The 72,089-nt window shown below is 45.1% G+C and overlaps 1 protein-coding gene across 1 annotated transcript; it reads left to right on the top strand.

The window, feature by feature from the left end:
• Positions 1–9,367: 9,367 nt before the first annotated feature.
• On the top strand, positions 9,368–37,176 carry MXRA5 (matrix remodeling associated 5; the record flags this gene model as incomplete). Its single annotated transcript, XM_083361484.1, has 6 exons — positions 9,368–9,582; positions 10,982–11,102; positions 14,871–15,261; positions 20,321–24,913; positions 25,800–26,700; positions 35,268–37,176. The coding sequence occupies 6 exons, from the start codon at positions 9,368–9,370 to the stop codon at positions 37,174–37,176; spliced, it is 8,130 nt and encodes a 2,709-aa protein (XP_083217610.1).
• Between the last annotated feature and the right edge of the window lie 34,913 nt (positions 37,177–72,089).

Genomic DNA, 72,089 nt, shown 5'->3' on the forward strand with positions numbered 1-72,089 from the left:
TATTGGTTCTACATTATCCTCCAACTGAAGAAGTGGACCTACCATTATGTCTATGTGACAGGCATTTGGTGTGGGGATCCCAAAGAAAGAATGCCAGAGTCATGAACACCTAACGACTCCCCAGCAGCTCCCTAACTTTGGAGGACGTTCCAGGGAAAAGATTCCCCCTCATTATGAGTGATATTTTCCCCCCACACAAACAGAAGTCTTTTTTTCACCCCAAATGTTAACCTTTGGCAGCGGGTCATGGACAATATTAGTATGCCAGGCACTAGCACTCACTTGTAAAGCTAAAAATTCTCTAGCACAATGGTAGTGAAGCTATGGCACGCATGCCAGAGGCAGCACTCAGAGCCCTCTCTGTGGGCATGTGTGCTTCTCTGCCCAGCAGAGTTCATCATAGTAGTGAGTATGTGGCATTTGGAAGCAATGGGGCAGGAAGTTAGAGCAAGCAGTGTTTGGAAACAACAGGGCACTGAGTAAATGAGCGAGCATGTGGCATTTGGAAGCGAAGGGGCAGGAAGTAAGCGAGCAAGCAGCATTGCCCCTCCCCCAGGGATGCCCTGGAGATGGTAAGGGACTGGACCTCACTGCCCTGGCCCCGGCCCTGCCCAGCCTGGCAGCCTCCGAAGCACATGCACAGGAAATGGTGAGCGCACAGGGGCCAACAGCATCTGGCAGCAGTGGCTGGGTAGCCCACTGTGAATATGGGCTGGCCCTCCAGTAGCAGTGCTGCGGCAGCACCAGCAGCACACAGTCGGGAAGCACATGATGTGGACCACTGGACACACCTACTCCATCCCATCTCTTTTTGGTTGGAGAGCTGCTCACCACTGGTCATCTCCACAGCCCCCTTGGTTCGTGGGTGAAGCGCGTTCCCCTCGCATACCTTGGTACATACTGCAGCCGCCAGTCACTCACACAGGCCCATTAGGCCGCTGCCCAGAGCTGCAGGCCCACCCAGCACAAAGAAGGCAAAGCGGTCAGCTAGGAAGCTCTGCATACAGGTGGTAAAGCATGCCTAGGGCCAGCAGGCAAAAGACCACCCCAAGTAAGGAAAGCCAGTTCTCCATCGGCATCATGGCCACCCAGGGCCAGCAGAGATGAGAGGGAGACATGCAATCCTAGATGGGACTGGAGGGCTAGGACACCGATGGGGATCCATTTTCCCTGCTCATGGTGGCCTTTGGCTTTCTGGGCGTGGGCATGCTCTACCACCTCTACTCGAGCTTGCTAGCTGGCTATTTCACTTCCTTTGTGCTGGGCAGCCTAGATGCTCTGGGAGTCGACGGCAGCCTAATGGACCTGCACAAGCTGCTGACAGCACCAGCCTGAGGCAGAGCCAAGATGCACTGGGTGCGCAAGGGGAACAGGCTCTGTAATGTAGTGGGTCCGATGCAAGGAAGAGATGCCAGCCGGAGTATGAGTTCAGCTCTTTATTGTGGGGGGTGCGTACTTAGGAACAAGGGCTACCTGGCCTCCTTATATACCCAGCCAGGGAGGCGGCCAGCCAATGGGGTTGGCCCTAGGATTCCCGCCGAAACTAGGTTTCCCACCAAAACCGTCCAGGCCAACGCCCCCTAGTGGCTGTTGCTATGCAGATGCCTGCAACTAGCTACACAACAGGCTCCATGTGCAGGCCAAGGGCAAGATCTGTGAGGCGGCCAAGGAAATGACCACCAGTGACCTGCTCTCCAACCACAAGCAAAAACAGATGGGACAGAGCAGGCATGTCTGGTGTGTCTGGAGGTCTGCATCATGTGCCTCCCCCCTCCCCTACTCTGCCTGCTCCTGGAGGGCTGGCCTGCTATTGGCAGTGGCTGCAGAGCCCCAGAGCCCTGGTCCAGGGGCCGGCAGGCTGTGGCTGCTGATGGACACCATCAGCCCCCATACACTCGCTGGCCTCTGTGTGCAGGGGCCAATGGTGTCAGGCAGCAGCCGTCCCAGCCCCTGCTTTGCCCCGCAGGATGCCCACTGCCCCACCCACCAGAGACCCCTGGATCTCCCCCAACCCTACCTGGCCCCCAGAGGGGTCCCCCCTCATAAGCAACATCGAGATGACTAGCTCACCCACTCTGCTGTGACCACTGCAGCCATGCCCACCCAGTGGGCCATTCCCCCCTGCCCGCCCTGAGGGCACCACAATGCTGATGCGGCCTGGCACTTTGTGACAAATAAGTGGGTTTTGGGTTGCAGTTTGGACACTCAGTCTCTAAAAGGCTTGCCATCACTGGTCTAGCATCTTAGCACCATGTGCAGTGATACACTTGATGCAAGAGCCAGGGCGCATCATGCTGTAAAAATCCGTCGCGTCTCACTGCGTGGGGGGATGGATCTCGCCCAAACGAAAGGCAGGTACAGAGGAAAGCAGTCATACACCAGCGGGAGCTCCACCAAAACGGGTCCGGGAGGGAGACTCTGGCTCCGCAGGAGAATCCAACTGTTTTCTTTATTCTACCAGCCGCCAGAGCTCTCCTTCCTCCAAAAGACGCCCACTAAGAAAGGGCTGGAGAAGCTCTGCTCCCGCCCTCTTCAAAAGCGCCACAGAAGAAAGGGGAGACGGAGAGGAAGCGCAGGACATGTCTTGCGCGGGGCAATTGCCTGAGTCTATCTCCCATCCACTTGGGCTGGCCGGCAAACTTTTCTAGGCAGTTTCCAAGAGGGAGAGGGAGAGAAAAGAGAAACGGAGTTAAATTAACGGAGGTTCTTCTGCCAATGAGTCCGCGTTCCCTCGGCTTTTCACACGAGCAATCCGGAATTGAAAGGGTGAGAGGGACAATGAACCCCCGGAGAGGTTATTAATTGATTCATTTTTCCTCCGTCAGTTTCTCTACGTCTGTTATCCCCTGTCCAGGAGCGATGAACTTCCCAGAGCGGAGTTGCAGAGATATCCCAAATAGCAGAGTACTAAGCTTGGCTCTTAAAAGGTGAGAGGCATTAGAGCGGAGTTGCAGAGATATCCCACGTGGCAGAGTACTACTAAGCTTGGCTCTTAAAAGGTGAGAGGCATTAGAGCGGAGTTGCAGAGATATCCCACGTGGCAGAGTACTAAGCTTGGCTCTTAAAAGGTAAGAGGCATTTTAAAGGTGAGATGTGAACGTCTGCAACTTTCTCGGGGACTCGGCCGAGAAAGAGAAGAGCCAGAAGAGCAGAGGCGAACGGCATTGGGTGCTCCGCCGGCAAACGAAACATTCTCAGGCGACGCTGACTCTAAGTCCCCGGCGAAGAAAAGGATGGGCTACGCGGGCGAAGACGCCTGACCTGCCAGAGCAGAGCTGAGGTATGCGGCTAAGCAGTTATTCAGTTCCTCAAGGGTTTTCTCCCGTCTGCCGGAGGTCGTCTGTGCCATTCTTCCGTCCGTCTAGACAGCGTTGGGCCAACAGCTCCTGTCGTTTGCTGATTTTTTAAATTGTGTGAATGTGCGCGCTCGTGTATTTTAGCAAAAGAAAAAATGGATTGTGGGTTCTATTTTCCTAACTGCGATGAATGGAAAGTTTGGGGTCTGTTTTGTGTGTGGGTGTGTTTTGTTTTCCTCACAGCCATCACTTTAGATGTATTTGGGAGCTGGAATGCAATAGAAATTCATTAGGTGAGGAGGTTAATCTCTCCCCCACCCACCCCACCCTGGCAGTGTCTCTGGCAGTGTCTCTGAATATATAATTGTAATTAGTCAGAAAACTAGGGGCATTTTTCTCTAATGGGAAGCCTGTGTCCTTAAAAGAGACTCACAGGGTTATGTACAACCAACTCCAGTGTCACTTGGTCCTATACTTCTGCCACATTCCTCTGTTGCTAACCAGAGTGGAGCTGATGAAGTAATCAGCCTTCATGCTTTCTCTCACCACCTACTCTTTCTCTCCTTTTCTTTCTCAGAAGGAAGCCTGAGGCTACTTTGGGGATAAATGTGTGGATCTGGTCCCACAATCCCTACTTAAACAAGGGGGACCCATACTGTATGCTGGAGTCTCACATAATGGTCTGCAAAGTTTGACCCAAGGTGGATCTCTACTGAATAAAAGGTTAGTTCTTGACTTTCCCATAATCAGATTCTCAGCCAGCATTCTTCACCATCACTGACCAAACACTACTATCCCATACTCCTCCCTTAGGACATACAGAACACTTCAGGGGATCCTGAGGATCAGTCTCTCTCATCCTTGCTTCCTCTATTTTTCCATAACTAGGTAGTTGCTTTAAACAGTCCCTAGGGGGCCCCTGAGCTACTGTATGAATATTCAGGTCAAGTTGAATTTCATTTAAAAAACAATGGAAGGGGAAGCCAATGTCTTAATCTTATGCATATTTTTTCATCAGTTTTGGAAATCAATAAATGTTTAAACATGAGCCAAATACCCCAGAATGGGAGCTGCATATAATAATGTGCTTTAGGCAGGTTATTAAATAATTTGCTTTGATAATGGCTGTACCACATTGGAATTGTAACGATAAGAAATAATGCAGAATACTTAAAATGTAAATTAGCAAAAATACAATAAAATACAATAAAAAGAAATACTTCCTGCTGTCCTTCCTATCTGTTGAACTTCTAGCTTGGGAAATATTGCTCTCTTTTTACAATTATTCTTTTTCACCTTTTGGTTACATTATTATTTATTTTAAGATGTATAGCCTTCAGAATTTCATGGTGGCAAAAGTAGCATTCCTCATCCATTTCTCTATTTGTATCCACACAAGAAATATTCAGAGGTAGTTTAGGCTGAAAATAGTAAAAAAGGTAAAGGTTCCCCCGCAAATGCGTGTTAGTCGTTTCCGACTCTAGGGGCCGGTGCTCATCTCCGTTTCAAAGCCGAAGAGCCAGCGCTTGTCCGAGGACGTCTCTGTGGTCATGTGGCCGGCATGACTAGACACCAAAGGCGCACAGAACGCTGTTACCTTCCCACCGTAGTGGTCCCTATTTTCTACTTGCATTTTTATGTGCTTTCGAACTGCTAGGTTGGCAGAAGCTGGGACGAGTAACAGGTGCTCACTCTGTTACACGGCACTCGGGATTCGACCCGCCAAACTGCTGACCTTCTGATCGACAAGCTCAGTGTCCTAACCCAATGGACCTAAAATAGCCCAGTGAATTGCTAGTTGAATAAAAATATGAACTTAGGTATCCTTGAATCTAGTTTCCAACACTTCAACCACTACATCACGTTAATAATAGAAGAATGAATTCAAAATTTGTACCATTTAACTCAGTATATAATTCAGACTCAACTGCTTCTTTAAAGACCTTATCTGTATAAAGATTATCACAGCCAAAAGCAGATATTTTGGGGTCATATTTATCATTTTATTTATAATTGTGCCCTTTCTTCAAGGTCTTTAGAATCCTTTCTATCTTTCTTTCCCTCAAAGTTCATACACAGACCTATTCTGTTGAGATACAAGAATAATAATTCATTGAATTTTATGGCCACGTATGTATCTGACTTGATATCTGCCCAGGGTTCACTGCACATTAATTAATGATAGACCAGAGACAAGAAAAGAACTGCAAACTTTAGGCAAGTAGACCATCAGGTAGAATTAGTGCGGGCTGGAAAACAGAGTGTTTATCAATAATTATTTTATTAACCTAGAGGTCTCGTTTAAAATGAATTACCAATGCTGTTCCATAATTTTATCAAGATCTTAAATTAAGCCATGACAGGTCTTTTCATCAGGACTTATGTGCAAATGACATATGTCTGAGGAGGATAGATCACACCTTATCAGATAGAAACTGATTTTAGTAAAATTGAATGCATAGTTGAAGTTAAGAAAATTAATGCAATAGATATATATATATATAAGCACATTATGAAAATGAATGGAGTTGATACAGGAACATACAAAGTTGTATAAGAGTAGCATGGAATACATGTTCACCAGAATTAAATGTGAAACCATGTCAAGATAATAAATCATAAATTTCATACAGTATGAGTTAACTGCAAAAAGTTCATATATTATTACTGTACATTTAAGATGAAGAAAAAGAAAACATAAGTAGAAGGCTATACTAAATCTAAATTACAGGATGTTAGCTTTCAGTTCCATGTTGGCATAACTGTCTAGACTGTAATACTAATTTAATAGTAGAACTATCAGCAGGGTGTTGGGGCTCTGTTTTCAGAATGTCTACTTGAGATGGATTTCCTTTTCTGTATCAAAAAGAAGTTGAATGGCCCAGAATAGTCTATCCCAATTTGGAGACTCTCATATGTGTTGGATTTCAAGTGCTATAATAGTCTCCATCAGCATAGATTTTGCTCATTTTAGCTAGGGATTAGAGCAGCATTTCACAAAAAGCTAGAATACATTTAAGGTAAAGGTAAAGGTTCCCCTGCACATGTGTGCTAGTCACTTCCAACTCTATGGACCAGTGCTCATCTCCATTTCAAAGCCGAAGAGCCAGCACTTGTCCGAGGACATCTCCGTGGTCATGTGGCCGGTATGACTAGACGCCAAAGGCGCACGGAACGCTGTTACCTTCCCACTGTAGTGGTCCCTATTTTTCTAATTTAGTGGTGTATTTTTCCATACACTGCTATTAATTTAATGAGACTTTAGTCCTAACTAAAGCTAAAGAAGAAGTATAATAATTCATATAGGCATCTGGTAATTGCTGATCTGTCTCTATTTAAAACATTCAAATAAATGTTTTTCTTGCCTTTCCACCAGTAGTGGCTCATGGCCAAGTTTCCAGCAGAATATCTTTGCTCATCATCAGTAAACTGTAAACTCTCTCCACTGAAAAGCACTAGTTCAGTCTTGGCACTCTGCCATGATTTAGTGAGACATGAAGAATTTGAAATGAGCCTTAAACACACACATGGATTCCTCCATTCTAGTTGTCCACTTATGTGCATAACTTCTTACAATATGATAAATCATAATTTCCTATTAAACATGAAAGAGCAAAATATGGATTGTGTTTGTTTTGCATGCCACAATGAAACCAAGTAGTAATTAATTAAACTGACCATAAAATGGGAAGAGAGGGTGAGAAGAAGCTATATAGGCCTAAGGAACATTTCAAGCACATTTACATATGTAGCACAAAACTGGTTTAACATCATGTCTGAACCAAGCCATTATATTTGATGTAATGTGTGGTATATCAAAGTCTTTGCCAATAGTATGGGACTTAAGATGAGTGCAGTTTGATGTTGTAATTACTGAATTATGTGTATGAAAATTGAAGATTAATAGAACAATATGAAGAAATGTTTTCAGTAGCTTTTATATAGAGATGTAACCTTATTTCTAATCAGATGGATGTGCCTCATGAAGATGCAAATGTAAATATAAATTCTAAAAATACCTTTTTTATCATAAATCTTAGATTTTATTCATTTCAGGACATCAGCTGTTGATCAAATTCTGTTATATTTTTATTTAAAGAAAAATAAGCTCTGCAGTACAAAAGAATATAGGCCACCCATTTATTTATCTATTTATCACATTTATGTTCCACTACAATCATAGATATTTTTAGAACAAAAATGTCTGTCCACATGTGTGTATATGTCTGTATATGTATGTATATACATATACATATATACACATACATACTTACACACGTGTGTGTGTGTAATTTTGTTACAGAATATCTACAAGTACTGTATAGGTATACTTTGAATTGGATAAAGTTTTCTAATTAATTAATGGCGACTTCATAGCTTAATTAAAATCTTCAGATTTTACTCTCCTTTTTCTTTGTAGTCAAAACCCTAAAAAACACTCTAAAGCTATTGTTTTCTGGTTGGTATATATTTGCTGACCCTCAAGTCAGTGATGAGGAAAAAAGAGAATGCCAAGGCATAATGTACATTTCCATTGCTATTTGAATTATTTTCAGAAAAGGAAGAGAGAACTCCACTGCACTATGCAACATTTTCAACTTAGAAGTATGAGTCTGAGATTTTAAATAGCTTCTTTTTATGTTACAAATTCTGTCTAGCTCTAAACAGGAATTACAGGAAGAGCAGATGATGTAGATTAGTTCTCAAAAGAAAAGAAAATAGGCAACACATCTAAATATAACCAGTTTTGTGAAAGAAACACCTTGTTAAATAGAACTTTGTTAGACATCTCATTCCAGAGGTATTTTTTTTTCCTTTTTAAGAAGGATACTCTTGTCCACAAATATTTGAGGGGGCACTCTAACCACAAATATTTCAGAAGCCTTCTAAGTCTGATGAAACCTTTTAGTTATAATGGCTTCCATATGATTCTAATAGGAAAGGCACTTTATTGCTTGCAGATTTAAATGTAAACAGAACTTTTGAAGACTAGTGGCTCAAGTACTATCTATTGTGAATAGGAAGTGGTTTGTATGATTAGCAGGAAGGATTATAATACCAGCATGAAGCTATGGTCTTACTTGGTAAATTCTTGATACCATTTGACTCAAGAAAATGGTTTCTCCACTGCCTCTCTATAATATACCCCTGCAGTATAAGTGAGGCATATTGGGTTAGGCATGGCATAGCAGAACTTGGTTGAAAAGGTAAGAGGAGAAGATACTCAAGAAAAACTGAGATAGTACTCAAGAAAAACAGTACAACAATCAGAAAATCAGAAAAATCCAAGTGAAATTTGTTGGTAAATTAAAACAAAGTGATAGCTCATATAATTTATGTCAGCTTTAAATAAGTAATTTTCCTTATAGGAAAAGAAGTTTCCAGATAGGAAAATTGAGGGGAAAATTATCAGAACGTCTGACATTTATGCATTTTTCTAAAACACTTTAAAAATGTTGAATTATACTAGCCATAGTTGATATAGAATAGGGAATGCCTTGTACAGTCGTACTTCAGTATTTATTGTTTATAGTTTCCAGTATAGCCATATTTTACTTATTAAGTCCAAATATTTAGAAATTTTATTTTTTTAATAATATGTCGATCTCAAAAAATTATGTTAATTGCTAAGAATAATCGTGAATCTTGATCTTGCATTTTTAAACCTTGTGGCATTGCATTAGAGTAATTTATTTATTTGGTTGGTTCTCAGTTAATGTTTCACTTCAGCCATAAAATGAACTCTAAATATCATATGCACAAATCCAATGACAACTGCAATATAGCAACTTCCTATACCCCATAATAAAAATATAGTATTGTGAAAATCAACAAAATTGTAATCATATAATATGATGCTAAGCAAAATGCATGCAAAAGATAAAATCACATTTATTGGATAGAGAACCCAATTCTAAGTACTCACCTGCAATAATGTTCTTTAAGGAAGAATTCTTGCCTTGAAGTTCTTTAATTAATAAATGCTTCTATTTTGAGACATTGGTTGTTGTATCTAAGTTGTACCTGTCTAATAATGAATCTCTTTCACAAATGTATTAAGGTAGAGCAAAATGAAGAATTTTAGGAAGATGCAAAGGCAACCAAATTTGGAGACACTATTCATGGTGCTGATTCTCTGCCTGGGGATTTCAGAAGTCATCCTGGAATGTCCTCAGCCATGTGCCTGCTATGTTCCTAGTGAAGTTCACTGCACATTTCGGTCCTTAGCGGCTGTGCCATCAAAAATTTCTAAGCATGTGGAACGAATTAATTTGGGGTTTGTATAGTAATTTTTCTGTGGAGTTTTATATTCTTTAATACAATTCTATGAAATTAATCCTACATGTCATCGAGGTGAAGCATTGTTTATTGCTAAGTTTGTAAAGCCGCCCTGAGTCTTCGGAGAAGGGCGGGATATAAATGGAATAAAAATAAATAAATAAATAAATAAATAAATAAATAAATAAATAAATAAATAAATAAATATTGTCAAGGAACTAAACTATAATATAAATCCATCAAATACCTTTCATAAAGAGATTAGTGACTGTTGTAAACACTTTAACTATTGTAATTCAAATTTTTGATTAAATGTGAGATACTCTCCAACCCCATCAATTTCTAACTAAATTTGTTTCATTTGTTTCTACTGTATCAGGTGAATCAAATAAAATCCAGTTTGGTCTAGTGCAGGGATGTCCAATCTTGGCAACTTTAAATCCTGTGGACTTCAATTCCTAGAATTCCCCAGCCAGCCATGTTGGCTGGAGAATTCTGGGAGCTGAAGTCCTCAAGTCTTAAAGTTGCCAAGATTGGACACCCCTGGTCTAGTGGTTAAGACAACAAACTAGAAAGCAGGAGACTATGAGTTCAAATTCTACTTTAGCCATGAAAGCCAGATGTGTATTTGGGACCAGTTATTCTCTCTCATCCTAACTCATCTCACAGGGTTGTTGTGGGGAAAATAGGAGGAAGGGGGCATGTTGGTATGTTTGCCATCTTGAGTTATTTGTAAAACTAATAAAGGTGAGATACAAATAAATGAATAAATCATACTTGCCATTGGTATTGCTTTCATCTTTTCTCCTCCTACATGTTTTTAGTTTAGTGATTAAGGCACCAGGCTAGAAATCAGGAGACTGTGAGATCTAGTCCTGCCTTAGGCATAAAAGCCAACAGATGTGTTTAAGTTAATCTGTTCTTGGCACTGATTCTAGTCGATTTATATTATCAGTCAAATTTCTTATTACTTCCAACATGTACAGATCTAATAATTCAGCTACTAGAACTTATTCTGCAGGCTTCCATTTTATAAATGTCATCCACATACTTTTTTATTCATTTAAGGAGAATTTTATCAGAAAAAGCCCATTCTAATTGGCATTTTCCATGAATTTAAATTCCAAGTGGAATTTATTTATAATTTATAGGGAAGGAAGGAAGGAAGGAAGGAAGGAAGGAAGGAAGGAAGGAAGGAAGGAAGGAAGGAAGGAAGGAAGGAAGGAAGGAAGGAAAAAACAATTTGTGACATGTCATTTGCAGATACAATAATACTGTTAAAATGATTTATTAACTTTCTCAAAGTCCACTTAGAATTTATGGATAAACCAAACAAACCTTTTCATTACAGAATAATGGTGAATGATGGAACAAATCTCCATTTCTTTTTTCTCCAGGTTTAACAGCATTCAAGCTGTATCCGAAAACTCATTTACAGGACTTTCAAAGCTTGAATTGCTCATGCTTCATGGCAATGACATCCAAAACATACCTAATGGTGCTTTAAAAGATCTGTCATCACTACAGGTAAAGCCAGAAATAATATTTACTAAATAAATCACAACACTTAGAGTCTATATCAGGGCCCACTTCAAAACCTCATCCTAACAAAGCAGAACTTATGGAAGCAGTTTCTTCCAAAAGGAACTTTTATTAAGAGAAGCTGGCAGCAGACATAATAAGAAGGATCTGAGGGTTTCCCGCTGAGATCAATAGGTTAAAAAAGTCCCAAGCAAGTTTGAATGGGCCAATCTCTAGGTATTAAGTCCATTGTGGGAAAGGTGCTGATAATGTCGGTCTGTCCCAGGTTTGCAACAAGGTTGTTGGGTCTTCGAGCTTTCTCTTCCAAAACAGGAGATAAGCTAAATGGCTGGAGGCACATTCCTTTCTCACCCCAAGGTAACATCAAGGGAGAGATAGTTCAAAGAGTGAATATGTAGAACAACAGAGGGGATACATTTTAGCAATAGAGAGAAACAAAGATACAGCCCACAGCATCTTCCCCCCTCCCCTTCAGGAGTATGGCAGAACCCAGAGTGGTGGAAGAATTAGAAATAGAAAAAAGTTCCCCTTAATATATATGGTTTCTGACATCCTGCCCTCCTTAAAAGAGAGAGAGATCCACCTGAGGGAGAGAACAGAAACATGTAAAAGATATGGATTAGTGTGGTTTGTTGGGGTATGCTGCGTGAAATTTTCTACGGAGCTTAGGAACCTTAACATGATGTTTGTGGTCCCAGTCATTTTGGGAGGGTGGAAGATGCTTCCATGCCACTAGATATTGGGTGGAGCCATGGTGTTTTCTAGAGTCTAGGATTGCCTTAATTTCAAAATGTTGTTCCCCTTCCAACATAATGGGAGGAGGGGGAGGAGCAACAGTTGGTCTTAATAGTGACTGCTGCTCACGTTTTAGAAGGCTGCAGTAGAAGATTGGGTGGATTTGTTTGAGGGTTTGGGGGACTTCTAATTCTACTGTGACAGGGTTTATGATTCTGGTGATAGGGAATGGTCCAAAATATTTGGGTCCTAGTTTTTTGGACGGTTGTAGGGATTTTAGGTATTTGGTGGATAGGTAAACCTTCTCTCCCACACTAAAAGGTTTTGGCTCAACTCTCTTTTTATCAGCTTGCATTTTATATGCTTGTCAAGCTTCATCTAGGGCTTTTCTGACTATTGACTATTGAGTTGTGCAATCCACTCCTTTAGGAAAGGAATTTCAGGGTCGGCTGATGGAAGTTCTGGCATCAGGTTAAAACTCTGTCATATTGCCACTTGAAAAGGAATGTAGCGTGTTCTGGAATGGGCTGCATTGTGGTAGGCAACTTCTGCAAACAGGAGGAGGTTGGTCCAGTTATCTTGCTAGTAATTAATAAAGCATCTTAAGTACTTTTCCAGTACTGAGTTCGATAGTTCAGTCTAACCATTTGTTTGCAGATGATGACTAGATGATAGTCCCTGGCTGGTTCCTAATAGGCTTAGGAATGCTTTCCAGAACTCTGATGTGAATTGCATTCCTCTATTGGATATGATGTGCTGTGGGGCTCCATGAAGTCAGTACATGTGTTGGACAAACATTTTTGCAAGTGTTTTTGCATTTGGAATCTTTGAGCAGGGAATAATATGTACTTGTTTGGAGAATAGATTCCTTACAACCCAGATAACTGTGTTTCCTACATTCTTGGGTAATTCCATGATAAAGTCCATGGAGATCTCCTTCCAGGGTGCTTAGGGGGTTGACACCGGTTGCAGTAAGCCAAGTGTCTTTCCTTATAACCTCTTTGCTGCGGCACAAACCAGGCAGCTATCCACATAGCTTTCAATGTCCTTTTTTATTAATGGCCACCAAAATTGCCTTTTGATCAGATGCAACATTTTCACAAGTCTAAAATGGCCTGCGGACTTTGAGTCATGGCACCATTGCATTAATGTTAGTTTCTGACTTTGGGGTATGTACAATTTTCTTCCAAACTATGGCAGACCATCTGTCATGGTGCATAAGTTCTTATGGCTTAGGAACCATTCATCTGTCTCTAGTGCTTTTTATGAACTCAATCCCTGCTTGGCTTGCTAAAGGTTTTCGGAGTTTGGCTTGTGCTCAGGTGGTGACTTTTGCTGCCATTTATCTATTTGGCATTAGTGGCTTTGTTATGTTGCTTCGAGCACTGTTATATTGTGGCATTCTGGACAAAGTGTCTGCCAAAAGGTTTTTTCCCCAGCAAATGTTTTAACGTGAAATTAAAATGGTGGAAGTGTTGCAACCAACTTGCTTGTTTAGGGTTTAATTTCCTTGGTTGTTTTAGTGCTTCCAGGTTCTTGTGGTCAGTCCACACTTGGAAAGGAATTTTGTTCCCCTCCAGGAAGTGCCACCAAGTGAGAAGAGCCCATCGTATTGCGTATGCCTCTTTCTCCCAGACTGCCCACCTTTGTTCTGCCTCTGTGAGCTTCCTCAATGTGTATGCACAGGTTTGCAAGGCACCCTCATCGTTTTCTTGTAAAAATACAGCCCCCACTGCTATATAGCTGGCATCAGCCTGAATCACAAAAGGTTTATTGGTGTCGGGTGTCTCAACACAGGTTCTGTGGAAAATAGCTTTTTAAGCCATTGTCCATTTTACTAGTTGGCTTGGTCTGGGTTTTCCCTCCCCTTTGGTTTTGAACAGGTTTGTAACTGGTAATGCAATTTGGGCAAAAGAGGGGATGAATTGTCAGTAAAAGTTTGTGATGCCAAGGAAACTCTGCAATTGCTTTCTGGTGTGGGGCAGAGCCCATCTAATACTGTTTGGACCTTTTGGGGATCCATTTTTATGCCATTAAGTGATATGCAATATCCCAGATAGTTATTTTTTTTCCTTATGGCAGGGGTGTCAAACTCAATTTCATTGAGGGCCGCATCAGCATTGCGGTTGCCCTCAGGGGGCCGGGTGGGTATGATATTGGGTGGGCATGGCTAGAGTGGCCTACTGGGTGGGCATGGCCAGCTCTACATCCTTCGCATCAAGGGTGCCTATGGGGGCCTGGGCAGGAGTGGGACAGATCTGAGGGTCTCTGGCAGGAGGAGGGTCTCTGGGCCAGCGCCAAGGCAGTGGGGGCCGTTCCCTCACTGTTTCCAGGATGGCTTTGTGGGCCACATGAAACCACTTCGCAGGCTGGATCTGGCCCCTGGGCCTTGTGTTTGACATGTCTGCCTTATGGAATTCAGGATCACATTCCTTTCTCACCCCAAGGTAACATCAAGGAAGAGATAGTTCAAAGGTTGAATATGTAGAACAATGGAGGGGATACATTGTAGCGATAGAGAGAAACAAGGAGACAGCCCACAGCATCTTCCCCCCTCCCCTTCAGGAGTTTGGCAGAACCCAGAGTGGTGGAAGAATTAGAAATAGAAAAGAGTTCCCCTTAATATATATGAGTTCTGACAGTCATTTTCCTAAGTATTAGTGAACAAAAATGGTTTCCAGTAGGCACACAAAATCTGTCTATATAGAGGCCAATGATTTTGTTACTATGTATCTAACTCAAAGTCCCTTAATTCTGAACATGGATAACTAAGGATCTCTAGATTGAGCCATTAAGTTAACCTGTACCACTTATGTGTAAACTATGACTCTCTAAATATTGTTGAAAAACACATTCATCAACCTTCACAATTGCCCATGCTTCCTAGAAACATTGAGAATTGTAATTTAGCTATGTCTGGTGGGGCACAAATTTCCTATCTCTATAAAAAACATGCCTTTCCTGTAAAGTTCTAATATCAATAAAGATAGTAACATATTAATTTATTTGTCCCTTTAGGTATTCAAAATAAGCTATAACAAACTGCAGGTTATAACTGACCAAACTTTCCAAGGGCTTTTCAACTTGATGAGACTGCACCTGGACCATAACCGAATTGAATTCATCCATCCAAATGCTTTCAGTGGTTTAATTTCCCTCAGACTTCTCCACTTGGAAGGAAACCTGCTTCAGCAGGTTCACCCAAACACATTTTCAACATTCTTAATCCTTGATTACTTCAGGGTATCAACAATAAAATATCTTTATTTATCTGAAAATGCCATTAGAACATTACCTAAGGGAATTTTTGAAAAGATGCCTCTACTAGAGAATATTTATCTTCATGGGAATCCCTGGTCTTGTGACTGCAGGCTGAAATGGTTCCTTGAATGGACTGAGAAATCTGCAGGTAAGAAGTACTTTGTAGCAAACAGTAGTAGGAAATCACCTTCAGAAGGAATTGGCCAGAAATACTGTGGGTATAGGCATTACACAGGTTGTTCTCAATTTATGACCATTCCTTTAATGATAATTTGAATTTATAACAGCCTTGGAAAAAGTGACTTATAACCTTGAAGTTATCACTATTGCATTATCCCCACAATCAGGTGATCACAATTCAGGTTCAATTTATGATAGTTGCAGCATTTTGCATTCATACCCAATCATGATTTGCAACCTTCCCAGCTGTCTTCCAACAGGTTGGGAAACCAGAGTTGCTTAACGGCCACATAATTCATGTAACCATATGATTTACTTAATGACTGTGGTAAAAATGGTCATAAAATTGAGTGAGGAGACATGATAACTCACTTAATGACTGCATTGCTCAGCAATCAATACTTTTGTTATGATTGTGGTTCTAAGTTGATAACAATCTGTATTAAATTATCTTGAGGTGTTTTCATGTAATGTATTGTAAAAATTCAGCCTTTCCAATTTATCCTGTAATCTGTATTTTAAACATGATATCCATCATGTTTCACCTTCATGGATTACTGCCTTGTCGTGGCGAAGGAGCTTGTGTAATTCAATGAAGCTATGAGCTATGCTGTGCAGGGCTATCCAAGACAGATAGGAGAGAGTTCTGACAAAATGTGATCCACTGGACAAGGAAATGGCAATGCACTCCAGTATCTTTGCCATGAAAACCCTATGGACAGTACCAAAAGGCAAAAAGATATGATGCTGGAAGATGAGCCCCTCAGGTCGGAAGGCATCCAATATGCTACTGGGGAAGAGCAGAGGGATAGTACTAGTAGCACCAGAAAGAATGAAGCAACTGGGCCAAAACCAAAAGGACGCTCAGCTGTGGATATGTCTGGTGGTGAAAGGAAAGGCCAATGCTGTAAAGATTTATTCTCCATAGGAACCTGGAATGTAAGATCCATGAATCAAGGAAAGCTGGATGTGGTCAAACAAGAGATGACAAGACTGAACATCGACATCTTAGGAATCAGTGAACTAAAATGGACAGGAATGGGTGAATTTAATTCAGATGACCATCAGGTATACTACTGCGGGCAAGAATCCCTCAGAAGAAATGGAGTAGCCTTCATAGTCAATAGTCAATTCTGAGGGATTCTTGCCCGCAGTAGTATAACTGATGGTCATCTGAATTAAATTCACCCATTCCTGTCCATTTTAGAGTAGGAAAAGCAATACTGGGATACAATCCCCAAAATGACAGAATGATCTCAGTTCGAATCCAAGGCAAACCATTTATTATAACAATAGTCCAAGTCTATGCCCCAACCACCAGTGCTGAAGAGGATAAAATTGACTGGTTCTATGAAGCCCTATAGCACCTTATAGAACTAACACCAAAAAATGATGTCCTTATCATCATGGGGGATTGGAATGCTAAAGTAGGAAGCCAAAAGATAACCAGCATAACAGGCAAGTTTGGCCTTAGAGTACAAAATGAAGCAGGACACAGGCTGATAGAATTTTGTCAAGAGAATACGATGGTCATAGCAAACACTCTTTTCCAACAACCCAAGAGATGGCTTTACACATGGACATCACCAGACGGTCAACACAGAAATCAGATTGATGATGTGCTCTGCAGCCAAAGATGGAGAAGCTCTATACAGTCAGTAAAAACAAGACCAGGAGCTGACTGTGGCTCAGAACATGAGCTTCTTGTTGCAAAGTTTAGGCTTAAATTAAAGAAAGTAAGGGAAAGCGCTAGGCCAGTCAGGTATGAATTAAATCATATCCCTGTTGAATATACAGTAGAGGTGACAAATAGATTTAAGGAATTAGATCTGATAGACAGAGTGCCTGAAGAACTATGGACAGAGGTTCGCAACATTGTACAACAGGTAGCAACCAAAACCATCCCAAAGAAAAAGAAATGCAAGAAAGCAAAATGGCTGTCTGAGGAAGCTTTGCAAATAGCTGAGGAAAGGAGGGAAGCGAAAGGCAAGGGAGAAAAAGATATGCCCAATTAAATGCAGAATTCCAAAGAATAGCTAGAAGAGATAAGAATGCCTTCTTAAATGAACAATGCAAAGAAATAGAAGAAAACAATAGAATAAATGGCATGGGTCTGAGTTACTTATGGGAGCACCTGCTGCCGGCATCAACTTCCCTTTGTCCAGTGCGCTCCCACAGAGAGGGCCTCCTTAGGGTGCCACCGGTCAGAGAGTGCCGACTGGTGGCCCCCAGGGGGAGGGCGTTCTCTGTGGGTGTGCCTGACCTGTGGAACCGTTTACTGGTTGAGCTCCGGATGGCTCCCGACCTTCGCTCCTTCCGACGTGACTTAAAAACCTATTTGTTTGAACAAGCCGGCCTGGTCTGATGGGTTTTGTTTTAATTATTGTTTTAAGGAGCCTTGGTGGAGCAGAGGGCTAATGCCTCCTTAAGTAAGACCAGCTGCCTGCAATTAGTGCAGGTTCGCATCCCACCAGGCTCAAAGTTGACTTAGCCTTCCATCCTTCCGAGGTAGGTAAAATGAGGACCCAGATTGTTGGGGGCAATAAGCTGACTTTGTAACAATGCCGCTTGGGGTGTGTGGAAAGCACTAACAAGAAGGCATATACATAGAATGAAGGCTACTGCTAAGCTTGTAAGCTGCCCTGAGTCTTCGGAGAAGGGCAGGATATAAATGTAATAAAAATAAATAAATAAATAAATAAATAAATAAATAAATAAATAAATAAATAAATAAATAAATAAATAAATAAAGTAATTTATTTTCTGCATTTGGGCACTAGGGTTTAATTTGTTTTTAATTTCTGTATTTTGGGTATTTTGGTATTTATGTCCCTGTTCACCGCCCTGAGTCCTTCGGGAGAAGTTCAGTATACAAATCAAATAAATAAATAAATAAATAAAATAAATATCCACAGCTGAGCATCCTTTCGGCTTTGGCCCAGTCACTTCATTCTTTCTGGTGCTACTAGTACTATCCCTCTGCTCTTCCCCAGTAGCATATTGGATGCCTTCCGACCTGAGGGGCTCATCTTCCAGCGTCATATTGTTTTGCCTTTTGGTACTGTCCATAGGGTTTTCATATTGTTTTGCCTTTTGGTACTGTCCATAGGGTTTTCATGGCAAAGATGGGTTGCCATTTCCTTCTCCAGTAGATCACGTTTGTCAGAACTCTCTGCTATGACCTTTCCGTCTTGGGTGGCCCTGCATGGCATAGCTCATAGCTTCATTGAATTACGCAAGCCCCTTCGCCACGACAAGGCAGTAATCCATGAAGGGGAAAGAAAGATACACCCAACTAAATGCAGAATTCCAGAGAATAGCTAGAAGAGATAAAAATGCCTTCTTAAAAGAAATAGAAGAAAACAATAGAATAGGGAGGACCAGAGATCTCCTCAAGAAAATTGGAGAGATGAAGGGAACATTTCATGCAAAAATGGGCATGATAAAGGACCAAAATGGCAGGGACCTAACAGAGGCAGAAGAGATTAAGAAGAGGTGGCAAAATTACACAGAAGAACTACACAAGAATGAGCTTAACATCCCTGATAACCACGATGAGGTGGTCACTGACCTCAAGCCAGATATCCTAGAATGTGAAGTGAAGTGGGCCTTAGAAAAGCTGAGCAACAACAAAGCTAGTGGAGGTGACAGTATTCCAGCTGAGCTATTCAAAATCTTAAAAGACGATGCAGTAAAAGTGCTACACTCAATTTGCCAGCAAATTTGGAAAATTCAACAGTGGCCACAGGATTGGAAAAGATCAGTTTACATTCCAATTCCAAAGAAAGGCAGTGCCAAAGAATGTTCAAACTATCGCACCATTGCACTGATTTCACATGCTAGTAAGGTTATGCTTAAAATCCTACAAGCTAGACTCCAGCAGTATGTGGATCGAGAACTACCAGAAGTACAGAAAGGATTTCAAAGAGGCACAAGAACTAGAGATCAAATTGCCAACATACGCTGGGTCATGGAGAAAGCTAGAGAGTTCCAGAAAAACATCTACTTCTGCTTCATTGACTATGCTAAAGCCTTTGATTGTGTGGATCACAACAAACCATGGCAAGTGTTTAAAGAGATGGGAATACCAGACCATCTCATTTGTCTCTTGAGAAACCTGTATGCGGGTCAAGAAGCAACAGTGAGAACTAGACATGGAACTACTGATTGTTTCAAAATTGGGAAAGGAATCCGGCAAGGCTAAATACTGTTGCCCTGTTGATTCAACTTATATGCAGAGCACATCATGAGAAAGGCAGGACTAGATGAATCAAAAGTTGGAATTAAGATTGCCAGAAGAAATATCAACAACCTAAGATATGCAGATGATACCACTCTAATGGCAGAAAGTGAAGAGGAACTAAAGAGCCTCTTGCGGGTGACTTGACTAATTCTTGACTAATTCTCAGGAGTATTAGAAGAAATTATCCATTCCATTAAACAGTTTTGGAACCAGTATATTCCAGGTGTTCCAAAGGATATTTGGATGCACACTAGATAAGTGTCATTAAAAGTCACCACTAAGATCAATTATGGGATGACTAGTAGGATTTAAGAGAAGATCATTCTGAGATCTCATTTATATAGGTAAATGTCTACAATAAATTATTATAGCTACAAATGGGAATAAGGAAAGAAAGGACAAACCCAAGAGAAATGAAGACACTTTATAGTATTTTCAATTAAATATTCTCTCCAATTGTATCTGTTTCTGTAAAAATGCATAATAGTGGTAACATGTACTTAGATTTATTTTATTATATAAACTTATTTATGAACCAATGAGCTATTTGGTAGTATGAAAATAAGTTAATAAATATAAAATGACACATTTATAAAAATATGCATTATCTAATGGTTAACCTAGACAGCATTAACTTGAAAAGAACATGAACAAACTAGATAAAAATAAATAATTTCTGACCACTTAAAAACAATAATTTAATTAAATTCAAAGTATAGCTTAAAACATGGAACAGCAGAGAAAGACAAACAAAAGTCTTATGATTTTCTTTTTTGCCTTTCAGGTATCCTAAAGTGTAAAAAAGATAAAGCCTATGAGGATGGTCAGCTTTGTCCTAAATGTACCTTTCCTAAACAATTCCAGAAACAAGATATTCAAAATATGAAAGACATTTCCTGCAGAAAGCCAATCATACAGTCCCCATTAAAACAAAGCATCAACATCAAGGAAAATGATGAGGATAAAGAAGGTGACATTTCTGAGTTACTAATGGAAGAATTTCAGTGGCCTCCATGGAACATTACTCTGAACTTGACCGATGAACACAAAAACTCAGTGAACCTCAAATGTGAAATTAAAAAACCAACAGAGTCTACCAAAATTCAGTGGAATCAGATCTCTCCTTATAAAATTGTTGTCAATGATACTATTTCTCTGGATGTGGAATGCCATACGAACCGAGAAAACTATGAGAAGTTGTGGAAGCTTATTGCATATTACAGTGAAGTGCCTGTCAAACTTAAAAGAGAACATGTGCTTATTCATGAACCTAAATTAAGCTATCATTATAGGCAAGGCACTGATTATGATGCTCCCTATTACACAGGTGTCAAAGGCAGAATCTTTGCTGAGCCTACCTGGGTGATGCAGCCATTCATACACATCCAATTAAACAGACATCAGAGCACAGGAAAAATGGTAGTTCTCTCTTTTTCTTCCCAAGTTTCTGAAACTATTCAACCTCATGAAAACAAGCAACAGAGAAGCAGTTGGGTTATGATAGAGCAAGACCAGCACACTAGAGCTGCTCAAAGTATAGTAGAAGGTTCAAATGTTCAGCTTAGTTGTAATGTCAAAGCATCAGAAAGTCCTTCTATAAGGTGGATTCTCCCAGATGGGACAAAATTGAAAGCTCCATTCAAAATGGAAGGAAAAATGTTTTCTGTTCTCAGCAGTGGCCAATTAATCATCAAGTCGGTGGCCTATGCTGATTCAGGGATATATCACTGTGTTGCCCAAGTGAGAGATGATGTAGACACAGTGGCCTACAGAGTTCTAGTGCAACCCACAGTTATTCAGCAAGTTGATTCTGAACTACCAAAAATTGAAAAAAATGTGGGGGATTCCATACTATTGCCTTGTAGTGCAGTGGCTATACCAGATGCTCATTTAAGCTGGATACTTCCAAGCAACCAAATGATTAATGATTTGTCAAACTCTTCTAGTGGATATTTGATAGAAAATGGCACATTATTAATTCCATACAGTCACGTAGGTGACAGCGGTTATTACAGATGTGTGGCCATCAATCAACAAGGATCAGATGAAGTTGTTGCTAAAGTAACAGTAAATAAGGTGGTTTCTGACAGATCTTCTAAAAGCATAAAATTTAAAAAGCAATCTAGTTTAAGAACCTCAGTAAGGGGGCAGGTCATAGGAGATGATGAGGGATCAGGTGATAAAGAAATTGATGGTATGCCAAGCAAGAAATTTCATCTCAAAAACTTTGAACTATCACTTAAACAGAAGAGTGATGACATTTCTCATGTTCAGGTAAGAACAAATAAAAAAGGAAAACGCAAAATGAAATTATGGAAAGGCATTGATAGGACCGAAGAGATTAATGTTGCTGAGGGTCGAAGAGTATTTGAATCTAGGAGGAGAATTCATATAACAAACAAACAAATTAATCCTCAGCACTGGGCTAACATTTTGGCAAAAGTCCGAAGAAAAAGTCTTCCCAGATTTACAACAACTTCTGTTCCTCTTCTAAGAAGCACATCAGAGATTCCTTTTACACATTGGACTACAAGAAGTCATCTACCTATCTCCAGTCTCTTACCAAGGAGTGCTATGGAAATCAATGGAAAAGAATCTTTAGCAGATACTTCCCATTTGGATGAAGCAGAATTATTTTCAGTCACCGTTCCCTCTGTCATCAGCATGCAGAACTATAATCAAGAACAAATACTTTCTTCAGCAGTGCATGTGGAACATGAATTGTCAAAAATGCCAGAAGATCCATCCTACATGAAAACCTCTGTATCACAGGAGATCCAATTCTCTCCAACTATACAGACACAACCTTGGGATCATAGTGATTTGAACACAGACCAATCAAAAGTAGCAGAAACAAAAAGGATAGAAAATTTTCATGGAGAAATGAATAGAATCTCAAAAAAAGAAGCTTTACCTTATACTCAGAGCGCTTTAATGATAGTCAGCAACAAGGAGAAAGCCACACCTAATCCATATTCAGAAATTTCAGTCAAAGATCCTGTCCTTGCCAAAAGCCATAAGACGAAAACTAGCAAACAATATTTACAATCTAAATCTATGAGTAATGTAAGTAATGTTGCAATAGATTTTACACATGCTGAAATCAACAACTCTGCTACTACTGTTGCATCTGCTGCTCAAATGACAGATTTTGCTCCTAAAGAACATGACAGCATAGAACATGTACAAGTAATTCCATTTACAGATTCTAAAAGCCTAATATTAACAAATGTGAATCCTGAAAAAACAAAATATTCTTATACTATAGAAAGTACTATTCATCCACTGAAAAAGAAAGAACAGATGCTGACAGCTGCTACTACTAACAATCCAACTACAGCAGCCACAATAACAGCATATGAAAGAAAAATGACTACACCTGAACCAATGATCAGTAAGCATTCACGAAGAAGACCATATGGGAGACGGAGAACAAATAGATTCAAAAGACCAAAACCTATTACTCCTACAGCTTTTAATTTAGAAGAGATATCTTCTGTTCCAAAACTATCTAGACTTGACAATGCTACTCAAACCATGCAAGGTTTTATGGCTGGAAATCAGAAGCCTGAGGATGAAATACAAAAACTGAGTTCTTCATCATTAAAAAATACAACTACTTTACAAAAAAACCAGGACACAGTAGCAACTTCAGCTGTTCATCTTTCTTCTTTATTACTTAAAACACCATTAACTCTTTCTAGTGTCATAAAGGATCAGAAAAGTCAAACTGTGACATCCACGTATCATTCGGTAACTACATCACTCCCAAAACAGTTGCAATTATCTCACAATCCAGAGTATGCAACACCTTCAGAAAATAAGTTACCCATAGGTTATAATAAAGTGACAAATACACCCACAACAAACATTTTAGGAGAAAGCTCAACATCATCTTCTGGTCTTACCTCTTCAGTGATTCCAGAACTTAAAGCTAACTTTGTCTCATCAGCCTACACAAAAGTTATTGACTCAAGGGTAGCTCAATCAAAGCTATCTACTCAACAGTATCTATCTGTTAGCCAAACAGAACATCCTGAAATTCTGCCATCTTTAGAAAAATTATGGAAGTTTTCAGATTACCTAATAAAGACTACAGTGGAACCATTTTTTCATAAAGTTGAAAAAATGACTATATCTCATCACAGTTCAGTCTCTGATCGTACTTCTATAATAACTACAGAAATGAACCAAATTCTTGATCTTTGGCAAAATAAAACACACATTCTACCAACTTCAAGATACTCCAAAGAAATTACTAGCCAGTTCCATAATCATGATGATGAGACTGAAATATATAGAAATGAAAAAAATTATCCCTCAGTTGTATCCATTTCAATGCTCACTACTCTTCCTCCATTAACGCCTAAGAATCTTAATTTATCATATAATTCTTCAACAAAAATCCCCCACACATCTGTTAAACTAATATATCCAGATAGCAGGCCATACAGCAGCTTTTCATTAAATCCAAATGTTCCAAATCAACCAATTGGAAAAAACCCAGGTTTTTCATCTCCAAAGTATATTCATGGGAGGGGGACTACGAAACCTCCATATCTCATTGCATCAGGATTTTTTCATCATTTTATAACTCACAAAGTGCCCCTTCATTATACCAATAAACCAGAGATAACAGCATATGCAGCCTATACCATACAAGAGAGAAAAATCTCTTCAACTTTCCTTACCCCCACACCTGCTCCATTATACAGACTTAAAATGCCTATTCCAGGCAAATCTGACAACCAAGATGAAATCAGACAAAATATTTATTCCAAAGTGTTTGTCACCAACTTTCTTCCTGAAAGTAGAGATAAGCCTGGCAGAAAAATCAATCATGCTATACCATATTTGCACAATGCAAGACCACCATTTCTGATAAACAGAACTAGGATATTTCAACACTTGGGAATGAACTCTAAACCACTGGAGCTTAATCTACCAGTTCTAGTAAACACAACTGAGAAAACATTTCTCTCTATTACCAAGAAGATAATGCATAGCACTTCTTTAAAAGCCACCACTATTGCAGCACCTCCTATATCCTTGGATACTGTACTAGCACCTGGCACAATCATTCCTTCCTCCACTACTCCAAAAATAAAATCTCAAGTGAGTTCAACCTTGCAGTCTTCCAGTGGTATCTATTATAATAATCCAAATGTGTTATTTGTGCCTAAATTGGATAGAATTAAGGTTTTCAACTCAAGTCTCATTCAGTCTTCTGTGCCTTTAACACAACAAGGAGAAAAACCTAAAATTATCACTAAAATGTCTAACCGTCTTTCTGCCCTAGCTGAGTCAGATGTTGCTATCCCATGTGATGCCACAGGAGAACCCAAGCCTCTCCTTTCTTGGACAAAAATCTCTCCAGGTAACCTTTTTATCAGCTCATTTCAACAGCTGCAGTAGGTTATAAAATCAATGACATCAAATGCATTTTATTTAATAATAAGCTTGTATTTTTGTTTCTTTGGATGATTTCAGAAGTGCAGTACTTTTATAAATTTGTTCACCAATCAGTAAATTAGATTGTTGCATCATGCATATTTGCAGTTTTGGTGTGCATTATTGATGCAAAATAAAGAATTATATCTCGATAGGCATTCCCATCTTTATTGTGAAATTCACTGAAGCTATATTTGATGGGTTAAGTCAGTAAATTGGTTCCATGTTAATTCCAGCCAATCTGGCCAAGAGCATAGGATCAGGAGATTTAAAATATCTGAAGAATACCCTAATATATGTTATAGGTCTTGGTGATTCTTTTAATGTTAAAAAGACACCCTATATTTAAAGTCACTAATTTTTATTGAATGATTGAAGCAAATGCCTCCTTAAGTAACACCAGCTGCCTGCAATTAGTGCAGGTTCGCATCCCACCAGGCTCAAGGTTGACTCAGCCTTCCATCCTTCCGAGGTAGGTAAAATGAGGACCCAGATTGTTGGGGGCAATTAAGCTGACTTTGTAGTAATGCTGCTTGGGGGTGTGTGAAAGCCCTAATAAGCAGGCATATACATAGAATGAAGGCTACTGCTAAGCTTGTAAGCCGCCCTGAGTCTTCGGAGAAGGGCGGGATATAAATGGAATAAAAATAAAAATAAAATAAAATAAAAAAATATGGTACTTAAATCTGTGAATCTTAGATTTTGTTAAGAGTATTGCAGTGCATTTCTAAGTTCTATTTAAGAGATGATAAGTACTTTAGAAAGTGTTGAAACAATGACTTGTGTTTTATTTTTCTACTCTGAAACTTTAGGAGCAACAATGATAGCCCAAACAAAGATACAACGTTTTGACGTCTTGAAAAATGGCACATTCCTTATTCACAATGTTCAGCTTCAGGACCGTGGACAGTATCTGTGTGCTGCTGAGAACTCTCATGGCACTGATAAAATGATTGTCCTGTTGACTGTCATAGCTCAACAGCCCAAAATGCTGGGTTCTCGCTTTAAGGATTTGACTGTTTATTTTGGAGAAAAAGTGACTATGGATTGCCAAGCCACTGGAATCCCAAACCCACACATTTCTTGGATTTTTCCTAACCGTAAAATATTTCAAACTGTGAGTACTACGGAGGGAAGGGTTATGCTATATGAGAACCGAACCTTGTTCCTGAAAGACACTAACTTTTCAGATCGGGGAATTTACAAATGCATAGCCAGCAATGCTGCAGGAGCTGACAGTATTGCAGTGAGACTTCACATAGCTGCCTTGCCACCAATTATTGAGCAAGAGAAAGAAGAAAATATTTCCCTCAATATGGGGCAAAACATTAACATTCACTGTAGTGCAAAAGCAGCCCCTCCACCTGGCATCCGTTGGTTACTTTTTGATGGGACTCAGATTTGGCCCTCTCAGTTTGTCCATGGTAATCTGTTTGTTTTTCCAAATGGAACCCTTTACATACGCCATGTCTTGCCCAAAGACAGTGGGAGCTATGAATGTATTGCAGCAAATATGGTTGGAGCAGTCAGGAGAACTGTACAGCTGCAGGTCAAAAAGCAGTCAACAAATGTGAAGATCACAGGAAGCTCACCCCAGAGAACAGATGTAATGTATGGTAGCACCCTACGACTGGATTGCAGTGCCTCTGGGGATCCCTGGCCATGGATCATCTGGAGGCTTCCTTCAAAAAGAATAATGGATTCTCTACAGAGGTAAATCTTTATTTTGGCATTCCATGTATAAGTTGTTGCATTTTGGTTTTATAGATTCTTCAAATCAATATAATCCTTTCATTCATTCCAGTAATATCTACATTAAGCCTGGGATTCATGGACTGTGGCTCCATGATTATCTGTGGCTTCCTAAGCTATGGGTAAGACTTTCAAAGTCCTTACAGAAGTTGCTCCCAAAGTTTAACCTTTACTAAGATATTAATGGGAGAAATTATTAACTTCTGGAGAATAAATATATTGATTATCTAAATTAATTCAAATTACCTCAATTGTAATTTGCTGTAACCATTTGAGTTTCAAAAAATTGGACATTTGTTTTATGTTCTATGATTATAAATTATCATCTTATATCTTGAATATGCAAAGATGCATCAGAATCTAACTATATATCATTGTTTCTGAATATGAACTAACCAGCAAACATATTATAATTTTAATACCATTGTATTTTTCTTTCATGTAACATTACAACATTTATGGATTGCTTGATTTTATGTATGTATTTTCAGAAATAAGCCAGGTCAGTTGATAGCTAAACTTGACCCTAGGAGACAGATATACTGAGGCAGGAACTAGGTCACAGTTTCAGTCCTTGCAATGCTTTATGCATCCTGGATGGATTTGATAAAGCTAAAACTATGCTCTGCTGATGTTTGAATGGGAAGTAAGACAGGGACAATTTACTTCTTAGCACAGAATCATTTTCCAACTGCAGTGGTGAGGTCACTTTCTATTTCTATATTACAGCTTGTGACATAATTATATCTTGTTGCAAATTGTTGTAAGTCAAGGACTACTTGTACTTTATCATTTTTTCCTTTTATTTTTTTGGGTCAAGTTTTTGACACCTTGCTGGCTGACTGTTGGTACTCGGATATTGCCTTGTCCTAAAAGTGGTACAATGGGTGAAAAGGTTGAAAAGCCCTGTACCAGAGGAGCCTCACCAGCCCTCTCAGGCTGTGTGGGGCAGCTTTGGGGCTGGACTCAGCCAGGGTGGGGAGTCCTGGCTGCCTTTTGTGGATGGGGGCTCACCAACCTTCCTGTTCACTGGGGTCATAGTGGATAGGGCGGTGGGCAGCAGGCTGACTGGAGGACCAGATGGGAAGGAGGGGTCAGGCACATAGGGGCTGATGTGTGGCATCATTTCCACCTCACTACCTGTCTTGCTTCACCCTGCAGCAGCAGCACTAGCAGCAGGCAGAGGCCAGTGGCGGGGAGGCACAGGAACTATGGAGTTCTGCATAGTAGAAATAAGGTAGAAGATAACTGTTACCACACCAAAGCCATTTAGCTGAGGTGACCAGTGAATGTGGTTTCAGCTTTTACATTGTTCCTTTACTAGAATATTAATGTGCCTAATTCAGGGATCACTCCCTTTTTCCTTCAGCACAGCCTAAGCTCTCCACACTTCTTTCCACTTCTCCCTCAAAGTGATGCAGTTCTCTCCCCACCTTTCCAGCATGCAATCCTAATCCCACCCCCTTCCTTGAACTATCACCTTCTCATTTACCTATTTCTACCCATGAGGGGCAGGCTTTCTTTTTTGTCACTTGTTCTTCTCTGAGACTGTTTTCTTGTGGAGGCCACTTCACGGCCCCTGCACTTTCAGCCTGCTAAACCTCAGTTAACTACAGGTGAAACTCAAAAAATTAGAATATCGTGCAAAAGTTCATTTATTTCAGTAATGCAACTTAAAAGGGGAAACTAATATATGAGATAGACTCATTACATGCAAAGCAAGATAGTTCAAGCCATGATTTGTCATAATTGTGACAAAGGCACACGGAACGCTGTTACCTTCCTACCGTAGTGGTCCCTATTTTTCTACTTGCATTTTTTACATGCTTTTGAACTGCTAGGTTGGCAGAAGCTGGGACAAGTAACAGGCACTCACTCTGTCACGCGGCACTCGGGATTCGACCCGCCAAACTGCCGACCATCTGATCGACAAGCTCAGCGTCCTAACCCACTGAGCCACCACGTCCCTATATATATATGTACAAGTGGCTTTGGCTTTGAAATGGAGATGAGCACTGGCCCCTAGAGTTGGAAATGATTAGCATGCATGTGCGGGGGGAAACTTTACCTTTTTTATGTTTATGTATACGCATACGCATACATACATACATACATACATACATACACACATACATACATACATATATATACATACATACGTACATACACAAACATACATATATATATACATACATACACACACACACAGCTGTTTATTGTTAAAATAATAAAAACAATAAAACAATAACAACAACTACTTACAGTCTAAAATAACCTTAGCTTTTGCTGGTCCACTGCCAGTGTCATCATAGTGAGTGTTTGTGGTGGGGAGATCATTTGTAAAACCTTGCTGACTCAGTGCCCTGCTCATTGATCGTGTAACAGGGCTGTCCGTCTTAGCTAACCGTAATTGCTTTAATAGTCCGGCATCCCCTTGCGCGTGTCCCTGTCTTGCCACTTTCTTTTCTCTTATTGTTCCTTTCCTTGCCCTTCCTATTCCTGTCAATCCTGCCTTTCACTGCTGTGCCCTCTCAACTTGTTGTGATTCAGGGCCAGCCTGTGGGTCCGGCAGCCGGCTCGGATGTCTCGGATGACTCAGATGAGGGGGAGGAGGAGGGTGTTGAAGACGAGCTTGCTGATGATGGCTTGGAGGCTTCGCAGAGCCCCCAGCCAGGGCCCTCTTCTCAGCTGCGCGAGCCCGAGAGTGCGGATGATGATGACCCACAGCTGGCCCTGTTCAAGGACGCCCGACGCAGGAGGCAGTCAAGCAGGAACAAGCAGAGAAAGGCTGTGGGACTCCTCGGAAGGAGGCACAGGGAGGCCACGCCCTGAACTCTAAATAAAAGGAGTGTTTGGGGAAGGGCTGGTTGCTGAAAGCAACCGTTCCGTTTGAGGATTCAAGTTACAGTGTTTTGTTTCTTGTTCTGTTGTTTGTGTAATAAATCTTGGCAGACGCTTTCCAGCCTCAGACGCTCTCCAGTCTCTACTGTTTATACAGGGGTTTGCCTTTCTGCAAGGCCGGTAGCAGGCTGGTTCAGAACAGTTTGCTTTCAGCCTCCCACCCCTTACTACTAAGATGGAGCAGCTACGTGCCGAGAATGCTCAGCTCACTCAGCAACTCACTTTGCTGGCAGCTCAGGTGGCTCAACTGCAAGCTCAGGTACATGCTGCACCCCCACCCAGGAGGAAATGTCAGATAGCAATGCCGGATAAATTTGCTGGCAATCCAGAATTGTTTCCTGCCTTCCTGGGACAATGCCAGCTTTTTATCAGCGTGAGAGCAGCTGATTTCCCCACTGACCGGGATAAGGTGGGATTCGTGTTAAGCCTTCTTTCGGGGGATGCAGCTCGTTGGGGCACGCCTCTGCTGGCACAACCTAGCCCTTTGTTGGATAACTTTGTGGGGTTTTGTGACCATATGCGCCTAATGTACGAGGACCCAATTAAGATGCAGACTGCCACCCGACGCCTGAAAGCTCTGAGGCAGGGTCAACGCCCCCTACAGGCCTATATCAGCGATTTCCGGCTGCTTAGCCAGGATTCCGCCTGGAACGAGGCTGCGCTCGTGGATGCCTTCCAGGATGGATTGTCGGAGGAGATGTTGGATGAGCTGGCCCGCGTGGACATTCCCTCAGACCTGAATGGGCTGATCCATCTTTGCCTGCGGATCGATGCCCGGCTGCAGCAGCGAAAGAGTCGCCGTGCCACCCCACAGCCCCTGCCGCCCCTGTTGTGCGTGAGCCCCCAGTCCAAAGGGAGGAGCCAATGGAGCTGGGTGCCGCCAGGTCTCGTCTATCGGTGACGGAAATGGACAGACGACGATCGGGGGGGTTGTGTTTTTACTGTGGGGACCCTGGACATTTGGCTGCTTCTTGCCCAAAGAAGCATCAGCGGGCATCAGTGACCAAGCCTGCCCCGAGAAAGTCCCCTACTTTGCTGTCGGGAAACGCCCCGAGCCCGATCTAGACGGTGTGATAGATCGGGCGACCCCCAACAACCACACCGAGCGACGTCGTTCCGATGGTGCCTGTGAACCTCCACGGCATTTGATTTTGGAGGCACGTCTGATCCTTCCTGGCAAGCCAGAGGGGATTCCAGTCCATGCCTTAATTGACTCTGGGGCTACCACAAACTTTATGGACTCGGCCTTTGTGGCCAAATGGGCTGTTCCCCAGTGTCCGGTGGATCCGCCCATGTTAGTGGAGACTATCGATGGTCGAGTGCTCCTGTCCGGGCCTATTACGGCCGCCACGCAACCAGTGTGTATGGCCATCAGTTCCCATGTGGAGGCCATCCAGTTCTACATCACTTCGGATCTGCACTTCCCCGTGGTCTTGGGACTGGCGTGGCTCCGGGCGCATGATCCACAGATCTATTGGTCTCAGAACTTGGTCACCTTCCCAAGCTTGCAGTGCGTGGACCACTCCCGCCATATCTGTGCCGGCCAGGTGGAGGGTTCCCCAGGGGTTTCCTTGCCTCCTGAACTGTCCGACTTTGCTGATGTGTTCAGCGAGTCAGAGGCGGATCAGTTACCCCCGCACAGGCCCTATGACTGCTCCATTGATTTAGTCCCTGATGCGCCTCTCCCAGTGGGGCGTTTGTACTCCATGCCGGAGCCCGAGTTGGGTGCATTGCGGGACTTCCTGGAAAAGAATTTGGCTCGCGGTTTCATCCAGCCCTCGTCCTTGCCAGTGTCTGCGCCCGTGCTCTTCGTCAAAAAGAAGTCGGGCGAGTTACGGCTTTGCTGTGACTACCGGAAACTCAATGCCATCACGGTGCGCAACCGTTACCCGCTGCCCCTCATCCCCGAGCTCTTGGACCGACTCCGGGAGGCTAAGATCTTCACGAAACTGGACCTGCGTGGAGCTTACAACCTCGTCAGAGTTCGGCCGGGTGATGAGTGGAAGACGGCGTTTGGTACTCGCTATGGACATTTTGAGTACACGGTGATGCCGTTTGGCCTGACCAACGCCCCCGCTGTGTTTCAGCATTTTATGAACGACATCTTTCGGGATCTGTTGGACCAGTTTGTCGTGATTTACCTGGACGACATCCTGATTTACTCCCCGTCGCGTGAAGTGCATCATCAGCATCTCCGTCAGGTCCTGCAGCGCCTCCGGGAACATCGGCTGTTTGCCAAGTTAGAGAAGTGCCAGTTCTACCAGGTGACCATCGATTTCCTGGGTCACCGCATTTCTCCAGAGGGCATCGCCATGGAGCCGAGTAAAGTTGAGTCGTTGCAGAGTTGGCAACCCCCGCATCGCGTGAAGGATGTTCAGCGACTTCTTGGATTTGCCAACTACTATCGAACATTCATCCATGGCTTTGCCGCCTTGACAGCCCCCCTCACCCGGCTCCTGCAGAAGAAGACTCGGTTCCAGTGGAACGCACCAGAACAACAGGCGTTCCAGGCTTTGAAGGACGCCTTCATGAAGGAGCCCATCTTGAAGCATCCTGACCCGCAACGGCCGTTTGTCGTGGAGGCGGACGCCTCCGACATTGCCATTGGGGCCGTGTTACTCCAGGCAACGACGCCCAGCGGTACCCTTTTCCCTTGCGCGTATCACTCTCGGAAATTGAACCCCTCGGAGCGCAACTATACCATCTGGGAGAAGGAGCTGCTGGCCATCAAGGCGGCGTTCGAGGCTTGGAGACATCATCTGGAGGGGGCGCGGCATCAAATCGAGGTCCGGACGGACCACAAGAATCTGGAAAGCCTGCAGACCGCTCGGAATTTGAACCAACGCCAGATCCGGTGGTCCCTTTTCTTTGCGAGGTTTGACTTCCGGGTTCGGTACATACCAAGCGGGCACAATCAGAGAGCGGATGCTCTGTCCAGGAAGCCCGAATATACCCGAGTGGAAGACAAGCTTCTGCCCAGGACAGTGATCCCCGTCGAGTCTTTTGCTGCGGTGCGGGAGCCGGTTGATATACGGGCTCGGATCCGGGAGGCGCAGCAGCAGGAGGCGTGGGTGGCTCAGCGGAAGGAGGAGGTGGGGCCAGACTCGCCTTGGACGGTCACGGATGGACTCTTGTATTATCGTGACCGGCTCTATGTTCCAGGAGGGCCACTCAGGGGACTCGTCCTCAGCCAGTGTCATGATAACCCGGCAGCGGGGCATTTTGGCCTGTTTAAGACTCTGAACCTGGTCTTCCGTACCTTCTGGTGGCCCCGAGTCCGACACGACGTCCAGTCTTATGTCACCTCCTGCATCCCATGCAGGCAGGCCAAGTCAGCGACAGGGGCCCCGCCTGGTTTACTGCAGCCTTTGCCAACACCCAAGAGACCCTGGGGGGCTGTGTCCATGGACTTCCTGACGGATTTACCCCCATCCTCCGGCTTCACGACAGTGTTTGTGGTGGTGGACATGCTGACCAAGATGGCGCACTTCATCCCCTGTCGCGGCTTACCGTCAGCTCGCGCCACTAGTCGCATGTTCATCCAACAGGTGTTTTGGCTACACGGCCTCCCCGATAGAGTCGTCTCCGATAGGGGGGCCCAGTTTACAGCCCGCTTCTGGCAGGAGTTGATGCGTGCGTTGGACATTAAGGTTTGCCTCTCGTCCGTGCATCATCCTCAAACTGACGGGGGTACCGAGAAGGTCATCGGTATCCTGGAGCAGTATCTGCGCTGCTACGTCAACCTGCAGCAGGACAATTGGGTGGACTATCTGGCCATAGCCGAGTTTGCTTTTAACAACTCGCAGCACACCTCCACGCAGATGACACCGTTCTTGGCCAATGTGGGTTATCACCCCCAGTTTTTCCCCCTTTCTCCCGTGGACTCACCGGAGCCGGCAGCGAACGACTTCATGGCGGAGTTACAGGCGATCCATCGGTTGGTGCGACGGCAGCTGGAGAAAGCCAAGGCCGACTACAAGAGGTTTGCCGATCGGTCGAGACGGGATACGCCTCCACTATCGGTGGGGGATCGGGTCTGGCTGTCCACCAGGAACCTACCATCCACACGGCCGGTGAGGAAGCTGGACCACCGTTACCTTGGACCGTTCCCAGTCGAGGCTGTCATCAACCCGGTCGCCTATCGTTTAACTCTGCCACGTTCCCTGCACGTGCACCCAGTCTTCCATCGGTCCCTGTTGGTCCCCGAACAACCGGCTTGTCCACTCCGCCAAGCGGAACCTCCCCCATCAGGACCTCGTGATGGAGGCAGCACCCCCGAGTACGAGGTCGCCAGCATCAGGGATTCCCGTTGGTTGAAAGGTCGTTTCCAGTACCTGATCGAGTGGAAAGGGTACGGGCCGGAGGACTTCACATGGGAAGACGCGACCGCCGTTCATGCCCCTGCGTTGGTGACTGCTTTTCACAAACAATTCCCATCCCGACCGCATCCGGATCGGCAGCCCCGGGGGAAGGGCCCTGCGGTGCGGGATAGTGTTGTGATTCAGGGCCAGCCTGTGGGTCTGGCAGCCGGCTCGGATGTCTCGGATGACTCAGATGAGGGGGAGGAGGAGGGTGTTGAAGACGAGCTTGCTGATGATGGCTTGGAGGCTTCGCAGAGCCCCCAGCCAGGGCCCTCTTCTCAGCTGCGCAAGCCCGAGAGTGCGGATGATGATGACCCACAGCTGGCCCTGTTCAAGGACGCCCGACGCAGGAGGCAGTCAAGCAGGAACAAGCAGAGAAAGGCTGTGGGACTCCTCGGAAGGAGGCACAGGGAGGCCATGCCCTGAACTCTAAATAAAAGGAGTGTTTGGGGAAGGGCTGGTTGCTGAAAGCAACCGTTCCGTTTGAGGATTCAAGTTCCAGTGTTTCGTTTCTTGTTCTGTTGTTTGTGTAATAAATCTTGGCAAACGCTTTCCAGCCTCAGACGCTCTCCAGTCTCTACTGTTTATACAGGGGTTTGCCTTTCTGCAAGGCCGGTAGCAGGCTGGTTCAGAACACTCCTGGCATTTCTATCCTCTCCACCTGTCTTTCTTGCATCCGGTCATACAATGCTATTGCTGATCCATCTTCCAAACATCCTCCTCCCACAGTCATTATGGGATGTGTATCCTGATTCGACATTGCATGTGCTCTTCCATTGCCACCCCCCATTTTTTCTCTGGTGTATCCACTTGTTGTTCTTGCCTTCTGTTATTCATTCCCGCCGATCCCATCTTCTCCGATCATTCCTGGCAGTGGACCAGCAAAAGCTAAGGTTATGTTAGATTGTAAATAGTTGTTTTTATGGTTTTATTGTTTTTACTATTTTAACAATAAACAGCTGTTTTATTTCCATCCCAGGGTTCGAGAATTTTATATTGTTGTACAGATATGCCCGGGATTCGTACTTTTATAGTTATTAGGGATGTGTGTGTGTGTGTGTGTGTGTGTGTGTGTGTTTTTGCAGGGCTCAGTTTTATAAATAAAATCACAGTCTTCAAAAGGGAAATTGGAAGTAAATAAAAACATCCTTTCATTAAAATAAAGTCAGTTTATTTTGCAATTGAAGACAATTATTTTTGTTTGTTGGTAGCTGAACAGATGATGGTTTAATATATTCTCCTTCCTTCCCCCCCCCTTTAAAACAGTTTGGACAGCAGAATCAAGGTATTTGGCAATGGAACTCTGGTTATCCACTCTGTCACTGACAAGGATGCAGGAGACTACATGTGCATGGCCCGCAACAAGTTTGGAGATGATTATGTGGTCCTCAAAGTGAATGTGATGATGAAACCTGCTAAAATTGAACACAAGAATGAGAATAATCACAAAGTGATATATGGAGGAGATTTAAAAGTTGATTGTATTGCCACAGGTCTACCAAACCCTGAGATCTCCTGGAGTCTTCCAGATGGAAGTATGGTTAATACCTTTGTGCAATCAGATGACAGTGGAAGCCAAGCAAAGAGATTTGTAGTATTTAATAATGGAACATTGTATTTCAATAAAGTAGGCCTGAGAGAAGAAGGAGACTATACTTGTTATGCCGAGAACCAGATTGGTAAAGATGAAATGAAAGTGCAGGTTAAAGTAGTAGCCGAACCTGCCACAATTAGGAATAAAACCTATGTCATTCTCAACATCCCATATGGTGATGCAATATCTGTAGGATGTGAAGCAAAAGGGGTGCCTACTCCAAAAGTATTCTGGTTATCCCCAAGCAATAGACCAATCCCAGTCTTATCAGATAAATATCAAGTGTACATAGATGGGACACTTCTCATACAAAAAGCCCAAAGATCTGACAGTGGCAACTATACATGTGTAGCACGCAATAGTGCTGGAGAGGATCGCAAAATTGTTTGGATCCATGTCAATGTTCAACTCCCTAAAATAAATGGTCACCCTAGCACCATCACCTCAGTCAGAGAAACGGCTGTAAAAGACAGCCAGAAACTTATTGACTGTAAGGCAGATGGCATCCCATCTCCCCGTATCATGTGGGCTTTCCCAGAAGGAGTGATCCTCCCTGCCCCCTATTATGGCAACAGAATCACTGTACATCGCAATGGAACACTGGATATTCGTGGGGTAAGGCACACAGATGCTGTGCAGCTGGTGTGTATTGGCAGAAATGAAGGGGGAGAGGCCCGCCTAGTTGTGCAGCTTCAGGTTGTGGATCATATGGAAAAACCCTTCTTTGGGGATCCTGTTACTGAAAAGATTACAGCCACTGCAGGTCATAGCATCAATTTAAATTGCTCTGTCCATGGGACCCCCTCACCCAGAACTGCCTGGATCCTTCCCAATGGTACCGAACTGCTGAAACACAATCATCTGCAGAGATTTTATCACAAAAGAGATGGGATACTTCACATCAGTGCTCTTTCTGCAGCAGATGCTGGGACTTACCGTTGCACTGCCAGAAGCCTAGGGGGCTATGCAGAGAGGATGGTCTTCCTCAAAGTGGGAGTGAAACCAGAAATCAGCAATCATTATAACAACCTGGTGAGCATCATCAATGGAGAGACATTACAGCTTCACTGTGCCACCCAGCCTGGTCAGCGAGCTCATGTAGCCTGGACTCTGCCTAATGGAATGGTGTTAGATGGTCCCCAGGCCATTGGACGATTCTTCCTGTTTGAGAATGGCTCTCTCATTGTACGTGAGGCCTCTGTATTTGATAGAGGGACTTACCTGTGTAAGGTAGCCACAGAATATGGCTCTTCCCTTATGAAAGTTCTTGTGATTGTGATTGCCTACCCACCCCGGATCACAAGTGAACCAGCATCTGTCATTTATGCAAGGCCAGGGAATACAGTGAAGCTGAATTGTATGGCCATTGGAATTCCTAAAGCAGAAATAACATGGGAACTGCCAGAGAAACTGCATCTAGCCACAGGAGCTCAGTCTCGTCTGTATGGAAACAAATTCCTTCATCCTCAGGGCTCCCTAATCATCCAGCAGGCTACACAAAGGGATGCCGGTGTCTATAAATGCACTGCTAAAAATATGCTAGGCAGTGATTCCAAAGCTTCCTATATACACATATTCTAAAATCTTAGCAAACATCTTTGAATATGTAGAGGTATTTAAAATCCTTGTCAATGATAGAAATATAAAGTAGCTGAATACAAATGGTGAATCACACAGCTAAATATTAATAAAATAAAAAACTGCAATTGAGACAGGTATTGTTTTAGAGAAGGCTTAGGAACAGTCTCAATACTGAGAAATTCTCACCATCTGCCTTGGAACCTGACACTAGAACAAGGGGGTATACAATCAAAATTCAGTGGGGACCACTGTAAAACGGATGTGTTTGAATAGAGCTTTGAAATTTGACTTGGAGGGACCCTGTATCCATGTATCAATCAAACCAAATTTGTTTGGATTCCATTAAGGGGGATTTCATGGGGACCACCAGTGTAATTAATTCTTTTGTACAATGCATAAAGCCTAAAACTAATCCTTAACCCGATTTAGGCTGTACTGTGTGTTCTTCTAATTTCAAGTTCTCTTCCTTACATTCATATATTCATATATAAATATGAATATACATCATCTTGATATAATTGACCCTTGAATGCCACTAGCTACCAGTGAAGTGGGTGCAGAAATTCAAAATTCAGTTGCTATGATGGGGCAACTTACAAAGGAAAGACAAGGAGACCTTTTCCAGCAACAATCTTGCAAATCTAGTAATAAATAGTTTTGGCTTAGATCTCACTTATAAATTTAATCCAATTATTTAGTGCTCATTTGCAAATTATTTATTGTTCTCATTTATTTTCCATAATTTGTAATGTTATTGGACAGGAAGCAAATTGGAATGTACTGTAAATATGCAATATTTACAAAGAATGCTAAATTGGAAAACATTTGTTGACATTTTTTTTACAATTTTTGTGCAATGATGCTGTGATAAATGTGATGTCACCTATGCCCCTAAAGATTCCTATGCCAGGAACCATGGTCAGAAACCAGGGATGCTGATAATTCAGCAACATCAAATGTTCCCCTCTTTTGCCATTCTCTTGAATCTTCAGTTAGCAATAACTGAGTAAACCCTCTGATTTTATTTCAGCACGGCCAAATAATAATTACTGTAAAAATAAAATACAACTCAGCAACGGAATTCCTAGTTGACATTAGTCGTTCTTTTATTTTATATTTGTCTCTGTGTGTTTTTCAGACTATGAGACTAGAAGAATATCAGTGACAGGTGTCTCAGTACATAAATTATTGGTCTTTACAAGACTCTGATATTTTACTATATTTTATGTAATATTAAGATCAATATACTGTGTTTTATAATAAAAATATTTTCCACATTTTTTTCATAGTGGCTTTTCTATTGATAACTTCATGGTGAAGATAAGAATCCAATAAGGATATATAAAATAACAACTTCATTCCATTTTAATTCTTAACTATTTGTTCTTATTTTTAAATGACTTGCCAAAAGATATATATGATGTACAATAATGTATAGATACTTTAGTGGTTTGAGCATTGCAAAATTAGTTTAACCTGGGTTTCTTATCTTGAAGCCCTAATGAAAGAACTTGGAAAACACATGATTAATATAATTGTAAATTGACATTTTAAATGTCTTACTAGTGTGTCAAAAATTCATTTTCTATGCTTAGCAAACTTTTAATTTTAAACAATAGAATACAACATATCTTTATGCACTTGAAGTGGTCACCTGGACCAGGGCTTTTCAACCGGTGGTACGGGTACCACTGGTAGAATGGGAGCACCTGGCTGGTGGTATGCAGCATCGCCTTCCTCACCCCCCCGCGCACTCCACTCCTTCCCAGCTCTCTTGCTTGTGGAGAAAGCGGCAGCAACAGATGTGTCGACCCCATGGGCCTGACACACACAAAGGAGGGGGGAACCCCAGCGCCAGGCCACCACCTCCCTCCCAGCATCCTCACTGGCCGGGGCCACTGCCAGGAAACCGTCAACCTGCTGGGAGCTCTCTGTGGACTGGAGCCTGTCGGCAGAGGTTGGGGCCATCTGGCCACCCCAGATGTGGCTTACCAGGCGCACGGGGTCGACGTAGCAAGGATGGTGCATGGGCACAACTTTATTTCCTCAAGGAGGAAATTCCCCAGGGCCAAAAAACTGACCATGGTGAGGTGGGACCGCTGCGTCTTCCCAGAGGGAGCAGAGAGGGGGGTTGCGGGGAAGTGTGTCTGCCGGCCAGGCGGCCAGGCCCCGGAGAGAATGAGCTTCATCCAGGATGATGTACATGCCCACCCCCGGCGTGCCACATTCAGGAAAGCAGGGGCGTGAGACACGGGTCCCTGCAACTGGGGTCCCGGGAAGCTGTAGCAGGTTGGACCACCCAGCCAGCCTGCCTGTCAGCCAGGAAGGCAAGAGGTGGCTCTCGGCACAAGCCAGTCTTGGCTCTGCCTGCCTGAAGGTGATCTTTACATCAACCTTCCTTTCCCCTGCTGCCCTGCTTTGGTCTCCTTGTCACAGGCATGCCGCTTCCCTTCATCTTGGGGGGGAGCATCAGGGGCACACCCCCCTTTCTGTCAGTGGAGTTCTGTGTTCACCTGGGATGTGCCAGCCATGGCAGTTCCCCAAAAAGGTAATCAGATGGGAGCAAAGAGGCATCTTTGCTCCCACTGGTGGGTCAGGGGTCCCCGGCCCCTGCAGCCCCATTGGAGAGAGTTAATTGGTAAGGGAGGGGCTGAGGACCCCCCCATAAAACCTCTGCTCAGGGGCTGCTCTCTCTCTCTGCTCTCTTTGTTCTCTCTTCTGCTTGCTTACTTGCTGATCCATGAGCTCAATCCAGGCATGGATGCCTCCATGCCAGGGAACTCTTTCTATTTACTTTATCATTAAATAAAGCTTTGAATGATTGCATCCCTGCGTGCTGCCTTTTACTTGGAAGCACCTTAACGAACCATCGGCCTCGTGAGACCATCTCACAAATTGGTAGAAAGAGGATGGTTTAAGGCAACGCTTCCAAGCCAGCATCTACAAGCAAGATGCCTGGAGGTTCCAGCAAGAACCCATTTGAGACGGATGGCAGGAGATCCCCGATTGTGACAAGGAGTCTTCTTTCAAGAACGGCAGCCCTGCATCCACCCCTGATGCAAGCTTCGCTCCAGGGACCCCTTCACATGCCTCCCCACACCTGCAAGCAACAGAGGGAAGCATGGAAGGCTTACAGTCCACCCAAGACTGCCCAGACACCCGGGAAGCTTCCAGGGACCAGTCCACCCCCAACGTGGAACAGATGACTGAACGGGAATGCAGGGAGCTGCTCCAAAGGCTCCTTGCAGCTCAAAGGATGCCACAAGCCTCACCACGAGGGATGCCACTGCAGGGGGCCTCTGGACACTGGGTAAGTGCTTCCCCAGCGCCCACGAGGCCCCCTAACATGGCGCCGGCCACCCTGGGGGACCCCGGGACCCCGGAGATTTTGGCACAAAATTTCCCACCAAACTGTGATCTCCAACTTCTGGGGCCAACCGGAAGCAAGATGGCAGCCCCCAGGACACCCACGTGGCTTGATAGGCCTCAGCCAAGCCTCGAGGCCAGCAATCGGTGGCATCCAGCTGAAGCAGCACGGAAACCACCCTGTCTTCCCCACCAGAAAGCCTCAAGGCCTATGATGGCCTCAAAGCCTGCCCAGCCGAGACTGCTATAGCAGAGATTGGAGCAACTATCCGAACCCTGTTTGCAGGTCTGGAGGCCAAAATGACCGCAGCCTCAACAACGGGGGTAGCCAGCCTCCCTCGCTAACCCAGGAAGCTCCCGGAGGAGCTCCACGGCCCCCAATCCTCTCCCCAGGGCCTAACTGCCGGGAGGGGTCCAGCCTGGAGCCTCCCAGCTACATCCTGCAACCCCAGAGGGCCCCCAGTGAACTCCCAGGCTCTCCAGCCTACTTTTCACCGCCGCCCACATGCCCTGCTTGCCAGATGGTCTTCGGGGGGCCTCCAGATGAGCCCCCCTCCAGCGCCATCTTCAGCTGCCTCCAGGGTCTTCAGGACCAGCGATGGGCTCCTCCAGGCAATCCACGGCATCCATGTGCCATCCCGGCCCCATCCTGCGGTTGTCGCCCCCCGGTGAGTGTTCCAGTGCCGGGGGGGCTTCAGGAGGAATCTTCGGGGCTTCTGCGGCCTTCAGTCTCTCTTCAGGCCCAAATTCCGGCCTACAGGCCCAGGCCTGGGCCTAGCCCAGAGAGAGAAAGAGATATGTCCGTTCTCTCCGCCTCCTGGGCTGAAATGAATTCTGAGCATGCTCAGTCGGAGCCATCCAAAAATCAGAGAAAAATACCACCACCTGCCAGCAGAGGGATCCCTCTTCCATTCACCTCAATGGAGAGTTCACAGATATATAAAAATGAACATAGAGCTAAGAAAAATTCTCTTTCATCTGCTTCTGCCCTCCCAAATAATTTTGGAAAACTGCAACTTGGGGGGAAAATTACAGCAGTTGGAGTAGAGATGTGCAGGTATGTCTATTGAAGGATGGGACTCTAGAGATGGTTCTGGATCCCCCACCTCTTCCCTGGGGACCCCAAGAAGAGTGGTATCATAGACAAGCATATACCACTCTACTGAGCTCACTGGATGGCAATTTGTACCCCAGCATTCCAGATGGGCTCATAGCTGGCGAAGTTTGGGGGTTATTATACAATTTATTCAACAGTGACACCATTGGTTCGATCACCAGACTCACAACTGAGTTTTACACCACCAGGCTGAGGTTTGGGGCTAACATGGCTGAGCACCTGGGAAAATTGAAGGCGCTCAGAGCAGAACTGATGTCCAGAGACTACCTTGTACCTAAGGCGAACATGGTCGCTGTCATTCTGGCTTCCCTGGACAAAAATTGGAGCAGTTTCATTGTTTCACTGGAGGGGACCAGGAAGGAAGCCATGACTCTATCCTACCTCGCAGGGAGGCTCATTGAGGAAGATAGAAGGTGCAGAGATGCAGGAGAATATGCCAGAGCCACCACCCAGCGAGCCAGCAGGAGACACCACAACTCAGAGCAGGTTAATGCTCTACTTAAGTGTTTCATCTGTGGCTCTGAGGGTCACCTCAAGAAGGACTGCCCCCGGACTTCCGGGTGGCGAGGCGACACCGAAGACAGCCATCTCCAGGCTGTCCGCTCCGCGGCTTTATAGAACCGCCGAAAACAGCATCGATCAGCTGTTTTGGCAGTTCGGAAGCCCCCTCCTTGGGAGAAGAGGAGGGGATGAGTACCCAGGTAGGGGTTGAGCTCTCCGGGGCAGCCTGAGCTTAAAGTTCGGGCAGCTGAAGGATTGAGCCCCCCAGAAGCCTGGGTTTGCTCCGGGCTGCGCAGCGTTTCTGGTCCGTGCTTTTGGGAGCAGAACAAGGTGTTAGCAACCATCCGTGCCAGCAGGAAAGGATTTTGGAGTGCGAGGATGCAGGCAGAGCGATACAGGAGATCAAGGTGAAAGTGGACTTTTGTTCTTTAGCTCAAGGGACTTTGTAGACTTTGAAAGTGAAAGTGCGTAGCAAGTAATAGTGGGGGAAAATGGCGGCTAAATCTTCCAAAGTTCTCAGGAGTGCGGGGGCTTCCCCGGTGCAGCAATCTTCATTGCAAGCTTTATTGCCCCCTGCACCTGCACCTACTCCTGCACTGACAGTCAAAGATTTGCAAGATGCTTTGGAAAAGCACTCACAGCAAATAGCTGAAATTATAGATGAAAAGCTGGATGAGAAGCTGACAGAAAAGTTAGTTGAAGTTATGGATGAAAAGCTGGATGAGAAGTTAACAGAAATAAGGGCGGACATCTTGCTTGCACTTCAAGGCATGGCTATATGTATTGAATGCTTGGACGAAAGAGTGGAAGATCTCAGTCAAAATAATTTCAGATTAGAAGCAAAAATGTCAGAGACTGAAAATGTGGTGGATAAAATTGACAGCGACTTGACCTTGGTCCAGTACCATGAGATGGAGTTTGCTATCAGGATCAGGGGCTTAAAAGAGAATCCTAAAGAATATTTGAAGGAAATAGTCTCTGAGGCTTTGGAAGGGATACTGGGACGGCCAGCAGCTGAAATTGTGGGAGACATAGATAAAATCTTTTGTGTTAATTCGTGGATTGCAAGACAAAGGAAAGTACCTAGAGATGTGGTTGTTTATTTTACAAAGAGAACAATCAGGAATGAAGTCATCCAAGTTTCTTACAATACTAAGCTTGTAGCTGCTGAGCAAGAAGTCCTGGTTTTAAAAGAGATCCCTCTGAGAATTTTAAGGAGAAGAAAGGAGTTTGCTTTTTTAACACAAGAGCTCAGGAGACGTGATATCAAGTTTAGATGGGAGATACCAGTGGGTATGGTGGTGATGTATGAAGACACGAGACATCGTCTTATTACAGTGATGCAGGAACGTGATTTTTACAGTAATATCTTAAAAGCAACCCCCTTACCACTTTTGGAATCTACAAAGAAGACTGGCGAGGGAAAGCCTCAAGGTGCTGAAGGAACAACACAGACATGAGAAAGCTACAGGAGTGGATCAAATTACAGTTTCATCGGAAGATGTCAGAGACCAGAGGATGACACGTGCTGCTTTGAGACGAATGAGACGAGAGCAAGAACAGGACCAGCAGAATGTCATGGAACCTCCAAAGCGTACCTATAGCGAAGCTGTGGGAGGGGCGCGGTCTAAGAACATCAAGGGGATTCTGGAAGACGCGCTCCAAAAGCTTTGGGTCGCTAAGGATGGCGACTAAGTTTTTAACTTGGAATGTCAATGGCTTAAATTCACCACAGAAGAGAAAGAAAATCTTTCAATATTTAAAACAATTTAAGACTGATGTTATTTGCTTACAAGAAACACATATTAGGGCTATGGACCAAAAGTACTTATTGAACTCTAGACTGGGTACACAATTTATTGCCTCTGCAATGAATAAGAATGGAGTGGTTATTTATGTCAAGAATACTATGACAGCGGAGTTAATAGAAGCAGATAAACAAGGAAGATATGTTATAATAGATTTGCTAATAGAAGGCAAAAAAAGCTTTTGGTTGGACTATACGCTCCTAATCAACAACAAGCAGATTTTTATAGTTTATTACACAGCAAGATCACTCAGTTGGATGAAAATCTGGTAAAGCAAATTAGAAGTCAGGGTCCAGCACATGTCAAACGGATATATCTTGCATTGATAGAAATTGACTCAGAAACAGAACTTGTTAAAGATTGCATGATAAAGTGGGCTCAGAATATTCAAGAAGTTATTTAATGGATACTTGGGAAAAGATATGGGTGAGAAACGTAAAATTTACGCAAGCTCAAAATTTAAGAGAGAACTTTTATAAAATGTTTTATAGGTGGCATTTAGATCCCCAAAAGCTTGCAAGTATGTATCCGAACTATCAGCCTAAATGTTGGAGGTGTGGTGGCGAAGACGCAATGTACTTTCACATATGGTGGACCTGTAAAAAGGTTAAAGCATTTTGGATTAAAATCTGGTGGAACATGCAGAAGATATTTAAGAAAATGATAAAGTTTTGTCCGCAATTGTTTTTACTGGGCATAATTCCTGATACTACTGTTGTGGACACTAAGTTGATGTTGAACGTAATTACGGCAGTAAGACTTTTAGTAGGTCAATATTGGAAGAAGGAGGATCTGCCAACTATAGAAGAATGGACTTTAAAAGTTTCTAACCTGGCGGAAATGGCAAAGATCTCGGCGTATTTGAAAGACCATTCGCAACAATGTTATATTACGGAGTGGAAAAAATGGATTGATTATATCCAGGATAAATATGGGACTAAAAAGATTCATTTAGCATTTGAATAAGTATTGATGTGATATTTGTATTGCTTGTAGTCACTCAATAAGAGCTAAAGTGCGATAGACTTAATAGTTCATTGTTGTTAGCATATGGTTGTTTATGATTGTTTCTACTTTTATACCTTGTATTTAGCTCTGGGAAGTTGTGGATGGGGAGGGGGGAGGGTTGGGTAGGGTTGGGAAGGGGGTGGGTGGGGAGGGGTTGTTAAAAATAAAATGTATTGAAAAACCTTTCAACAAAAAAGGACTGCCCCATCACCAACAAGGCCCCAAGCGTGGTCCCAATCAAGGAAGAGACAAGGGGCAAGGAAGGGGGCGTGGCGGGGGCAAAGGTAGTGCCAAGGGCAATTTTGTGCATACTTGTCCTCTCACCCCCACCACAAAGGCTGATAGCCCCACTGACTTATGGTTACTGGACACTGGAGCTTCATCTCACATTACCAATATGAAACAAGGGTCTAAAAGGTTAAAGAAAATTAACTCATCTGTCAAGGTGGCCAATGGTGATAAGGCTTTGGTTGTTGGGGAGGGCACTGTCTCTGTACCCGGTCTAGGAAATGTTGAAGGGGTATTGCATGCTCCCTCCATTGCCAACAATCTGTTAAGCATTATCAAATTATGTGACGATGACAAGGTGGAAGTTTTATTTCGCAAAGGGGGAGGTCATGTCACCCGGAACCAGAGGGTCATTGGAAGTATTGCCATCATAAATGGTTTGCCATACTTCTCCCCTGAGAACCCAGCCACAGAGGACAGTCCACCGGGTGCCACCTCAGAAGGGGCCTGTGCACGGAAAGAGAGAAAACAGCCAGCCCCAAGGCTATCTAAGGAGCGCACGGCCGAAACGGTTGCACCCAAGCCACCTCAGCCAGCCCCACAGCTTTCCGAGGGCAGTGTGGACAAGAAACTCGAATCTCAGCAGGCACCTAGAGCACCGCTCAAGGCAACCAGAGCCAAGAGGGTGTCAGTGGGGAAGCCGCTCCACGATAAGTGTGCCTATCTCTTACACCAAAGATTAGGTCATGCGAGCTTCCCTGTGGTTAAAAAGATGGGAGAGTTTGCTGAGGGAGTCCAGCTCAAGGATTGTGAGGTGTTCCTGGACTGTGCCATCTGTAAGAGGACAAAGAGGAAGGCTGCCCTCATCCCTAAGGTGTCACTGCGTAAGACCCAATACCCGTACCAACTAGTACATGTTGATTTGGTTGGGCCTTTCCCACCATCCCTAGGGAAAAGACAGTATTTTCTCACTGCTGTTGACAATTTTTCACAATACAGCCACGTGTATACACTCACAGAAAAATCCGAAGCCTTTGACGCCATAAAATCACTGTACGACTTTGTAGAGACCCAGTATAAGACCAAGATCGCACAGCTGCAGAACGACCGCGGGGCTGAGTTCATGTCCTGAAAATTCCAGGACTGGGTAAGGCGTAAGGGCATCCGCCATTTTCTTACAGTGCCATTCACTCCTGCTCAGAATGGCGTGGCTGAGAAAAGAAATGGAATCCTGCAAACTATGATGCGTAGTCTGATTGCGGATGCTGGGGTCGCAGAATCATACTGGGCACTACGCCAATTACACTACGCCAATTACACCTTAAACCGCACCTGGAGCAGTGTTGTGGACCAGACCCCATATTTCCTGGTCCATGGTAGGAAACCAAGTCTGGGACACTTGCATGTGTTTGGCTCCTATGCTTAGGTGCACATCCCCAAGCAGCTGCAGAAGAAGGGGAGATCTGTCTCCCAGAGACTAAGGTTCTTGGGCTATGCTCCTGGCTCCAAGGCCTACTGTTTCCTGGGAGAAGTGGGCAGGACTGTGACTTCCCAATCTGCCCCCTTCGAAGAGGACTCCAATTGGACCCAGATCCACTCAAATGATCTGAGCCCATATGTCAACCGACCCAGCAAGGACACACCAACCAAGACATCACCTGAGACGACCACATACCCTGCCACCGACGAAAGCGAGGAACAAGACGAAGATGTCATCCTACCTGGTTCAGATGGGGAGTATGAGCCGTCCAGTCCCAAGGGGGAAGACACACCGTCCTCACCCCAGCGACATCTCAAAAACCCATGATGCCCAGCACCTGGGACCGAGGGTCTACACGTCCCAATTATGAAATGCCAGTGGACGTGGAAACTGCAGAAGAAAAGGGCGGTGAGTGGCAGAAGGTCAGGAGGTCAAAGCGGTCCAACCAAGGGATCCCGCCAAAGAGAATCAACATTGGGCACATTGCATCTGTCAAATGCGTTGTGGTCACCCCAAAATCCTTCTCTGACATCCAGGAGCTGCCCATCAAAGAACAGGAGAAATGGCAGCTTGCGATGGAGCAGGAGATGGCGAGCCTGAAAAAGCTCAAGGTCTTCACCCCCCAGCAACCACCAAAGGAAAGGAAAGTCATTGGCACAAGGTGGGTTTTCAAAGCCAAACCACTTGCCAATGGCCTCTACCTGTATAAGGCCCGTTTGGTAGCTCAGGGGTTCGCCCAGTGCTAGATGGAGGACTACGGGAAGACCTACTCTCCAACCGTCTGGGCAGAGAGCGTCAAGGCCACCCTCGTAACTGCAGCCGCTCTGGGGGAGGAAGTCTTCCAATTCGACATCCAGACGGCTTACCTCCACGCCAACCTGGACCGGCAGATCTACATGAGGGCCCCTCCTGGCTACCAGTAGGAAGGGGGAAACACATGGCTGCTCTGAAAAGAGTTATATGGCCTCAAGCAGTCGGGGAAACTATGGTATGACTGCCTTAGAAAAAGTTTATAACGAGTTGGTTTCAGTGCATCCCATGCAGATGAATGTGTTTTCACACGCAACTCCAATGGTACCACAGAACGGGTGTTAGTTTATGTGGATGACCTCCTATATGTAGGGCCTGACAAGGAAGGGTGTGATGAATTTGCCAAGGCCCTGGGGGAAAAGTTTACCCTGAAGTCTTTGGGGCGGGTTGACAGGTACTTGGGTGTGCACATCTTGGCCACTAAGGGGGGGTTCGCTCTATCTCAGAAAGAAAAGATTGAGGAGTTATTGGCCAAATGCAAAATGGCAGAATGTAAACCAACGCATAACCCGATACAAAGTGACTATTACAATCACACTCACAAGGACGGTCCTGAGTTCACAGATAATGGGCTTTACAGATCTGTGATCGGCTCCTTGCTATATATCAGCAATTGGAGCAGGCCTGACATAGCTTTAGCTGTGAATCTACTGTCCAGGCATGTGGAACACCAAAAGGAATTCCACTGGACTGCTGTTAAGAGGGTACTTAGGTACCTCAGGGGCACGACCGATGCTCTCCTCGTGCTGGAGCCAGAGAAAGGGAAGACGGCCCAGCTCTCCACTTACTCAGACGCAGACTGGGCTGGTGACACCAAGAGTAGACGGAGCACCTCTGGTTCCCTCATATTGCTAAATGGCTGTCCTATCCATTGGCATGTTAGGTAGCAAAAATTTGTTTCTTGCTCCACGGCCGAGGTGGAATATGCCAGCCTGTCAGACACGGCCAATGATTTGATTTGGTTCAATGCTCTGATAACGAGCATCTGGGCACCTCCTCCTCTTCCCATCCAAATTCAAGAGGATAATACGGCTGCAATTGCAATCTCGGGGGCATATGCAGTGGGCTCTAGGTCCCACCACATAGACATATGCTATAAAAATGTCAGGCAGCTTGCCAAAATGGGGTTTATACATGTTGAGCATTGTAACACAACTGACCAGATAGCTGACCTGTTCCCATTGACCGGCACAACCTTCTGTGTAAGCATTTGTGTTTGGTCTTCTGAACGTTTATATGCATGTCTATGACACCTGCTCGCCCCCTCACATACATTCACTGGTCCCTGTCATTGGCTGGCAAGAAGGGGAATTGTTAGATGTTTTTGTGCCAGCCATGGCAGTTCCCCAAAAAGGTCATCAAATGGGAGCAAAGAGGCATCTTTGCTCCCACTGGTGGGTCAGGGGTCCCCGGCCCCTGAAGCCCCATTGGAGAGAGTTAATTGGTAAGGGAGGGGCTGAGGACCCCCCCATAAAAACCTCTGCTCAGGGGCTGCTCTCTCTCTACTCTCTTTGTTCTCTCTTCTGCTTGCTTACTTGCTGATCCATGAGATCAATCCAGGCATGGATGCCTCCATGCCAGGGAACTCTTTCTATTTATTTTATCGTTAAATAAAGCTTTGAATGATTGCATCCCTGCATGCTGCCTTTTACTTGGAAGCACCTTAACGAACCATCGATCTCGTGAGACCATCTCACATGGGACACCTTGAATGTGTGGAGAGGCTTTGGCACCAGCCTTGCTGCATCAACTCCATGAGCCCGGGAGGCTGCATTCGGTGGAACACAGGCGTCTTTGCCTATCTGCTTTGTTATGCTGGAGAAATCCCTGTCTTTCAAGAGAGGCAGAAGTGATTGCTCTTTTGCAAGCAGGAGAAGCCAGGGTGTGTGTGTGTGGGGGGGAGAGAAATCCCCAGCAGCAATTCCCGTACAAGATTTCCTGCTTGCCAAAGGAAGGGACAAAGAGGGAAGGAAGGAAGGAAGGAAGGAAGGAAGGAAGGAAGGAAGGAAGGAAGGAAGGAAGGAAGGAAGGAAAGAAGAAATGTAGGGACAATGGGAGAGAAGGAGGGAAAGGACAAATATGGAAGGAAGGAAGGAAGGAAGGAAGGGACAAAGAGGGAGGGAAGAAAGGAAGAAAGGAAATAAGAAATGTAACTTCAAACAGTCACTAAGCAAATTGTTGTAAGTCAAGGACTACCTGTACCTTATCATTTTTTCCTTTTTTGTTGTTTTTTTTTTGGTCAAGTTTTTGACACCTTGCTGGCTGACTGGTGGATCCTAAAAGTGGTACAATGGGTGAAAAGGTTGAAAAGCCATGACCGGGACATTGTAGGTTCATTGTTTCAAAAGAAGTTCTCATTTGGATATATTTGTGCTTGGTTGACTTGGTTAACATGCTCCCCTTTGGTCTCAGTGAAGATAAGAATGTCATCGAGGTCTCTTAGCACTTCTTTAATTAATTGCATAAAAACTGCAGGGGGCCCTTGCAGTCCAAATGGCAGGACTTTGAACTGGTAGAAACCCATTGGGCAATTGAATGCAGTCTTCCATTGGTCTCCTTCCTTAATCCTAATGCAGTAGTATGCTCTCTCAGGTCTAGTTTGGTAAAAATCCTTTGTTTTGATAGGCAGGATAGCACATCCTTCATTAGGGGTAGGGGATACAGATTACATTCACTAACTGTGTTCATAGAACTATAATCCACGCACAAACAAAGAGTAACATCGTTCTTCTCCCTGAATAGGACCGGGGTGGCCACTTTGGGTTTGGCAGGCTCAATAAATCCCCTTTCTAGGTTTTTTTTATGAATCTTTCCATCTCCACTGTTTCTTTTGGGCTCATGAAGTTTTGCCCTGGGTTTGAATTCTATAGCACAGTCTGTGGGCCAGTGAGGGGGAAGCTCATCTGCCCGTTCCTCAGATGGTCCCTGTATTCCTCCAGTATTTCTGGTAACTCCTTCTCTTCCTCCACTGATGCTGTCTCCTCTCTTTGGGTTGGGGGTTTGCTTTGGGGTTTTACGTTCCTATGCTCTCCCTCTGGGAAGTTGAGTTCTGCTGTCCTCCAATTTACCCAGGGGTTCCATTTCTTCAGCCATTCCAGTCCTAAAATCATTGAGCATTTCATGCTTGGAGTCACTACAAACGTTACATCTTTCTCATGAGTCCCCAGGGACAGGTGAACTGGTAAGGTGGCTAGGGTAGCTGGGACCCCCCCTGTTATGGACCCATCTAACTGGCCAAAGGAGATTGGTTGTTTTAGTCTCCTCACTGGGATGCCCAAATTTCCCACCAGGTTGAGTCTATTAGGGCTTTTACTTTGACGGCTTCGGGCATGGCGTAAGCTAATATAATCACTGTCTTAAAGATGGGTGGAATGGATCCACTTACGTATGTTTCTCCCTCCAAGCTGTCTTCTGAGGTGTCCACCACCCCTGCAGTGTAGGCCGCAATCTGCTCCCAGTCCTTGGCAGGGTTTGGGGACTCTACAGCCTCTGTCCCCCTCATGGCAGGTTCTTTTGGGTTGCTTTGGGACTTCTGGTCTCCTGGAGGGTGATGCCTCTGATTTGTGCTGAGGGGCTTTTGAGTGGCATTCTGCAGCGTGGTGGCCCTCTCTCCCACATTTGAAACAGCCTGTTGATTTCTTAGCCATGGATGGTGGTTTCACTGGCTCACGTGTTTGCTCGGGTGGCAGGCGAGCCCATGGTTTTCCCCGGTGGTTCTCCTTGATGACATACCAGTCATCAAGATGGTGTGGGTCTCCTTGAGGCAGGCAAGCATCATACAGGTCATAGTTTAGCCCATCTTTGAAAGGGCTAAGGAGGATGTCTTCCAGCCAGTTCAGCTTACTGGCAATGGCTCGGAATTCTTGGGTATATTCAGCCACCGGCCGTCTGCCCTGCCTCACTGTTTTGATTCTCTCACGGACCTTATGAGCAGCCAAAGGGATGTGGGCTTTGTCACTGGGGATGTCCCCTCTGTATTCTTCCATAAAGCTGAGAACTTGGGTTAGGAAAACCCCCAAGCATGATGGCTCTCCTCTGAATTTCGCTTCCAGGGGTAGTAGCCTTTGAATGGATTGGTGTCTGCGCAGCAGGCGGTATTGCCCCCCATTCTGATCCCCGTCTGTGGCTTGGCAAGGGGGGGTGTTGCTAAGGCAGCAGCTCCTGGTTCAGTGGACAGCCCCAGTGTTGCAGGTTCTGGATCCTCCCCACTGTCTCTCCTGTTGTGGCCCCAGGCACTGCTGCAGCTGCGGTATTCAGGTTTCTCCTCTCTTAGTGAGCTAAGGGTTTTCTTCATCAGGTCAATAGCTTTCTCTAGGATCCACTCCCCATAGGGTGCATAACTCCCATCCTCTTCACTGACGTGCATCTCTTGCCTCCATTCGGGTTGGTGGCCGCCCCGCCTCAGGGTTACTTTCTTCGATGCCTTTTCCCACTTGCTTTTCCTTCCAATGCCCATCGACCACCACAGTTTGTGGTCATGTGTTTCCACCACCTCTTCCCCAGAGGAATATGATGCTTCAGCTTCCAATCGTTGGTGGGCTTTTGTTCGGGGGGAAAGTTCCCTTTCCATGGGGCTTTCCTCCTCCCTTGCCTCGTCGTTAGACATTGTATTTTTTGCAAAGTCCCCCAGTAAGTTTCTCCCTTCCAGGTTGACTCTTAATGCAGATCCTGTCTAATGTCAGAACCCACCCTAATCCACATCTTAGGAAAGAAGAACTCTTGGAGACATGATTGTCCAAACAGGAACTTTTACTAAAACATGGTTGACATGGTTGACAGTGGAGCCTTGGTGGAGCAGTGGGCTAATGCCTCCTTAAGTAACACCAGCTGCCTGCAATTAGTGCAGGTTCACATCCCACCAGGCTCAAGGTTGACTCAGTCTTCCATCCTTCCGAGGTAGGTAAAATGAGGACCCAGATTGTTGGGAGCAATTAAGCTGACTTTGTGATAATGCCGCTTGGGGTGTGTGTGAAAGCCCTAATAAGCAGGCATATACATAGAATGAAGGCTACTGCTAAGCTTGTAAGCCACCCTGAGTCTTTGGAGAAGGGCAGGATATAAATGGAATTAAAATAATAAATAAATAATATAGACAGAATCTGAAGCTGTTTCACAGATGGATACTTTTAAAGTGTCCCTGAGTAATAACCCCACCCCTCAGTCCATTTGGTCAGTCCTGGATCAGTCGAGTCTCAGGTGTCAAACCCCTCATGGGAAAAAAGGAGAATCACCAGTACATTTGCAACATTATTAATTCCTCCCTTTCACATTCCATTCAGAGATGCAAACCAGAATTCCCTCCCCATCCCCTTTCTTTGTTGTTTTGTCTTTTGTGATGGCCACCAGGCAGGCTGAATAAACAGACATTACATCTAAGGGATAGAGAGGGGCAATTAGCACCCCTGTCTTCTCTTTCCTCCTTCGAATGGGAGAATCCAGTAAGGGGGGGAGATTTAGGTTTGCACAGATAGGGAGTTAGAAATGAAATATAAATGGACTCTGACACAACCTCTATTTGCATTGTCCTCCCATTTATCTTCTCCATATCCTTTCTTTCTGTGCCTGATCTGATAAGTGCTGCTCCTCAGTCTTGCTACTGTCATTAGTCCAGGTTCAAAAGAAAGATGAAGAAGCTGGTTGGGATACATGAGAACAAGAGCTATCATCAGTTCCAAGTTGGGCCTTTAGAGAGGGGGAATAATGTCAGGAAAGAGAAATAGAAGTAGCAACAAAAATCAGAAAAAGTAGCAGCAACCATGACAATCTAGAAGCAGATTCAGATTAGTCTAGTTGGTATTACAGCCAAATCAATATTCATGGATGCACTGCACACATTTTTGGACAATCATAACTCCAGATATTCATACTGATTTTTCATGAATATGTTGGTCCTCATCATACATCCACATTTTGGAGATTGGTGCATATTACAACGATAACAGTACCTGTTTACTGTTGATTTTCTCTCTACCAATGGGAGCCAATTCCATTTTCTTGCTTGATAATTGTAAAGGTAAGATTTTTAGCACTTGTATAATACATGTATGATCCAGAAAATCACAACATTTTGCTGTTGCTTTAAGGAATTTGTAATAATCTTGAAATCTTAGTGGATCCATCAAGATTTCTTAAAAGGAAAGTAGTCCTTGTTTTGTTGAAATGAAAGTTACAGTATTTATAGAATAATTTTATGTACACAGACAAAAAAGAACAAATATTTCAATCCCTTAAAGATTTAGCAGACTGTTCAAGAATGATATATATATTAAATATTGATCAGCCCCTACATACCTATTAAACTTGAAAGACATCCATTTTTTTAATTTTAGAAAGAACAGGCATATCACCCACATAACCCTACCAAGGGTGCGCAAAGAGCGCAGGTGTAGAGTGAGGCCCAGCCCTCCCCAGGGACTCATTGTGCAGCAACTGGATTGAACTCTTCTCATGCGGGATCCATGTCATCCTTCTACCCCCCCCTCTTCTTACTTCAGAAGTAAGTGCGAGCCTGAAGGGGACAGAGCCATCCACTCCCTCGGCAGGTAGGTGTTTGAGACCGCTTGCGTTGCGGCCCTGAGTGCCAACCTCACAACTGCCACCTCCTTCTTTTCCCCCTTCTCTCTCTCTCTCTGTTGCAGCCTTACTCTCTTCCATCTTCTTTTCCTTCCCGCCCCCGTGAGCTTGCAATACCCCTCACATGTTGCCTCCCGGGGTTCAAGACTTTTCTCCCTCTCGTCTTCCTGAGGTGCCTGGCTTTATGGAGGGGAAAGCAAAGTGGCCAGATGGCATGCGCCCTCCCTGAGGACTCATCCTGTGGCAGCAGGTGGGAATCAAGGCCCACATTTGTTTTGCTAATGCACACCAGGCAAAGCCATCAGAATGCAGGTGTGGAGGGAAAAATGCGCCCACCTGACTCCATGTCCCCCACTATTGGAGACTTCATACAACCAGCCCCAACCTCTGCCGATGGGCTCCAGTCCATGGAGAGCTCCCGGTGGGTTGATGCAGCAAGGCCGGTGCATGGGTGCAGTGCCGTGCACCCAGGAGGCCACATCCTGGGCTACCGATCAGCTGGTGACTCCATACAGCTGGCCTTGACCTCCACCAATGGGCTCCAGTCCACAGAGAGCTCGCAGTGGGTTGGCATGATGCTGTGTACCTGGGAGGCTGCATCCAGGGCTGCCGATTGGTTGGCAACTCTGTACATCCAGCCCCAAACTCCAACAATGGGCTCCAGTCACCAATTTTGCTCACCATATCACAAAAAAGATTTTGAGAGTTTGGAAAAAATCCAGAGAAGAGCAACTAAGATGATCAAAGACCTGGAGACCAAAACAAACGAAGAACGGCTGTGGAACTTGGGTTTGGCTAGTCTAAAGAATAGAAGAAATAGGGGAGACATGATAGCAGTATCCCAGTATCTGAGGGGCTGCCACCAGGAAGAGGGGATCGTGTTGTTCAGAGCACCAGAGGGAAGGATGAGAAACAATGGTTGGAAACTGATCAAAGAGAGAAGCAACCTGGAAATAAGGAGAAATTTCCTGACAGTGAGGACAATCAACCAGTGGAACAGCTTAAACCCAGAAATTGTGAGCGCTCCATCACTGGAAATTTTTAAGAAGAGACTGGACAATCACCTGTGAGATATGATATAGGTTCTCCTGCTTGAGCAGGGCACTGGACTAGAAGACCTCCAAGGTCCCTTCCAGCTCTATTCTATTCTATTCTATTCTATTCTATTCTATTCTATTCTATTCTATTCTATTCTATTCTATTCTATTCTATTCTATTCTATTCTATTCTATTAAATCTTGAGGGTTATGATTTGTTATTTGGTTGGCATGCATATTTATTGTATGATAAGACGGTGGATAATAATAATAATAATAATAATAATAATAATAATAATAATAATAATAATAATAATAATAATAAGAAGTTGGAAGGGACCTTGGAGGTCATCTAGTCCAACCCCCTGCTAAGGCAGGAAACCCTATACCATTTCAGACAAATGGCTGTCCAGTCTCTTCTTAAAAACCTCCAGTTTTGGAGCATTCACCACTTCTGGAGGCAGGTTGTTCCACTGGTTAGTTGTTCGAACTGTCAGGAAGTTTCTCCTTGCCAATCCTTGAAATGCAGCCAAAATGTCTGCTTTTATCTCAGTATTCTTCTCCTCAATAAGTTCAGCTATTTCTTGGGATTGTATTTTTAAAGCATCCTGCAAATCTTTTATTGTTGAAGCTGGTGCGGGTGCCGCAGGAGGAGGCATCAAAGCCTGTAATGAAGACTGCTGAACTGGCGAGGCACCAGCACTTCTAGGAACTTTAGTTGGTTTGGAAGCAATTTTAGTACCACTTAATTCTATTGCGCACTTTCACTTTCCACACCGCTTGCAACTTTTTCCACAAAATACTCTGAGTTAAAGTTCAAATACTTGCTATTACAGCATTCTCCTGCACAGCTCTGCCTGCATCCAGGTAATCCACATTTAGCTATCGATGGCAGGGATGGTTGCAGCACCCTGCTCTGCTCCAAAGCCTTGGAGCAGAGGTGTCCCGGAGTCCAGAGCAAATTCAGGCTTCGGGGGGGGGGGGCTCACACCCTTCAACCACCAGAGTTTAAACTCTGGTGATCTAGGGGAGCTCTACCCCTGCCTAAGCACTCACCCCCTCCTCTTCTCCCGAGGAGCAGGTTTCCGAGCCGCCATACAGCTGATCCTTTGCTGTTTTTGGCGGCTCTACGGAAAACAGCAGGGCTGACGGCCGAGACGGCCACCATCAACCGCTGGGTGGCCGCCTTGCCACCCGGAAGCCTTGTTTAACTAAGATTGTTAATTAGGCATGATTATTTCTGGGATGCCACTGTATAGGTGTTTCTAAGGCTATATGCATGTCCTGCTAGATTGTGAGATAAAGAAAGAATATCTGGCTAAGTTGGCCTCTTTCCTAAATCAAAAATATTCATAACTTCCTCATAGTCAAAAAGTGCACAAAGAAACCAAACAAAGGTAGGCATTGCTTAAGTCTGTTTTTCATTACAGAGTTCTTAATACCAGAGCAAGTCAGCTCTAAGTTATAATAAATAGGAAACATATATTTCCTATTTGGCACAGCTCTATAAATTGCACTACTGTAGCTGGTAAAATCTTGTGCATGTAATAACTAAAAATCAACAGTACAATTGACAGAACATATGAATGATGACAGCAAAAAACGTTTTTGCAAATATTGTAGCTGTAAAGAATTTTAGCATTTCCGATGAAGAACAAGGGTAAAAAACAAGGAAGAATAATCCACAACAAGACAAAGTACTATAACTTGGTCAAATGGAAGCAATCTAAACATTGTTCTAAAACAATTTTTAGAACTATTTTACCCCTATTTTTATCAAGCTTCTCCTTAAATGAGATTCTGTAGATCTGTTGCCATTGGCATTTTCTACATAGTTTCAGATTACTGCTTAAGCCTTCCTTGTTAACAATTCAACTCTTGACTTCCAGGTGGCAAGGCTCCGTTGAAGGCGGTCATTTCTGACCGTCAGCCCCGTTGCTCCATTTAAATTGTGAAAGCAGTGACAACCAGCTGTTTTGCAGTTTGGTAATCCCCCCTCAGGAGAAGATGGGGGGTGAACATTCAGGTAGAGGTAGAGCTCCCCTAGACCCCCAGAATTATCACTCTGAGGGTCAAAGGGTGAGAGCTCCCTTGGAGCCTGAATTAGCTCCAGACTCAGAGACTCCTCTGTTTCAAGCCTTTGAAACAGAATAGGATGCTGCAACCATCCCTGCTCCCAATATTGTACTTTGGATTACTTGGACGCAGGCAGAGCTGAGCAGGAGAATATTGAAACAGCAAGTATATGATCTTTAACTCCGGTTTAACTTAAAAGAAGGGGAGGAAGATGGCGCTGGAATAAATCTTTAGAGAAAGTGGGAAGAACAAAGAATAAGGAAAATAAAATAAAAGAAGGAAGATATAAAGTGGATTTTTAAAGTTGTAAAAGACTGTTAAAAACATTTGAAGTTGGCTCAAAAGTGATTTAAAAGACTTGGATATTTAACAGTGAAGCAACAAAGTTGCAATTTGGGTGGAAAAGTGAAAGTGAGAAATGAAAGTTAATTGGGTGTTAAAATGGCTTCCAAACCACCTAGATTCCCTGCTTCTAAAAGTGCGGAGGCTTCACCAGTTCAACAATCTGGACTTCAAACATTGATGCCACCCCCCGCAGCACCTACACCTATACCCACATTGACATTAAAAGACTTACAAGATGCTTTAAAACTTCAATCTGAGCAAATATCTGAGCTCATTAATGAGAAAAATAAGGAAATACAAGAGGATATTTTGCTGGCATTTCAGGGACTGACAGTTTGTATTGAGAATCTGGATGAATGTGTGGAAGAAGTTAATCAAAATAATTTGATATTGGAAGCTAAAATCAGTGAAGCTGAGAATAAAATGGATAAAATTGATGATGAGGTGGTGATGATACAATATAGAGACATGGAGTTTGCCTTGAGGATCAGAGGTCTGAAAGAAAATCCAGAAGAAAACCTGGAAGAGATATTGGCAAAAGCTGTGGCGCCTATTTTGGGTTGGCAAGCTGAGGATTTTATACTGGAAATAGACAAAATATTTTGTGTCAATTCCTGGATTGCTAGGCAAAGAAAACTACCAAGAGATGTGGTTGTTTACTTCACAAAGAGAAAGATCAGAAATGCGATCATACAAGCCTTTTATAACAACAGATTTAAAGTGGCTGATCAAGAGGTTTTAATTTTGAAAGAAATACCACCAAGAATTTTAAGAAATAGGAAAGAATTTGTTTTTCTGGCAGATGAATTAAAAAAACGACAGATTCAGTTTAGATGGGAGATACCAACTGGGATAGTGGTGAATTATGTTGGTACAAGATATCATCTTAATACAGTTCTGAAGGCACGAGACTTTTATTGTAATATACTGAAGGCAGACTCACCAACATCCTCAGAAATTAAAAGAAGAAAGGAAAAGGAAGTGCAACAGACACAATTGGAAGATACACAGTGAGATGAAGAAATTATCTTGCTGATTTCAAAAGAAGCACAGCAAACTTTGGAAATTGTGCAGCCCTTGGCTCCATTAGAAGAATCAAGGGCTCAAAGAGTGACACAGGCTGCAACCAGACAAAAGGAACAACAGCAACAACAACAATAACAACAACAACAACAGAAACAATATACTACAATTACAACTCAAGAATTTACTTATACTGAAGCAGTGGGAGGAGCGAGACCAAAGAAGCAGATGCTTGTGCATCTGCAAGATACACTCCAAAAGCTTCAAGTCACAAAAAATGGCCACAAAGTTTCTAACATGGAATGTTAATGGTTTAAATTCACCACAAAAGAGAAAGAAAATATTTCAGTACTTGAAACAGTTTAAAAATGATGTTATATGCTTGCAGGAAACGCATATCCATGTATCTGATCAAAAATATTTGATAAACTCTAGATTGGGTATTGTTACATACTGACATTACAAGGTTAACCCTTCTCGAGGAAGCCTCCAGACCTGAGGACAACCAGGGAATCCCTAACTCGGCAGCCGTTGACAGTTGACAGCTGTCAAAAGGCTGCCGGAAGAAATCACTCACGTGCACAGGCCGGCGGCAGCCGTTGACAGTGACAGCTGTCAAAAGGCTGCCTAAAGCATTTGCGCATGTGCCAGAACCGGCCCAGCTGACAGCCGCGAGCTGTCAGAATGCCGGCTTCCAAACACGCCTCCCCTTAGCCGGCGGGCCAGCCAGCTGATGGATTCCCCAACTGAGCCACGCAAGCACAATCGCCCGGGAGCTGTCAAAGCTGCCGGCAGGCCATTGGTCACCACCCTCGAGGTGGGAGAATATGGTTCCCTGATTGGTTGTAAGAGTTGGCAGTTCGCTATAAAAGCAAGGGTTTCCTTGCTTGTCAGCTGTCCGGAGCTGAAGCAAAATAAATGTTTGGAACCCAGCCTACCATCTCCCTCTGATCATTCTCTGAATAATTCACCTGGCGATGAAGGTGGGATCCCGGTACAAAAGAGCTAGTCACTGAGCTAAATCACAGCAAGAAGGAGTTCCAATCCCTCCAGCCGCTCAAGTCACTGTTGAAGTCACTGGCTGAGGGCAAGGAAAACCCTTCTACTCGCTCGAATGGTACCGCGGACCCAGACTATGGCCAACCTCAGACACATTAGAGAGTTCGATGTCCGACACCCCGAGGGATGGGAGGCACACTGGGGGCAGGTCGAGGGGTACCTCGTCGTGAACAAGACCATGGAAGATCGCCATAAGGCTGCGGCACTACTCTGCCTCAGCGGACTAGTCGTCTATGACATCGCTGTAGGACTCTGCAGCCCAGACCCGGTCACCACGATACCATATGCTGAGCTGACTGAACGCCTAAGCAAGCAGCTCCACTTCGCTCACCATTGTCAGCAACCGGGCAAGTCACCCACCGCATTCATCGCGGGGGTTCACCATGCCGCCCGCAGATGCCAATTCCCGGACCTGGAGGACCGTGTCAGAGACCAGATCATAGCCGGACTCCAAAATGAGCAGCTTCAATGGAAGCCCACAATGGACCTCGTGGAGCTCACGCTGGAGATCATGGTGTATGAAGATAGCCATCGCGAAGACTCCTCTGCATTAGAAGGCAGCCCCAGCGGTTCAGTCCATCAGGCCAGGGAGCCCGACATCGAGACCCCAGAGGTTGATTCCAGTGTGGACGTGATCATTCCCAGATTCAACAGAATGGCCGCCAGCCGCGAGGGAAACCACAGACCGACCAAGCCAGGGGGCACCAGCCAAAAAACCATCCCTGTAGGCACCAGAGCCAGGTGCGCCAGCTGCGGTGGGGCCCACACCAGAGCCACTTGCTGATTCAGGAACACCAAGTGCCATGGATGCGGGAAGACCGGGCATATCCACTCCGTGTGCTGCAGCCAAAACCGGGAGACCCTCCACGAACTTGAGGAAATTCCGTCAGGTAGGACTACGTTTTCCCGCCCACCCCAAAAAACCGTATTATTTATTCTCTCCAGCCAGAAGCCCTTTGCCACCCATCACCTACAAGCTAAAATTAAGATCTGGGTTAAGATCCAGGGGGTTGTTCTGAACCAGCCCTCTTCTAACAAACCCCTTATCAGAAAGAAGAGACTGGAGAGCGTCCAAGGCTAAAAGGCTTCTGCCAAGATTTAATTACGCAGTTAACAAAAACACTAGAGCTTGTCTTCTCAAGCGGAAAAGTTGCTTTCAGCAACCAGCCCCTCCCCAAACACTCCTTTTATAGAGAGCTCAGGGCGTGGTCTCCCTGTGCCTCCTCCCGAGGAGTCCCATAGCCTTTCTTTGTTTGTTCCTGCTCGACTGCCTCCTGCGTCGGGCGTCCTTGAACAGGGCCAGCTGTGGGTCATCATCCTCCGCACTCTCGGGCTCACGCAGCTGAGAAGAGGTCCCCGGCTGAGGACTCTGCAAAGCCTCCAAACCATCATCAGCCGGTTCATCTCCCTCCTCCCCCTCATCTGAGTCCTCCGATACGTCGGAGCCGGCTGTCGGACCCACAGGCTGGCCCTGAGTCACAACACTATCCCGCACCGCAGGGCCCTTCCCCCGGGTCTGCCGATCCGGATGCGGTCGGGATGGGAACTGTTCGTGAAAAGCAGTCACCAACGCAGGGGCATGAACGGCGGTCACGTCTTCCCATGTGAAGTCCTCCGGCCCGTACCCTTTCCACTCGATCAGGTACTGGAAGCGACCTTTCAGCCAGCGGGAATCCCTGATGCTGGCGACCTCGTACTCGGGGGTGCTGCCTCCATCACGAGTTCCTGATGGGGGAGGTTCCGCTTGGCGAAGTGGACAGGCCGGTTGTTCGGGGACCAACAAGGACCGATGGAAGACGGGGTGCACGCGCAGGGAACATGGCAGAGTTAAACGATAGGCGACCGGATTGATGACGGCCTCGACTGGGAACGGTCCAAGGTAACGGTGGTCCAGCTTCCTCGCCGGCCGAGTGGATGGTAGGTTCCTGGTGGACAGCCAGACCCGATCCCCCACCGATAGTGGAGGCGTATCCCTTCTCGACCGATCGGCGAACCTCTTGTAGTCGGCCTTGGCCTTCTCCAGCTGCCGTCGCACCAACCGATGGATCGCCTGTAACTCCGTCATAAATTCGTTCGCTGCCGGCTCCGATGAGTCCACGGGAGAAAGGGGGAAAAACCGGGGGTGATAACCCACGTTGGCCAAGAACGGTGTCATCTGCGTGGAGGTGTGCTGCGAGTTGTTAAAGGCAAACTCGGCTATGGCCAAATAGTCCACCCAATTGTCCTGCTGCAGGTTAACGTAGCAGCGCAGATACTGCTCTAAGATGCCGATGACCTTCTCGGTACCCCCGTCGGTTTGTGGATGATGCGCGGACGAGAGGCAAACCTTAATGTCCAACGCCCGCATCAACTCCTGCCAGAAGCGGGCTGTAAACTGGGCCCCCCTATCGGAGACGACTCTATCGGGAAGGCCGTGCAGCCAGAACACCTGTTGGATGAACATGCGACTAGTGGCGCGAGCTGACGGTAAGCCGCGACAAGGGATGAAGTGCGCCATCTTGGTCAGCATGTCCACCACCACAAACACTGTCGTGAAGCCGGAGGATGGGGGTAGATCCGTCAGAAAGTCCATGGACACAGCCCCCCAGGGTCTCTTGGGTGTTGGCAAGGGCTGCAGTAAACCAGGCGGGGCCCCTGTCGCTGACTTGGCCTGCCTGCAAGGAATGCAGGAGGTGACATAAGACTGGACATCGTGTCGGACTCGGGGCCACCAGAAAGTACGGGAGACCAAGTTCAGAGTCTTGAACAGGCCAAAATGCCCCGCAGCCGGGTTATCATGACACTGGCTGAGGACGAGTCCCCTGAGTGGCCCTCCTGGAACATAGAGCCGGTCACGATAATACAGGAGTCCATCCGCGACCGACCAAGGCGAATCTGGCCCCACCTCTTCCTTCCGCTGAGCCACCCACGCCTCCTGCTGCTGCGCCTCCCGGATCCGAGCCCGTATATCCACCGGCTCCCGCACCGCAGCAAAAGACTCGACGGGGATCACTGTCCTGGGCGGAAGCTTGTCTTCCGCTCGGGTGTATTCGGGCTTTCTGGACAGAGCATCCGCTCTCTGGTTGTGCCCGCTTGGTATGTACCGCACCCGGAAGTCAAACCTCGCAAAGAAGAGGGACCACCGGATCTGGCGTTGATTCAAATTCCGAGCGGTCTGCAGGCTTTCCAGATTCTTGTGGTCCGTCCGGACCTCGATCTGATGCCGCGCCCCCTCCAGATGATGCCTCCAAGCCTCGAACGCCGCCTTGATGGCCAGCAGCTCCTTCTCCCAGATGGTATAGTTGCGCTCCGAGGGGTTCAATTTCCGAGAGTGATACGCGCAAGGGAAAAGGGTACCGCTGGGCGTCGTCGCCTGGAGTAACACGGCCCCAATGGCAATGTCAGAGGCGTCCGCCTCCACGACAAACAGCCATTGCGGGTCGGGATGTTTCAAGATGGGCTCCTTCATGAAGGCGTCCTTCAAAGCCTGGAACGCCTGTTGTTCGGGGGCGTTCCACTGGAACCGAGTCTTCTTCTGCAGGAGCCGGGTGAGGGGGGCTGTCAAGGCAGCAAAGCCAGGGATGAATGTCCGATAGTAGTTGGCAAATCCAAGGAGTCGCTGAACGTCCTTCACGCGACGCGGGGGTTGCCAACTCTGCAACAACTCGACTTTACTCGGCTCCATGGCGATGCCCTCAGGAGAAATGCGGTGACCCAGGAAATCGATGGTCACCTGGTAGAACTGGCACTTCTCCAACTTGGCAAACAGCCGATGTTCCCGGAGGCGCTGCAGGACCTGACGGAGATGCTGATGATGCGCTTCACGCGACGGGGAGTAAATCAGGATGTCGTCCAGGTAAATCACGACAAACTGGTCCAACAGATCCCGAAAGATATCGTTCATAAAATGCTGAAACACAGCGGGGGTGTTGGTCAAGCCAAACGGCATCACCGTGTACTCGAAATGTCCATAGCGAGTACCAAACGCCGTCTTCCACTCATCACCCGGCCGAACCCTGACGAGGTTGTAAGCTCCACGCAGGTCCAGTTTCGTGAAGATCTTAGCCTCCCGGAGTCGGTCCAAGAGCTCGGGGATGAGGGGCAGCGGGTAGCGGTTACGCACCGTGATGGCGTTGAGTTTCCGGTAGTCACAGCAAAGCCGTAACTCGCCCGACTTCTTTTTGACGAAGAGCACGGGCGCAGACACTGGCGAGGACGAGGGCCGGATGAAACCACGAGCCAAATTCTTTGTCAGGAAGTCCCGCAATGCAGCCAACTCGGGCTCCGACATGGAGTACAAATGCCCCACTGGGAGAGGCGCATCAGGGACTAGGTCAATGGAGCAGTCGTAGGGCCTGTGCGGGGGTAATTGGTCCGCCTCTGACTCGCTGAACACGTCAGCAAAGTCGGACAGTTCGGGAGGCAAGGAAACCCCTGGGGAACCCTCCACCTGGCCGGCACAGATATGGCGGGTGTGGTCCACGCACTGCAAACTTGGGAAGGTGACCAAGTTCTGAGACCAATAGATCTGTGGATCATGCGCCCGGAGCCACGCCAGTCCCAAGACCACGGGGAAGTGCAGATCCGAAGTGACGTAGAACTGAATGGCCTCCACATGGGTACTGATGGCCATACACACGGGTTGCGTGGCGGCCGTAATAGGCCCGGACAGGAGCACTCGACCATCGATGGTCTCCACAAGCATGGGCGGATCCACTGGACACTGGGGAACAGTCCATTTGGCCACAAAGGCCGAATCCATAAAGTTAGTGGTAGCCCCAGAGTCAATTAAGGCATGGACCGGAATCCCCTCTGGCTTGCCAGGAAGGATCAGACGTGCCTCCAGAATCAAATGCCGTGGAGGTTCACAGGCACCGTCGGAACGGCGTCGCTCGGCGTGGTCGTTGTGGGTCGCCCGATCTTTCACACCATCTAGATCGGGCTCGGGGCGTTTCCCGACAGCAAAGCAGGGGACTTTCTCGGGGCAGGCTTGATCACTGACGCCCGCTGACGCTTCTTCGGGCAAGAAGCAGCCAAATGTCCAGGGTCCCCACAGTAAAAACACAACCCCCCCGATCGTCGTCTGTCCATTTCCGTCTCCGATAGACGGGACCTGGCGGCACCCAGCTCCATTGGCTCCTCCCTCTGGACTGGGGGCTCACGCACAACAGGAGCGGCAGGGGTCTGTGGGGTGGCACGGCGACTCTTTCACTGCTGCAGCCGGGCATCGATCCGCAGACAAAGATGGATCAGCCCATTCAGGTCTGAGGGAATGTCCACGCGGGCCAGCTCATCCAACATCTCCTCCGACAAGCCATCCTGGAAGGCATCCACGAGCGCAGCCTCATTCCAGGCGGAATCCTGGCTAAGCAGCCGAAAATCGCTGATGTAGGCCTGTAGGGGGCGCTGACCCTGCCTCAAAGCTTTCAGGCGTCGGGTGGCCGTCTGCACCTTAATTGGGTCCTCATACATGAGGCGCATATGGTCACAAAACCCCCCAAAGTTATCCAACAAAGGGCTAGGCTGTGCCAACAGAGGCGTGCCCCAACGAGCTGCATCTCCCGACAGAAGGCTCAACACGAAACCCACCTTATCTCGGTCAGTGGGGAAATCAGCTGCTCTCGCGCTGATAAAAAGCTGGCATTGTCCCAGGAAGGCAGGAAACAGTTCTGGATTGCCAGCAAATTTATCCGGCATAGCTATCTGACATTTCCTCCTGGGTGGGGGTGCAGCATGTACCTGGGCTTGTAGTTGCCCCACTTGAGCTGCCAGCAAAGTGAGTTGCTGGGTGAGCTGAGCATTCTCGGCAAGAAGCTGCTCCATCGTAGTTGTAAGGGGTGGGAGGCTGAAAGCAAACTGTTCTGAACCAGCCCTCTTCTAACAAACCCCTTATCAGAAAGAAGAGACTGGAGAGCGTCCAAGGCTAAAAGGCTTCTGCCAAGATTTAATTACGCAGTTAACAAAAACACTAGAGCTTGTCTTCTCAAGCGGAAAAGTTGCTTTCAGCAACCAGCCCCTCCCCAAACACTCCTTTTATAGAGAGCTCAGGGCGTGGTCTCCCTGTGCCTCCTCCCGAGGAGTCCCATAGCCTTTCTTTGTTTGTTCCTGCTCGACTGCCTCCTGCGTCGGGCGTCCTTGAACAGGGCCAGCTGTGGGTCATCATCCTCCGCACTCTCGGGCTCACGCAGCTGAGAAGAGGTCCCCGGCTGAGGACTCTGCAAAGCCTCCAAACCATCATCAGCCGGTTCGTCTCCCTCCTCCCCCTCATCTGAGTCCTCCGATACGTCGGAGCCGGCTGTCGGACCCACAGGCTGGCCCTGAGTCACAACAGGGGTCTCATGCGAGATGGAAGTGGACTCAGGGTCCTCCGTCTCTATCCTATCCTGGGACACTCTCCAGAAAATCAGCTTTAAGTGCAAACGCCGCATTCCCCTACAGCCTTCCCAAATCTTACTTGCTGACTTTCTAGGTGCTCCCATAAGCTTAAAGGGGCAGGCCAAGTTAAGAGTAGGATTCAAAAAATTTCAAGGGTACCTCTTAGCTCAGATCACTGAAGGACCCAGGGCCAGCCTCATCGGCCTGGACTAGTTCGAGGCTCTGGGCATCCGCCTAGAAGGAACTAACCGCATCCAGTCACAAACCCTGGAAAACGTCTGCAAAATGTTTGCTGATGTTTTCGATGGGACATTAGGCAGGTACACAGCCCCCCCATAGATCTCAAGCTCAAACCTGAGATCGGTCCTATCAGAATCAAAGCCAGAAGGGTCCCCTTTGCCCTAAAACAAAAGATTGAAAGTGAATTGGACCGCCTAGTCACCCTAGGGGTCCTGGAGCCCACTGAGAGTGGAACCTGGGAAACCCCAATAGTCACTCCTGTCAAGCCTAATGGAGACATGAGGATCTGCGTAGATTATAAAGTGACCCTCAACCGTGTGTTGAACCCCCACGCTTACCCAGTCCCCGCAGTTAAGGACGTCCTGTCAGAAATTGACTCCGGCTCCATTTTTGCAAAACTCGATCTGGTGCATATGTTCCTCCAGCTCCCTGTCAGTAGGGAAACAGCTGATGCCCAAATCATCGTCACACACCGAGGGGCTTTCAGGGTGACCTGTCTCGAATTCGGAATTTCAGTGGCTCCTGGCATTTTCCAGGAAGTCATGGAGAGAACCCTGAAAGGAATCCCAGGGGTTTGCCCCTACTTCGATGACGTCCTCATCGCAGGGGATTCCGAGACCACTTTAGCAGCCAGACTGCACGAAGTGCTAACCAGATTCCATAGAGCAGGATTAAAGCTCAAACGTGAAAAATGCTCCATAGGAGTTCCTTCCACAGAATTCCTGGGCTATTGAATAGATTCTCAGGGAATCCACCCCACAAATTCCAAAATCCTAGCTATCAAGGCCGCCCCGACCCCCAAAAACAAGACAGAGCTCCAAGCATTCTTGGGGCTCTTGAATTTTTATCATGCCTTCCTACCCAGGAAGGCAACAATAGCAGAACCTCTCCATAGGTTACTTGACAAAGGGGCATCATGGCAGTGGACAGCAGTCCATGAAGATAGTTTCAAAAAACTCAAACAGATGCTGTCAAGCAACACAACCATTTCCCATTACAAAGAAGATGAACCCCTCTGCATAACATGCGACGCGTCCCCATATGGGATCGGAGCAGTCTTGAGCCACCTACTAAGTGACGGGACACAGGCGCCGGTTGCTTATTATTCGAGGACCCTCTCCAAAGCTGAAAGGAACTATGCCCAGATCGACAAAGAGGCACTGGCCATCGTGGCGGGCATTAAAAAATTCCACGATTATCTTTATGGCCGGCCATTCACTATATTCATGGACCATAAGCCATTGCTTGGGCTATTCATCTGGGACCATCAAACTCCCCAAATATTGTCCCCTCGAATGCTGCGGTGGACAACATTCCTCTCGGCTTATTCCTACCAATTAATTTACAAACCAGGCCGGGAAATGTGCCACGCAGACGGCCTCAGCAGGCTGCCCCTACCCCTCATAGACCCAGACCCGGCCCCGGCTAGTCATATCTTAGTCGTGCAGGAGCTCCTAGAATGCCCGCTAACAGCAATGGATATCGCTGCCGCAACTGGCAGAGACAAAACCCTCAGCAGGGTACTGCCGTGGGTATCTTCTGGTTGGCAATCCATCTCCCCCAGTATGGATTTCACAAGACAAAATGAGCTGACCTCTCACCTAGGCTGTATACTCTGGGGCTGCAGAGTGATAGTGCCACCCATGCACAGACTCAAAGTCCTGCACACATTACATGACGGGCACCCTGGCATCGTAAAGATGAAAGTCTTGGCACATAGTTATGTTTGGTGGCCGACAATCGATAAGGACATTGAAACACATGTTGCTGGCTGCTATTTATGCTAGCAGTCCTGACCAGTACAACCCCAGGCCCCTATTCACAAGTGGGAAACCACCCGGAATCCTTGGTCCTGGGTCTACATTGATTTTGCTGGCCCCTTCCAGGGACAGGTTTTCCTCATCGTAGTGGATAGTTATTCAAAGTGGTTGGAGGTTCTCCTGGTTTCCAGCACAACAGCTGCCACCATTCAGGCTCTCAGGGGAATCTTCGCAACACACGGCCTCCCCGATGTTCTAATCTCTGACAATGGCCCTCAATTTACCTCTCGTGAATTTCAGATCTTTGCAAAGAACAACTGTATTAGGCACGCCACACCCCCTTCCACCCTTCGTCTAATGGTCTTGCAGAGGTTATGGTGAGAGCCACCAAAGATGCCCTCTGGAAGATCATTGCGGGAGATTGGCACCACCGCCTAGCTCAGTTCCTCCTGGCTCACCACACTATGCCCTTCTCCACCACCGGGAAATCCCCCGCGGAACTGCATTGGGACCGCCAGCTGGTAACAAGACTTGACAGACTTCACCCGGACAGACCGGCAGCCGAGGAAGGCAATAAGCCCCCACCCGGGACATTCACCCAAGGACAAAACGTCTGGACCAGGGACTATGGGGGAAAGAATAAATGGATCCAGGGAGTCATCCTGGATCAAACTGGCCCTTTATCCTACATGGTAGACATCGGAAGGGGACTTGTCCTCTGCAGACACACAGACCAACTCCAACCCAGGTCACTTCCCACCCCCCGGGGATCCTGAACTGTCCCGCGGCGACAACCCCGGCGTACCGCAACAATCCCAGGACTTACAATCCCCACCTTCGCCACCTCCAGAAGAAACACCGGCAGAAGAGGAGGGGCCCCTCCTCTGCCGCTCCAGCAGGACCAGATGGCCCCCCACCTACCTCACAGACTTTGAATGGGCTGGAAGCACGCCGACGCTCAATGGATCTGTTAAAAATGTTTTTTCTAACAGTTCAGTTAAAAATATATTGTTAAGGGTTTCAAATCAGGGGGGGAAAGGGGTGTTACATACTGACATTACAAGGTTAACCCTACTCGAGGAAGCCTCCAGACCTGAGGACAACCAGGGAATCCCTAACGTGGCAGCCATTTCAACAAAATCTTATTTAAAAAGTTTTTGTTGAATTTTATTCTAAATTATATGCAAGGGATATAACTCAAGGTTTAGATATAGATAGGTATTTACAAGAAGAGAATATCCCTACACTTACACAAGAACAGAAGGAAGGGATGAATCAACCGATAACTGCTGAAGAAATTATTTTAGCAATTAAACAATCAAAAGTGGGTAAGACACCTGGAATAGATGGTTTGACAGCCACTTATTATAAAAATTTACAATTAGAGTTGGTGGAACCTTTGAAAGAATTATTTAGGACAATTCAGTCTGGAGGGGAAGTGCCTCCATCGTGGAGAACAGCATTTATAGCATTGATTCCAAAGGAAGATCAAGATCTTACCCAATCAAAAAATTACAGACCTATATCGCTTCTAAATACGGACTGTAAGATATTTGCAAAGATCTTAGCAAATAGATTAATGAAGGTTATGCAGCAAATAATTTATAGTGATCAAACAGGATTTATAAGTGGTAGACAAATGAAAAATAATGTGAGACATATTGTAAATCTATTAGAATATTTGGAAAGAAATAATCAAGTCCCTGCAGCATTGATTTTTTTGGATGCTGAAAAGGCATTTGATCAATTGAATTGGCAATTTTTATTTAAATTTTAGAGAACATGGAGTTTGGTGATAAGTTTTTACAATCTATTAGGGCAATATATCAGAAACAAACAGCCCAAATAATAATTAATTGTAGTTTAACAGAAGCTTGCAAAATTGAAAAGGGCACAAGACAGGGATGTCCGTTGTCACCATTGCTGTTTGTTTTAACATTGGAAATATTATTGATTAAGATACGTGACTCAAATAAATTAAAGGGAATTAAAATTAAAGATCAAGATTGTAGATTGAGAGCATTTGCAGATGACTTGGTTATTACATTAGGTCAACCGACTCAGTCGGTTATAGATTTAATGGAAATAATTTTGCAATGTGGACAAGTTTCTGGATTTAAGGTTAATAGGCAAAAAACTAAAATTTTGTTTAGAAATATGACTATAGAACAAAAGATAGTTTTAGAAAAATTAACACGATTTGAAATAGCTAAAAAGATTAAATATTTGGGGGTATATCTTTCAGATTCAAATGTGAAATTATACAAAAATAATTATGAATTGTTATGGTTAAAAATACAAAAAGAATTAGATACTTATAGATAAAATATTCCGTGTTAATTCATGGATTGCAAGACAAAGGAAATTACCTAGAGATGTGGTGGTTTATTTTACAAAGAGAGCAATCAGAAATGAGGTCATTCAAGCTTTTTACAATAGTAAATTTGCAATTGCAGAGCAAGAAGTTTTAATTTTAAAAGAGATCCCCCAAAAAATTTTAAGAAGAAGAAAGGAGTTTGCTTTTTTGGCAGAAGAATTAAGAAGACGGGATATCCAGTTCAGATGGGAGATTCCAGTGAGTATGGTGGTGATGTATGCAGGCACGAGACATCGTCTTCTTACAGTGTTACAGGCACGTGACTTCTATGCCAATGTTTTAAAGGCAGTTCCTATACCACTTTTGGAATCTAAAAAGAAGAATGGTGAGGGAGAGCGTCAATCACAAAGTAAGAATGCACAAGGTGCTGAAGGAGTTATGCAGCTGAAAGATGGAGAATTCCAGAAAGTTACAGGACTGGATCAAATTTCAGTATCATCGGAGGAGGTTAGAGACCAAAGAATGACACGTGCTGCTGCTAGACAAATGAGACAAGAGCAAGAGCAAGAACAGCAGAGAGTTATGACGGCACCTCAAAAACTTACTTATAGTTAAGCAGTGGGAGGAGCGCGACCAAAGAGAGAGCAGGTGATTTTGGAAGAGGCGCTCCAAAAGCTTCAGGTTGCGAAAGATGGCGACAAAGCTCCTAACCTGGAATGTTAATGGTATAAATTCACCACATAAGAGAAAGAAAGTATTTCAATATTTAAAGCATAACTCAGCCAGATTATTCAGTTGTAGAATTGATGGGGATAATAATGCAATATGGGAAAGTTTCTGGATTTAAGATCAATGTACAAAAAACTAAAATATTGTCTAAAAATATGACAGTATCACAAAAGGCTGTTTTAGAAGAACTAACGGGATTTGAAATAGTTAAAAGGATTAAATATTTGGGGATATATCTGTCAGCCTCAAATGTGAAGTTTTATAAAAATAATTATGAAATGTTATGGGGAAAAATACAAAAAGAATTAGATAGTTGGAAAAAACTACAACTATCTTTATTGGGAAGAATTGCGGCAGTGAAAATGAATGTTTTGCCAAAATTTTTATTTTTATTTCAAATGATACCTATACTTAAAAAGGATTTAAATCTAGAGGAATGGCAAAAAGGAATTAATAAATTTGTCTGGGCAGGGAAAAAACCACTAGTTAAATTTAAGATAATGTAAGATACGCGTGAAAGAGGTGGTCTTAAAATGCCGAATTTTAAATTATATTATGAGGCTGCTGCTTTGTCAGCGATAAGTGACTGGTTTAATTTAACACAAGGGAGATTATTAAATCTTGAGGGTCATGATTTGTTATTTGGTTGGCATGCATATTTACTGTATGATAAGAAGGTGGATAATGTGTTTAAGATACATATTTTAAGGTATGCTCTGTTGCGAGTTTGGAAAAAGTATAGACATAAGTTAAACTACAAGATACCCATTTGGGCAATACCTAAACATGCAATAGAAAATATAAATGTGGGATTTAAACATGATGAGACTACATATAAAGAAATCTTAAGTTTAGAAAGGAATGTATGGCAATTAAAGCCATATAATATTTTAAAAGAAGAAAAGATTGTACAAACGTGGTTTCAGTATGGGCAATTACAGGCTAGATGGAAAGAGGATCAGAAAACTGGTTTTTCGATGACTGATGAAAACTTGGTAAAGCAAATCAGAGATCAAGGTCAAGCACATATAAAAAGGATATATAATGCATTGATAGAAATTGATTCAGAAACGGAACTTGTC

The sequence above is a fragment of the Vipera ursinii genome (assembly GCF_947247035.1).
Source record: "Vipera ursinii genome assembly, chromosome: 4".
Lineage (NCBI taxonomy): Eukaryota > Metazoa > Chordata > Lepidosauria > Squamata > Viperidae > Vipera > Vipera ursinii.